Genomic DNA, 60,948 nt, shown 5'->3' with positions numbered 1-60,948 from the left:
CTGGAGGCGAGTGGACAGCAAGTGGTCGTGGGCACGCAGGAGGACCTTAGCACGCTAGGTAAGTGCAGTCTACCACATGGTCAGGAGTCGTTTGGCTTTCTTATCAACATCTAGGGTGGCTATTAATGATCACGGGCAGGAGCCCTGGGTCTCGCGGGAACATGATAAGGCTTTGCATGGTACTGCGGTCGTGCATGGCACTGCACCGTGCATGATGAGCAACATGTTGAGCAAGCTGGAGGTTACAGTGCCCACAAATGCAAACAAGGTGCTGACATGGGGCATTTCTAACCCTAATGCTTCACAGGATACGCAAGTGAGAGCATATTTTAAGGCCCTCTCACCAGCAACTACAAGTCATGCGTAAGCTGAATGGAGCGCACGAGAACATGAAGACCGTGGCAAGGATCGAGACTTTATCTGCAATGTCATCAGTTGACGGCTTGGATGAGATCCTCGATAAGATTGAGGTGCGGGAGGAGGTGACAGAGGTGGAATACGTGGATATCTTTTCGGTCCTGAGGGGCACCATGGTTGTGCAGCGCCCCATCAGCAGCAAACTGATGGCTATGGGACATGGAGATGAAGATTCCATGACTAAGGCAATGTGCCTTGCTGCAAAACACAACCTGGAGGAAGTGGTAACTGAAAAACCTTACTTGAAAAGCGGTGTCGACCGTGCGGTGTGGCCGAAGCATGCGAGCGGCATAGTTTCTTCCTGGTGGTGAACCACGGCGTGGACCCATCGCTGCTCACCGAGGTGTACCATTGCCCCGACATCTTATACACGTGGTATCTCGCGGAGAAGCGGCATGCGTAACGTCACCCCGGGCTGCCTCCGACGACCATTACCACCCCTCGGCAGCGACCTCGGCTCCAACTCCGTCCATCCGTTGACCCCCCTCTCTGGTCACCGTTGCGGGGCTCCAGACGGCCCTACCTCGGTCGAGCATCGCCATGACATTCACCAAGGGGGGGGGGCAATCCGTGAAAGGTACACACCATCGCTGCCCTCTTCTGTAACACCTTGATTTTCATATTTCTCAAATTTCTAAAATTTTCCAAGATTATTGAATAGCTTCACCAGTAGAATAGGTTTAAAACCTATTTTCTTAATCAATCAATCAATATAGGTTATTATTTCTTGTGCATTGCATGCTGAGTTTTGCTAGGAGCCAGGTAAATGCATCAGAGTTCTTTTTCCTTTTCTTTCTCTTTGGTGTTTTGAGTGAAAAAGATTTTGAAAAGGTTTTTACAAAACTCAAGAGTGAATAAGTTAAGGATATTGATGGTTGGAATTCAAAATCTTTGAATTCATCATCTATTCAATCCTTGATCATACCTGATCCTTCTCCATGTCAATTCAAATCTTATCCAAATCCTTGTTTAAAGACAATCTCTCCTCTTTCTCAAATTCTACCCAAATCCAAATTCAAATTTCTTATCTACTCCTATTCTTGTTCAACCTCATTTTTTGTTTCTCTTAAATTCACTCCAAGCTCAATTCAAATTCAAACCGTACTTAAATTTCTCTGCAAAAGTTTCTTTTCTAAACCCTAGATATACCTAAAGTGCCTTTGGGCTCAATCTTGCTCAAGTCCAAACCCTTAGCCAAGTCTTCTAGATGGCCCAACAAAGGATCCACGAAATCTGTAAATTTTCGCGGAGTCCTGGACAGCCTCATCTTTGCATGACGTTTCGGGGTTCAAAATGACATCAAATGCAAATCTTGAAAATATCAAAGTTGTAGGTCTCGTCGAGAGAATCGATTTGAACCTATGGAAGTCCCCTTTTGGATAATGGAGCTAGGAGTTATACCCCCCGAAATCAGTGCTGTGCAGATAAGTTCGAGTTCAAATAGTTTATCTTGTGGTGCATGTTTGGAAATCAAGATGACGTTTTCAGAAGTTTCAATGACTACCAAAGTTGTAGATCTTTTCGAGTACTACAATTTAGAATCAAGAAACATACAATTTGGAGTCCGGACGATAGATATATCATCCTCGGAATACAGAGCTGTGAAAAAGGAAACCGTAACCGACTCGAACTCGAATCCGATTCTGTGTAGCCGATTGCCATTGACGTTCCCGACTGACCAGAGGTTAAATCATCAAGCCCTTTCACCGGTGTATGTCCCATGAAGTTTTCCACACCCTCACCAACCAGGTCGGCTAGTAGAGTAGCCAAACTATCGAAATCAAGGTCGACATACCCGTTGTCCGGTTTCTGAACGCGTTCTGCGTGCGCACCGGATTTGCATTCGCGTTCCCTGTCAATCCGAAAGCCGTATGGATACACAAACTGTGTCACGGCGTGTCCCATCGAGTCTTCTACGTTACCCTAGGAGCCCATCCTCGTTTGTGCAGCGACACGACCAGGACGCAATTGCCAACCACATCATTTCGCAGCCATCACCCGTCTTATCTCCGTTGATCGTTCTTCCTCTCAGTGGATGATCTACCAAAACCCATACCATAGCATTGTGTTCCCGGGTTATATGAACATCTTTGTTCAAACGGTTTCTCAAATTTCATATCCAATCTCTAGGAACACTAGCGTCTTTGTTCCTGAATCTGTTCGCGGTCACCACCAAACCTAGAAGCAGTCATCGCTGTTTTACCGCTACCTCGGATCACCCCTTCCAAAACCAACCATACCGTTGAGTTAGTCTTTCCATGTTCTACGCCATGCTTCCCTCGTTTCACTGAAATACCACTGAAGCCGACATCGATGTTTGCGGCCACGTGCTCAATCGCCATCTCCGACGAAACCCGAACCACCACCACTACATAGAGTCATCAGTAGTATCCTTAACCTAGAAGTGCAACCTTTGGCCTTTTTGATCTATCATAGGTGATCGAGACTAGATCTCCGCGTATCCTTTCTTTAATCCAAGATGATACTTGCATAGCATGCCAAGTCAACGCCATATCATTCTCCTTAACCTAGTCAGCGAAGTCTAGTCAGCCATACACTTCTTGAGTTTTACGCAATAATGTCGTCAAGCCTGACATAGTGATTGTGCAATAAAGCCTTTTCACATAGGAAGATAGTTCCGGAAAATCAGCATTTCCTTTTCAGTCTAATCCATCTCTCGAAAGTTGTTCTCTGTTCATCTTAACTTCGATTTAGGCAATTCTTGCGTCTAAATGTTCCTAAAATCATCCCTATCTAACCATAGTATTTTTAAAGAGTTTTGATGATGTTTGGTATGTTGTTCTTAATGTTTTTCTTTGTGTTGTTTGTCGGTTGTTCTCGCGATTAGTCGATAACGTTTCGGAGCGGTGTGAGGGACTTCAAGACCAAGATTTCGACGACACTGAGCAGCATTGGGAAAAAGGCAAGTGTCCTTGATCATCTTGAACCTATATTTTTAAATGTTTTATTTTACAAAATTACATGTAGTGTCAATAAGATGGGTAGTCAGCTATGTTATGGTTTTCCTAGATTTTTCCCTTAACATCCCTTGGAATCTAGATGGTTTATGGTTATGTGCCTTTCATGGGTAGATTGCTTAGCCATGCTTTTGGGATACTGGGAAGTGTCATAATCTTGACTAATGAACATATGCAACAATGGTGGTTAATGTGTTAATGGTCTAGCAACATGGAACCTTAGGTCTTGAGCAAAGTGATTTTGATGGTTATCATGGTTATGATGTTGGTTTAGTGTTTGCTCAAGTAACTTAAGTAAGGTCCGGTTCGTTGAGCGACAACCTAAGAAGTAACGTACCAACCACGAGACTGATATGGGTAAGACGTGATATACTAATTAGAGTCTATCCAGTGTGTGTTGTATCAGCGCAAAAGGGGACTTCTGGGTAGGAGTTTAGCTTATGTAAAGCCTGGCGGTGAAACATAGTGGGCAGACACATACTGGATTAGTCTCTGGTTAGTGGCAAATATCATTCAGGGATTCTTGGCGGCACACCACTGGTGTGTATTAAGTGTTTCACGAACACGGCAACATGGAATTCATTGACTTGTGGGGAAAGCTGGACAACCTTTGCAAAGTGTAAAACTGTTATAACAGCCGTGCTCACGGTTATGAGAGACTTGGATCCTCACATGATTAGTGGGTTGTGGTTATAGGTTTGGTTATGTTTATGGTTCTGGTACAGGGAGTACTAGATGGTTGTGGTTATGGTTCTGGTACAGGGAGTATTAGATGGTTGTGGTTTAGGTTATAGTACAGGGAGTACTAGATGGTTATGGTATGTAAGGTGGGGAGCCTTGTATGCTGCGTGTTGGACTGTATGGGTTATATTCACTTAATAATTGTTTAATGTTTTTTGAGTCCAAATATGTTTTCAATACTTGCATTTACGCAAATATACCATATGTTAGCCTATTCTTGATATAAGTATGCATATCATTATCTTTCCAACACTTGCTGAGTACTCTATGTGCTCACACTTGCTATTTTCTCTACACCATGTGACATGTGTGCTGCTGCTCAGTGAGTAAAGATGTTGAAGACTATCAAGACGAGGTTGTGACGTTCTAGGCTCGCGTCTACCGGTCGGTTGCCTGCAGTGTTGTTGGGCACCAATGCTTCTGTTCCGCTGCAGATATCTTCATAGAAGACAATATATATCAATTGCTGTAAGAGTTTAACGTTTATTCTATAAAAGTATTACTTTTGTTACTTCACCTGTAACGTCCTTATGTGTGTTGAACATCCTGGGCACACATAAGCCACATCTGGTTTTGGCCGATAAAATCGGGTGTGACATCTTCAAAGTTCATCACCGCTATTTACTTTTGACCTTTACATGTCTTGCTAAAGGCCTTAGGTTGGCGTATGCTGATATTAGCCATCCAAGCTAATGATATTCCCTACTGCAATTAGTTGTTCGCCCATAACAATACATACAAAACTCAAGCTATATCTTTGCTCAAGTAGTGCCACCTAATGAACAACAATCTAGCTCTCCAGTACCTCAAAGGCGTAGACCGAGTACCGTCGAGTCCAAACCCTCCGGTACCTTGAAGGCATAGCCTCGGTAACATTGAGTCCAAACCCTCCGCCATGAGCTTAGAGGTATAAAAACCCTCCACCATGAGCGTCAAGGTCCAAACCCTCCGCCAAGAGTGTCGAGGTCTAAAAACCCTCCGCCATGAGCGTCGAGATCTAAAAACCCTCCACCATGAGCATCGAGGTCCAAACCCTCCGCCATGAGCGTTGAGGTCTAAAAACCCTTTGTTAAGGGCGTTGAGGTCTAAAAATCCTCTGCCATGAGCGCCGAGGTCCAAGCCCTCCGTACCTCGACAGCATAACCTCGGTCACGGCAGGGTCCAAATCAGCTTACTGATTAATCCTAAAATTACATCATATATACATGCATACATATACATATACATACACGTGGCATAACTGCCTCAGAAGCTTACCTACCTCGGCTAAAGCAACGACGATAGCGTTAATAGAACGTGCCCTTTGCTCGCTCGCTATCGAAAGACATGAGGGGGTCGGGGATGATGCTTCGTGCGCCACATAAGGCACATCAGGTGTGGAATGTGCCCTCTGCTCGCTCGCGATCGGAAGACACGAGGGGGTCGGGGATGATGCGTCATGCACCACATAAGGCACATCAGGTGTGGAACGCACCCTCCACTCGCTTGCAACCGAGACGCTCGGGGAACCAGGGGGTCAGGAGGCCCATGATGGTGAGCACCGTGCAACGCTGGATCAGGAATAGTACAAGGATCAAGATCCCCAAAAACTTGAGTGGGACTCGAAATAGGTTGGCTCCGGGGCTTCATCATCATCATGACGACCCCTCGGCCTTGCCTACATTGAGCCTCATTGCATCTACCACTGAGGGGGTCGTGGACTGCCTCCCTCAGCCTCGCCATCAACTTCACCTTTGGCCATCACCGCGGGGCTCCGGATGGCCTTGCCTCCATGGAGCCTCGCCGCGTCTACCGTTAAGGGGGTCACCGACTACCTCCCTCAGCCTTGCCGTCGACTTCACCTCCAGCCCCATCGCCATTGTGAGGCTCCAAACGGCCTTTCCCCATCGAGCCACGTCGTGTCTACCGTTCAGGGGGGTCGCGGACTGCCTCCCTCAGCCTTGTGGTCGGCTTCACCTCCGGCCCCATCGTCACGGGGCTCCGAACGGCCTTGCCTCCATCGAGCCTCACCACGGCCACCTCGCCGTCAACTTCACCTCTGGCCCTATCGCCACTGCAGGACTCCGAATGGCCTTTCCTCCGTCGAGCCTCACCGCGTTTACCACTGAGGGGTTCGCGAACTGCCTCCCTCAGCCTCGCCATTAGTTCACCTCCGGCCCCATCTCTGCGGGGCTCAAAACGGCCTTGCCTCCATTGAGCCTCGTCACGTCTACCGCTAAGGGGGTCACAGACTGCCTCCCTCAGCCTCACTATCGACTTCGCCTTCGGCCATAACTGCAGAGCTCCGGACGACCTTGCCTCCATTGAGCCTCACCGCGTCTACCACTAAGGGGGTCGCGGATTGCATCCCTCAGCCTCACTGTCAACTTCCCCTCTGGCCTCATCACCGCAGGGTTCTGGACGATCGTGCCTCTGTCGAGCCTCACCATGTCTACCGCTGAGGGGTCACAGACTACCTCCCTCAGCCCTGCCATCGACTTCGCCTCCGGCCTCACCGCGACTCTTCGGCCGGCCTCGCCCCCGTCGAGCATTGCTGTGACTACATGCTGAGTGGGTCGCGAACTGCCTCCCTCAGCCTCACCGTCAACTTCCCCTCTAGCCCCATCACCGCAGGGCTCTGGACGGCCTTGCCTCCATTGAGCCTCACCGCGTATACCGCTGAGGGGGTCGCAGACTACCTCCCTCAGCCCTGCCATCGACTTCACCTCCGGCCTCACCGCGACGCTCCAACCGGCCTCGCCCCCGTCGAGCATCGCCGCGACTATATGCTGAGTAGGTCACGGACTGCCTCCCTCGACCTCGTCATCGACTTCGCCTCCAGCCATCACCGCGGGGCTCTGGACGGCCTTGCCTCCATCAATCCTTGCTACGTCTATAGCTGAGGAGGTAGTAGACCGCCTCCCTCAGCCTCGTCGTTGACGTCACCTCTGGCCATCACCGCGGGGCTCCGAACGGCCTTGCCTCCGTCGAGCTTCGCCATGTCTACTGCTTAGGGGGTCGCGGACTGCCTCCCTCAGCCTCGCCGCTGACTTCACTTTCGGTCCCAGCGTCGCTGGGCTCCGGACGGCCTTACCTCCGTCAAGCTTCGCCGCATCTTCCGCTGAGGGGTTCGCAGATTGCCTCCCATAGCCCCGCCGTCGACTTCACCTCCGGCTACACCACGATGCTCTGGGTGGCCTTGCCCCCGTAGAGCATTGCCGCGACTACATGTTGAGTAGGTCACGGACTGCCTCCCTCGGCCTCGTCGTCGACTTCACCTCCAGCCATCACTGCGGGGCTTCGGATGGCCTTGCCTCAGTCAAGCCTCACTGCGTCTACCGTCGAGGGGGTAGCATACTGCCTCCCTTAGCCTCGTTGTTGACGTCACCTCCGGCATCACCGCGGGGCTCTGGACGATCTTGCCTCCGTCGAGCCTTACTGAGGGGGTCGCAGACTACCTCCCTCAGCCTCACCGTCGGCTTCACCTCTGGCCCCATCGCTGTGGGGCTCCAGATGGCCTTGCCTCCATCGAGCCTCGTCGTGTCTATTGCTGAAGGGGTCGCGGACTGCCTCCCTCGGTCTTGCCATCGACTTCACCTTTAGCCCCATCGCCGTTGTGGGGCAAGATAGTATTACCTCCGTTGAGCCTCGCCGTGTCTACCGCTGAGGGGTAGCGAACTGCCTCCCTCAACCCCGTCGTTGACTTCACCTTCGGCCTCGCCGCGAAGCTCCGGATGGCCTCGCCTTCGTCGAGGATCGCCGCAACTACATGCTGAGTAGGTCGCAGACTGCCTTCCTCAGCCTTGCCGTCGACTTCACCTCCGTCCATCACCGCGGGGCTCTGGATGACCTTGCTTCCGTAAAGTCTCATTGCGTCTACCACTGAGGGGGTCGCGGGCTGCCTTCCTCAGCCTCACCGTCGAGTTCACCTTCGGCCATCGCCACGGGGCTCCGAACGACCTTGCCTCCGTCGAGCCTCGTTGTGTCTACGCTGAAGGGGGTAGCAGACTACCTCCCTCAGCCTTGCCATCGACTTCACCTCTAGCCTCGGTGTTGCAAGACTCCAGACGGTCTTGCCTCCGTCAAGCCTCGCCACATCTACGCTGAGGGGGTAGCGGACTGCCTCCCTTAGACTTGCCATCAACGTCTCCTTCGTCCACCTCCGCGAGACTTCGGACCATGTCACCTCCATCGTCATCATCACCACCATCACCAATTCCAAGCTCCGCCACCAGGACCCTAGGCGTGCATCCCCAGTAAGCTTTGTGGTCTTCACTCCTTGCCAAAGACGTCCGCGCTACAACGGCAGAGAGCGATCTAGGATATCCTAACTTCGAGGGGGCTGGAGCTATTTCTCGATGCATCCACTCACCCCTCAAAACTTCGGCACCAACAGAAGAGGGGTGCTGTTAGGAAAACGTCCCAGCCTTGAGATATCTAGATGATGTACTGTAGTATTACTATAGTGATCATAGTACCTCAGTTACCACGTTATAAGTAAATGAGTGAAATACCCTAAATGCCCCTCTATGTACATAATTGTAACATAATATCTCCAGGACGGGGTGATAATATTCCCTGCCCCTTTACTCTATAAATAAGTCCCCAAAGAGCAGGAGAGGGGGACTCTAGATTTTCCCCCGTTACACAAGCTCTGCTTCTCTCTCGCTCTCTCCTTTTGGCCCATTGTTTATCCTTAAGCTTGAGCCTGCATGTCGGAAGAGGCTCTCACCGTATATTGTTCGGGGCACATTTTCGTGGCCCAACACAGGTATATAAAAACGGTTTTGTCCAAAAATGTATGCAAATCAATATGAATTTAAAAAAGTAAGCAAACCAGAGCAATTTGTATGCAACAAAAACCATGCAATCAGAGAGAAAAATGTTGTTGAAAAATTGGGGAGCAATTTGTTACTTATCTGCAAATAAATTCAGTCACCCCTATTCTACTTTGCGGGGAAAACCCGCGCGTACTCACTCTAGGCATGTGCAACATCCCTCTCCTCTACCATTGGGTTCTCATCCTGGTGTAGGTGCTCGAGAATGTAGGAGGACGGGGAACAAAGCGCATCAGGTCAGCACTGTGTTGGCGCAGCGCCGAGCTCCCGGCGACATGACCGTGAAGCAAGACGAAACCGGGGTAGAGGAGACCATGGAGGTGCGGAGATCCGGTTGCCTGGCGGCAGGGGAGGAGGCTCAGGCATTGAAGGCGTGTTTTGTCTTGGAGGGCATTGGAGCAGAGGGGCAGTCAACTGTCGTACGATGCAGGATGAGTGCGGGCGAGAGGAAACATGAAAGCGTAGAGATGATGGATTTCGATTGGGAGAAGATAAGACCAAGGGAGTGTGTTATGTCATTGGAAGCCACATCCCTCCCATGGGACGGTGGACGTGCGTGCCGGAGTGCCAACGCCTGCACACAACCGAAATCTAGTCTTTACCTTTTTCGTATGGGGACTGAAACGTTTGATTGTTTCTCTCGACCTCTTTGAGATATTTGGCCTTTGGTGGTTGATTTCCATGTCAAGGTTGGATTGTACGCGTAGTTCTTCGCTCATCCATTGTTGCTTGTTTTGGCTATGGCGCTTTGCTGTTTCCATTGCTCGTTTCTTCGTCCATGCTTTGTGAATGTTTTAACCTTTTAAATCCATATGAAATTATTTTGTGCTCTATTTTGTTGGGAACTAAAAGCTATATATTTTACTACACTGATCTTGAGCACTCTGTGTTCTTTCATCAGAATATAAACTGCTTGATGATATTTTTTGAGAAGTGAGAAACTAACAGCCGGCAAGTTGGTGCTTCCCTTGTTTTTTTGGGTTTGCTTTGTTGAAGTTGATTTTGAGGCTTACCGTAAACTTATATTAGATAAAGAACCAACATCATTGACGTTAAACTTGCATTAGTGACCCTTTCATTAGTTGCTCTGCGATGGATTTGCAACGCTGCTTTCCTGGTTATGACCCACATTTGACCTTCTTTAATTCTGCTTCAGTGTTGGTAAGATGCTGGCAAGAAAGAGGGGTGCTGATGATCTCACAAGATTCTCAAATGAGAATAAAAGAACTTGCAGTGGTGGGGGAGAGACAACTGAATCATTGATTTCAGGTCTGCTGGTTCTTCCTTCTTCTTCTTTTTTTTTTTTGCATGTTTCTTAGAGCTCTATTTGAGCACTCATAGCTGTCTTGTATCACGTTTCTTTAACTAGGTGACTTATGTTCGTGTGACTGGGACTCTAATCAAGGTGTCAGGAGTGAGCTGAGTGAAGAAGTTGCATCTAATTTGTCCAAATGTGTTGTCTCGCTTTGTCCAATGGTGATTATGTTGTTGTGCCCTTTTTCGTTTTCAAAATATATGTTTCAACATCGTTAGTTATGAATGATTTAAATTATGATGTGTAGGACACACCGTGCTATTTGCATATAGCTATAGAATGCCGGAGGAATGTCACAAAGTTTCTGACTTCAGCAAGTTTGGTTAGAGCTTTAGAAGATGAAACAAAAGGCCATGATAACGTGAAGGTTGGTGCTGATAATCATCGTTTACTATTTTTTCTTGTTTACTTAAGATTATTGTGATCATTCTATACTGTTTCCTTGCTTTATCATTATAGATTGAAGTACGCTATGAAGGAAATGTTGTCATAGGGCTTCTGGAAGAATATGATTTGAATCATGAAATTGCTGTTGTCAAAGTCTGTCATGGTCGGTTAGACTTACAGCCACCGCAGGCAGCAGCAGCCGGCCTAGAGTCCTAGCCGGTTTAGGTTCGTTTAGATGGAAAGATCAGAGTCCTAATCGGTTTGATTTGTTTAAATGGAAGGTTCAGATTTGAGTTACGAAAAATAGATATTGAGGAAAGAGATATTGTATTAGGGAAGGAGACCGATTTAGTTCAGGAAAGAGTCAGATTGGGTTGTCCAATATATATACAGGACATGTGATTGAATAAAGCAAACAGAGAATTATCAATCTATCTATCCTCTCATAGCTCTCTCACGATCCTCTTTCTCTGTTTCTTCTCTCCCTCACATCGTGAGCATCAGGAGGGTGATCGCGGCACCAACTCCTTGCCAGTTCAAGCCTAGGCCCAAGGTTGTGCTATCACAACCTCAGTTGGACCGACCCTATCAAAGTCATGTCCATCCTTGATGTTTATGGTGTACTTAACCATGAAATGGAATTTCTGCCCCGTAGTAAGATAGTAGCTGTAGGGCGTGACGTCTCCGGCAAATTAATTCACAAGTGGGACACATTGGATGTTCACGCGGATACGAACATAGTGAATATCTTATGTTCTCTACTTGTAAATTATATTAGGTACACTTGTATTATTATATGAACTAGTAAGGTGGCTTATGCTAAAAGCAAAGTTGCTCGTTGTGATATTTTATTATAATAATTTTTGATTAAAAATTAATTTATTTAGCTTTTTTTTAATGATGTTTGTATAATTTAATTACAAAGCACATAAAATTAGAAGAAGAGATAAAAAATTATGTTAATAGAAAAAAATATTATTATTTTTTTATACATGTATTGGTTCGGTTCGTATACGTTTTAATCAACTGTCATAATTATGCATTAGGTGTAGACATCCTAACAAAAATCAGAATAGATTTGTCTGGCCTTCATGTTATGTCTTGCCTACTGCATGCCTGATGCAACAACATTGAGCTACACAGTACTTCTTAATCTATTATCTTATTAAATTTTTTATTTTTTCATTATGAATTTTAGCTATTGATTAAAAAAGTATTTTACATGAACTTTTTATTTAGGTATTGATTTTTCTAAGATTATATTTGATATGGATCATTCTTTTTTCTATTCTAACTCTAATTTAAATTATTATTTATTTTATTTTATTTGGACTCTTTTTATTTACCAAACCGTATAAAAATTGAACTACTAATTTTCTATATATTTTAATTCCGAATTTACCTATTTATTAACCGTATTTGATATGGACTTCTTAGTTTAATCTAAATCGTTAGATGTTCGTAATCATGACTTATCTAGATTCTTTTATGTTTTTAGATTAATATAGTAATTTCGTGGGCTTGAGAGTGAATATGTGTCGGAGGGTAAACTCCTCAAGCAGGGATCTGGAGGGACCCCCTTTGAGATTCGGCCGGGGGAATGATTCTGAATCTATTTTGCGGGTGAAATAAATGGGCGTAAATGCGATGCAGGTGGAATGAAAGGATCGGATGCAGCAGTAGTAAATGCACTGGAGGTTTTTAGACAGGTTCGGGCTGCACTAAGCGTAACACCCTACTCCTGTGGGTGTGCTATAAATGCTCTGAGAATGTCTCTCAGAGATGTTGCTAGTTACAAGAATATTTATCTAGCCTAGAGCTTCGGGCTCCTTGTTCTTCGGTGATCTCAGCTTCTGTGCTTGTACTGATACTCTGTCTTCTTCCTCGGCTTCCTGTCCTCGACCTTCTCTTACTTGTATGTCTCTCTCTTTTCCTTCTTCTGTGTCAACTGGCACCTTTCACCGGGGAGCCCGCCCCGCCTTAAATACCCGTCGGGGCGGTAGCGTGCCCTGAAAGGGAGGGCGCGAGTTCCAAGGCGTCATAAATGGAAAGCAACCATCATGGGCTGCTGTGCGAAGTGACGGGGAGGGTTGAAAATGCGCCCCCGTCCGGTCTAGTTCGTCATTATGCCGTTCTGCAACGGGTGCCGCGGAGAGGGCCCACCGGGCAGCCACTGAACAACCCAGCATGCTCGCTCGGTCTTGTACACCTGACACAGCAGGGCGGCAGGTGGGGCACCTTGGGCTTCGCGATGCTATCTCGAGGTGAGCCGGATGTCCCGCGATGGGACCCGTGCATTAAATGTCCTCACGCCTCCCTGCCAGGTCGTGGTAGGGACTGACACCTGAGCGTGGCAGGAGCAGTTGGAAGTGACAGGCCACGCGCCCTCTTAAATGCGGCATCGGGCCTTTCACTGGTTGACACCTCACCGTTGGGTCCCTGTGGGGGCCACCGGCGAAGGACTTCTTAGACCGTCGGGGAACCGAGTGCTCAGGATCACTGTTCACAGCCCCAAGCACTCTCTCCCGGATATGCCCTTTCTTGGTCCTCGGAGAACCGAGTGCTCGGGGGCTACTGTTCACGGCACCAAGCACTCTCTCCCAGAATTGGCTGTTCGGGTCCTTGGGGAACCGAGTGCTCAGGGGCCACTGTTCACGGCCCCGAGCACTCTCTCCCGGAATAATTTCCTTAGGTCCTCGGGGTACTCGGGTGCTCGGGGGGCCACTGTTCGCAGCCTCGAGCACCCCCTTCCCGATACTTGGCTTTTCTGGTTGTCGGGGGACTTGAGTGCTCGGGAGTCACTGTTCACGGCATCGAGCACTCTCTTCCTGACATTTGGTTTTCTCGGGTTATCGGGGAACTCGAGTACTCGGGACCACTGTTCATGGCCCCGAGCACCATCTCCCGGAACTTAATTTTCTCGTACCTCGCGGAGATAATCCCCGCTGGAGGGCGCAACGTGGCAAACTGCTGATCTGGTCTTGAGACTCGGAGACCCCTGGTTCCTGCGATACCGACAATATGATAACTTATTTTCCCCTTAAACATTTAATATGTTTCTATTACTATATAGACTTAATCTCGGATTCAATAGAATAGTGTTTATGTACTCCCTCTGTTTACTTTTATTATCACCGTTGACTGCACTGCAGAAATTTGACCTCTAAACTTTTTAAACTGTACAATCAGGTTGAATGGATTTTGTATTGTTAGATTTGCAATGGAACATACTTTAAAGAAACTATACATTTCTTAGTATTTACAAATTATTGATAAAACGGTAGCAGTTAAAATCTGCACGAGACAGTTAACTGTGACAAGTAAAAGTAAAGGAGGGGTTAACTCTTGTTCCATATCGTTTTTTTTTAACCCTTGTTGCCTTTCATTTTATTTTTGTTCTAGGATTATTGTGTGTGTGTGTGGGGGGGGGGGCACTTTTTGATTTTGATGAGAACTTTGTTGACTAACCTTTTCTCGGATATGGAAAGGTCCATTTTCTCGACAAGGAGTATAATTCTCGAACGGTGGGAGCATTTACGGACACGCTCGCAAAGGAGAGTATTTCTTGAACAGGTGAAGGCTGTCAGGTATGTCAATATATTTCCAATTTGCTTATCTATGTCTGTCCTTTCACTGGTTCACCCACTCTCTCCTATTCTCCTATCCCACTTACCTCATCCCTACATGAGCTTATAAGGTAAGCTGTTTTGTATGCCATACAACATGTGAGGTTTATTAGTTTTGCAATATTCTATGTTGTTAGCTTTTATTCCTTTTGTAGATTTTTTTTTTTGGCATTTGTAGTTGCAGTTTTTAATGTTTAATCTTAATAAAAACTTGATCATTTGGTACCTCTACTTTTCAATAGTATGTCAGACCTTAATTTCTTTTTAAAAATCCACTTGCATCAAACTGGTTTACACCCGTTTGGACAACCAGTGATTTCCCAAATCCCGTTAGATATGATGAAATTCATCTCGCTACGGAGTGGCCTCTTTCCAATACTGTACATGAGAAGATGCATAACCTCTGAAAGAGTTTTTGCACATCATCCTTAAGATATACAATGAAGTATTCACCAAAGGATTTCATAGTCCTTTGTCTTTTACTCCTTTGAGGAGCCTCGTTGACTAAATTTTTATCTTCTTCAGATGTTCCATTGCTTGGTTTAGGTGGTACATAGGTTTCAGAGCATGATCATGAGTTTCATTATTCTCGCCAGCGATAGTGGAGCCGCAAACAATCATTGGTTGGTTTAGGTGGTATATAGGTTTCAAGAGCATGATCATAAGTGTCATTATTCTCGCCAGCAACAGTGGAGGTGCGAACATTGTTCACAACGTAGCGATCATGGCAGGTTCTCGTAATGGTTTACCCTCAGGGGCACTTCTACAGGGGCAGTTGTACAGCATCCTATGTTTGGGGGAAAGGATCCGGTCGACGACGAGGCCAGGGAGACGAGAGAGATCGTGGAGAAGCTCTAGCCGCTAATATGTCCACAAGGCACAGAGGGCCAGAGGGGTTAGACGAACCGAGGTTGAACCTGATGGCTAACGGAGCGCCAAGCTAGCAGAAGCTGGCATGCTGTAAGCTGCTTACTGCTTAGCAGAGAGAGACTACGCGCGGTGTAATGCGGTGAGGGAGAGCGGGTGGTGTGGTTCCTTGAGTTGGATATGTATCGAATAATTATACAAAATTAGTTACGTATATGATTTCGAGTTGTATTAACGGTACATAGTGGAGTTAAAATAAGACTCGTGTAACCTTGTCTCATCATAAATATGAGAGGAGCGTTATTATTGTAACTATAACGACATAGCGACAGTTTTGAAGGGATGACAACGGTTCTGCTAGGATCACAAAGCGGCCAGTGTTGCAACTATGGAGAGGAATGCCCGTAGTCATGATCCGGAGATATAGGCTTCGACTAAACCTCGTTAACAAATATAATATCTTTAGTGTCGTCTGTGATCTCACATGTATCGTCTTGGTAGATCAAACCGTCACTTTTGGCAGGCTAATTTCCTAACACTGTGGAGTGGCTGGAGTCCTAGGGGGAGGAGCATGTGTTCTTCCTCCGCAAGCCGGAGTGCGATGAGTCTTTTTGGCACTGATGGGAGTGGTCCCCTTCCTTGCCAGCGACTGAATCAGAGAGCCGGGTGTGCACTATAATTTGCAAGTGCAGTTTCTTTTCCATTGCAAATGTAATAAAAAGTGCTCCTTGGTATCGCAAATGTGATAAAAACTGTTCCATTGTATTGCAAGTGTAATAAAAACTACTAATCGTATTGCAACAGTAATAAAAAGTATTCCTTCATTTGCAAGTGTAAGCAGAAGTACTAATTTGTGTAGAGCTAGTTTAACCAAAGATGTTTCTGAATAAAGAGTGGAATGAAAGTGTGACAGTGCCATGCTGTTGCTTCGCAGTACCTCAAATGTAGCAGGTAGTCAAGAAAAACAGATCCATTGAAATGGATCGTTTTCTAGTTTGATGAGTTGAGTTGTCGAATTGTAAGATGAAGTTCGTGGGTTGTGAAGCAAAAGGTGCAGTTATTGGCAAAATCTAGTCTGAAAGAAACAGGGTTTATCATTTTCAAGCATACAGTTCAATGTTCAAACACGGCAGGTTGCTCGCCTACTGTAGAAGTTCAAGCACATGACTAGTAGATCGAGTGTGTGCTAAAATTCAGGATCAATCTCGATGCACAACAAAAATTGAGAACCAGAAATACTAGATAAGGCACTTCCATTTTCCTTTGAATCTTGCAATTTCGCCAAGAAAATCAAAATCACAAATTGTGTCTTCTTTGTTGCTGAATCACTCACCATGTGCCGGACGACCAAGCAAATCAGCCTCAACAGCGCCTGACGAAGTCGGCAACGATGGCGAGCTCCTTGACGGCGTTGTCGGAGCCGTGCTTGGGCAAGAAGTAGACATGCCCCTCGCCCTTGGTCTCGTAGAACTCGAGTTCCCCTTCCCACCCGCACTTCTTGATCCCCTCCGCGTAGGCCCGCGCCCTCTCCACGAACCAGCACTGATCCGCCGTTGTCACCAGCACGCGTCGGCACCCGAGCTGCCTCCACTCCTCCGGCGACGCCATCGGGTTGATGTACGGGTGGTCCAGGCCGTACTTTCCGCCGCAGACGAAGCCCCACGTTGGGTCGAAAATGCTGCGGTAGGCGGCGTCGGTGGGCTCCGCGCCCAGCGGCTCTCTACCCCAGAAGTACGGGTGCACGAGCACGACGCTGCTGACGGCGTCGCCGTACCCCTGGATGCCTTCCTTTCGCAGCCGTATCGCCACGTTGTGCGCCATGTTGGCCCCAGCGCTGTCGCCGGCGAGGACGACGCGGGAGACGTCCCCGTGCGCGGCGAGCCAGGGCTCGGCCTCGGCGCCGTCCAACTCCGCGCGGCACGCCGCGACGACCGCCTTCAGGGCGGCGAAGGCGTCGTCGTAGGCGGCGGGGATGCGGTGCTCAGGGGCGAGCCGGTAGTCGACGGAGACGACGACGGCGGGGGTCGCGGCGGCGAGGGAGGCAGCGTACATGTGGTAGAGCGGGGAGGCGGCGGTGTGGACCAAGAACGCGCCGCCGTGGAAGAAGAGAACAACGGGGAGCTTCTTTCCGGGCTCCAATCCTGGGGGAAGGTAGAGTCGTGCGGAGATATTGGCGGCGGGGTCGAGGACGACATCCTTGGACGCGACACCGTTGGCTGGGTCGCCGGCGGGGGAGGGCGGGACGGTCTCGGTGCCGTCGAAGCGCTCGACGCGGCCGCTCTTGTACATACGCAGCACGTGGGGCATCTCGAACTCGAGCTCGGAGTCGGGGTCCATGGCCGTGTGGGGCTTGAGGAGGCTGTGGATCGAGAAGCGGAAGAGCAGAGCGGCGAGCGGGGCGAGGAGAAGAGCCGCGCAGAGCACCCGACGCGACAGCACGGGCATCTTCTGCAGGTTTCTTCCCCGACTGGGAGCGACAAGCCGCCGTTGAGAAAAGGAGATGGGGTCAGAGAGATCTGGCGTGCCCGGCTCCAATGCCCTGGAGCCCGTACCAGCCGTCGGATGAGCCCTTGACATGCCCATAGCCACCCGATGCAGCAAGAGCCGCTTCATCCCAGTACACTGGCCGCTAACCTACCTTACCCGTCGCCCTTCCGTCCAATGTAGGCCACCAAATATGGGATTAAAGACTGACAGAGTGTCAGTTTGGTGAATGAAAGAGAGGCTTATCACAGGAGTTTTTTTTTCTGGAGGTTACTACAGGAGTTTGAAGCTATCAAATACTCTGTTTCTCTTAGATTCATCTCAGATATGATATTTATAGGTGAACATAAAGTGATTTAAGTATATATTTTTAGCTAGAATGTAAATAAGTTGATTTACCTAAATATTTTTAGTGTAATGAATATCTTGCTCTAATAATTTTTAAAGTTAGAGCTCTAATAAATAGATTAAAAATTAGTAGTTGAATAGAAATAGACTATCTCATGGAGCCACAGTTACTTAGGAACCTATATGACAGGTGACTATCCCTGCTCGACCTATATGACTGTATCGCTTAGTTACCTGCCTCCTCTACTTCATTTGCTTTCAACTCCCCCAAATTTTAGCTTGCAAACATAAATCGGAAACTTTCAAATCAAGAAAATATCCAGACTCTCTAGCTCAATCCTCTTGCTTCTTCTTTGCTTGTACGCTCGTTCTTGCAGCAATATCGTACCGGTCGTTAATCAAAGAGGGTGCTCCAATCTACGCGCCTAGCTGCAACTCGAGGTTCTAAGCTTTCAACTCAAAATTAACATAAATTAGAGCTTTCAAAGCCTACTTCTCTTCCTTAAAACAAGCCTACAATTCTAACTTCAAAACCTAGGTTTCAATCTTTGAAACCTAAGAAATTTCAAAACTTTCAACTCGGAAATTGTATGAAGAATTAAAATTGAGTACCAAGTTTTGATTTATTTTTTCTTGAAACAGGAGAGGAGTGCAGACGGGCAAGGAGCCCAGTGGTTAGGCTCCAAGGTGGAAGCTCGACTGGTAGAGGTTCGATTCCGCCGTTCTGCACCAGCCCCTGATCTCTTGAAAAACCGCGTAGATGGCTCGTGCCATTCAAAAAAAAAAGGGAGAGGAGTGACCCCTCCTATCTTCTATATTAAAACTGATAAACATTCTATACAGGCTAACATCATCCCAAAAAAAGAAGAAGAAAAAAGACCACATTATGCTAGCGCTTAACTCCTATGAAACACAACCACATTTTTCTCTAGCTAAAATAATCACCAGCTTCTCTTTTTAGGTGTTGCTTTTTTGCTACCGTCGAGGAGTGGCTTCACTTGTTTATCACTCTAGTCCACCGTCATAGATTCAAATAATTTCATATTTTATTGATACAGTAGCATCATAATCAAATAACCAATCTTTTTAGTAAAAAGTCATTAATTTATTCCTTATGTCACCTAAGATACACAAGATAACCTAAGACAAAACTCAAAGCATTATATCGTCAAGTTCCAAAAATATCCTTCAATTCTGCACCACAGAGGGGCCCACAGATGTGTCCTTCCCACCCCCAATCAGCTTCCGGGATGTGGCGCTCCACCACCGCCAGGACCACCATCACCACCGAACAAAGGTCTCATCACATTCCTGCTCCCGTCACCACCCGAATCTACAGACTCACGAGCTCCCGCAAGCATCGTCCCCAGACGCAACCTCGCAATTTTGATTCTATCCGTAGCAGCAGGGAGCCAGAGACGAGTATTTGTTTAGGTGTTCGTTCGTCTACCGAACTCCAGTCCAAATCTCAATTGTTTTCTCCTACCCAGCAGCTCAGCTTACTCTTCCGATCCCTGTCAGGTTAGTTAGTCGCAGGTAGGATCATGGCTGTCAAGACCAAGCGACAGCTCGCCAAGCTCGCGTCGTTCCTACTCGTCCTGCTCCTCATCCTCGCTGCCATCTTGCTGTGCATCTTCTTGCTCCGGCGCCACCACAGGAAGCCGCTACCACCGGCCTCGCCGCCGGGGAACGGCTCGAACCCTGACGACAGCATCGTGGCCTTCGACTTCTCGCCGTACCTCATCATGTACAAGAGCGGCCGCGTCCACCGGCTGGACGGCACCGCCCGGGTCCCGCCCGGCGTCGACGAGGCCACCGGGGTGACGTCCAAGGACGTCGTGATTGACAACGGAACTGGTCTGGCCGCCCGGATCTACCTGCCCCCGTCGGCCAGCGGGAAAAGGAAGGATCTTGGCAGGATCCCAGTCCTCGTGTTCTTCCACGGCGGCGCGTTCGTGATCGAGTCGGCGTTCACGCCGCTGTACCACGCGTACCTGAACTCGGTGACGGCAAAGGCGCGCGTCGTGGCGGTGTCCGTGGATTACCGCCTCGCGCCGGAGCACCGGCTGCCGACGGCGTACGAGGACTCGTGGCAGGCGCTCAACTGGGTGGCCAAGAACGCCGAGTCCGGGCCGGAGCCGTGGCTGCGGGACCGGGGCAACCTCTCCCGCCTGTTCCTCGCCGGCGACAGCGCGGGCGCCAACATCGTGCACAACATGGCGGTACGCGTCGGGGCGGAGGGCGGGACCCTGGACAGCGGCGCGGCCATCACGGGCGTCTTGCTCCTGGACCCCTACTTCTGGGGGAAGCGGCCGGTGGCCGGGGAGACGACGGACCCGGCGAAGCGGCGCCAGTACGAGGCGACCTGGTCGTTCATCTGCGGCGGGCGGTACGGCATCGACGACCCGCTGGTGGACCCGCTGTCGATGCCGGCGGCAGAGTGGCGGAGGCTGGCGTGCTCGCGCGTGGCCGTGACGGTGTCGGGCCTGGACGACTTCCGGCCGCGCGATATGGCCTACGCGGCGGCGCTCCGCGACAGCGGGTGGGACGGGGAGATCGAGCAGTACGAGACGGCCGGTGAGGGACACGTCTACTTCCTGGACAGGCCGAAGGACCCCAAGTCCGTCAAGGAGCTGGCGTTCGTCACCAGCTTCTTGAGCCGGGAGTAGCCAGTGGTGGCGTAGCAACTAGCAACTAGCAACTAGGCGTCACGACATGTCGACATTGGCGAATGTGAGGGTTGCTGATTCCAGCACATGATTAGCAGATTATTGATAGCATTTTCCTTTTGTTTTTCGTGTTTGGATCTTGATGGGGTTCCCGAGAGGTGATCATTTGGTTGATGATGAGCACTGTGAATTTCGGGTATCTGGGAGCTCCTCTGTCACCTAGAAGAAAGGTGCCTGCAGCGCGATGCTTTCCGTGCCTGCAGAGCGCAGGAGATTCTTCAGAGTGAAAGCCGTTTTTTTGCTTGTCTGCTTGAGCAGGAAATGCTCCTCCAAAGCAGCTTTTAGTCCAGCCAATTTCATGTGTCCGGAATCCTGAATTCCTGATTGGCCAGTTTGCTTATTTGGGACGAGGAAAACCTCGTACTGGGTCTGGGAGCAGCACTTGGGTAGTGCCAATGTTTGCGGCAGAAGGTAATGCCTTCCCTTCACGAAAAGGAAAATCGATCAGGTAATCTATCCGATTGGCCGAAAGAACCAGACGATAGCCAACGCAAAATGGACAATGATCCATCAGTCTACACAGATCTCCTCTTGGTGATATGGTGTGACGCCTGTTTTTCCGCCCTTTCTCTCTGCCGCGTGGAGCCAGCTCGACATCCCTAACTCCCGCTCCTGCTCTGCCCACTTTGCCAAAACTGACGCTCCCCCCCCCCCACGTCTTGGCAACCATCACCCGCGTCTATATAATCCAAATCAAACCTTCGGTCGGGCCTCCTCTCACCACACCGCGCTGAAAGCCCCAAATCTCATCGAGTTTCCTCCCCCAGAGCGCCTTCACACCACCGCCGAACCTCCACCGAGCGTCCTCACCGTTGTCGTGCCGCTCTACCGCTTCCCGACGCCGTCCGAGCTCAGGGCATTGTCCGTCGTCCACATCTCGACGTCCCCGACCGATCCCGTCGAGTTTTGGCTGCCGCACGAAGCTCTAGCCGCCGCAGAACCATCCCCGATGGTTGCCGCCATCGCCGAACAGTTGGAGACCGCCCCGACGCGAACTTGCCCCTCAAATAGGTACCATCGTCTCCTCTCCGCGTTTCGCCGCTCGCCATCGAAGATCGACCACCGGAGCTCAGCTCCGGCTGAGCGCCGCTGCACCGAGCCCCACGCCGCCGATCGCATCGCCTAGAGGAAGAAGACTCAGGGTGAGCCGTCCAATCTTGCAGCAACGGCCAAGATTAAAAGGTATGATACCCCTTCGCTAGCCAATCATATTCACGTGTCCTCTTTATCCCAGTCAGCACTCATAGTCCACATCAGTGCCACGTGCCTTCCACGTGTCGGCCCACGTCAGCCGAGCCGAGCCAGTCAGCAGCCTCGTCAGCATGTCGACGCATTAAATAGGATTTTCAGTACAACAATAAATCCATTTATTCTATGAAATTAGGTAATTTTACATTTAGACCCTTAGATTTTACTGCTTTCACAAAAATGGCCTTGTCAACCCCTGTTATTTTACTTTTAGCTAATTGCAAATAGGTCCCTGGACTTTTATAAATCAGCCCCTAGAACTTTCTATTTTACAAATTAGCCCTTGTTCTTTTTCAGATAGACCCCTGTAGCTTAAAACCTTTGTAACTTTTCTGTTACAGCTCAGATTTAGACGATTTTTGCGCTCCCACGATCGTAGCAGCGAGTACTACCCGTTAGTAGGCTTTTCTTAGTGTCTTTCCTCTGTTTGGTGTATTTTTCTTAGATATTTGTACTTGTTTGTTTCCGGTGTGCATAATTGCAATATGAGACGAGCAATTCATGAACCTACAGGACTAGACCTTTGAAGAGATTGAGCAACCAGCTGTTGAAGGCAAGTGTACTTGATCACATTGAGCCTACTATAGAATAGTGTGTCTTTTACTTTCTAGTTGCATGCTTTGTCAATATAAATCTCATGTTTAGGGTTTATTACTACTTTCCATGATTATCCTTGTCGCCAGTATGGTAGATTGGATATCAAGAATAGAAAGCTTAGTTGTGTTATCAAGTCAGGTGGGATAAATGTTAATTTGATTAATGATATATACAAAATAAACTGGTTTGGGTAAACTTTTGTAGCAACCTGGATCATAGGGATCTAGGCAGGATGATTTGGTTGGTATGACTGATGTGTGCGCATTGGGTGATGTGCAAGTACCTGCTTTAGATCCTAAGGACCGGTTTATGGAGCATGTAACTCGGCTAAACAGCGTAATCACGAGGCTTATATGGGTACGGTCTACAGAGTGTAAAACTGATATATCAGTCATGCTCACGGTCAAGAGCGGCTTGGACTTCTTCATGATTACTAGGGACCTTGGATGGTTGGATTTGGTAGTCAGGTGGTGACAACCTGATGAGTTGGTAGTCGGATATGAAATATATGGTGAGTTTGGTAGTCAGATGGAATCCAGTGAGTTGTTCTTGTAAAGTATTGTCATTACACATAATAAATAGGCTGCTAGGTTCTTGAGTCCTAGGTTATGATGGCATATATACAGTAAACCTGAGTCAAGCTTTTCTTGTCATAAGCCCTCATGTCATATCTTTTCCACACTTGCGGAGTACGATATGTATTCACACTTACTGTTTTCAATAATAAATGCTGCTCAGTTGGAGAAGGCTATGCGAAGATCAAGGAAGCTGAAGACTATAATGAAGTCGAAGCGTCCTAGGTCGTGTTGCCCCTAGTCGATTGCCTATGGTGTGCCCTGAAGCTTTCGTTGGAGTTTCCTCTTGTTTTTCTGTTGTGGTCTAAAAACTCTGGTATTTATTTCAATAAAATTATTTTTGTTCGATATAGAACTGTATATCACTGATATGCCACCGCATATATGATGAAACTGATCCTGGCATATATGTGAAATACACCTGATTATTCTTTTGAAAAAACCAAGCATGACATATGGGCATACCTATATCTTTTACGGGCATATATGTATGCACTCATACAACGAGAGTTATCTCTAAATAACATCTATAATATTCTATCTCTAAAATTCTATTACAGCCTAGCTCACCTCTGGATGAGCCTGCATACATATCTCGCATCTCTTATATTTTTATTTTCGTTTCATGTAAAATAGTTAATTCAAAAACTTATAAACTGATTATAACACATCTAAACGATCAAGATAGTAATAAATCCATCCTATCAATATACTTAGATCGCGCGGATCGAAATCAGAAAACTCAGACGGGTATAACAGCGAAGATACCAGACAGACGATTAAGACATTTCACCCACCCTGAAGACTGGAATGCAGTGCATGCAGTCCTACCAAACCTTTTCTTTTTTCTGAGTGGCCGTGCCCAGCTGAAGCAGGAAAGAGGATTGATTCCGACGCCATGAACTCAGCAATACCGCAATGACGAGTACAGTTTCTTATCCGTATACTAGTATCCGTCAAAGATAAGATGCTACGCACGGCTCTGTTTTGAGTTTTTTTCTTAACAAGTTGTGACGAGGCAATGATTGGTGACCGGCGAGAGCGGGGCCAGGCCTGAACCATATGTATTCACTCGTGGAAGAAAATTCTCCTCCGAACTTTCACAAAGCACAAACACACGAATTCGATCCAAAGTCTTAACGAATGTTCACAACACCATGGTAATCCAAAATTCTCATCCGAATGAATCAGCAATAACAACACGAATTTGTTCCTTCAAAGACAAACACGATTTCAGCCTCAGCGCAAGATTTCTTCAGCCGCAGGTTTTCAGGCGGTGGCAAGAATTCGTGCTCAATGGCACATTGCAAAGCCACCCACGAGGACACGGGTTCTATAGGTTGACAAACCTGGCAATGGCGTCGTCCTGCGTGACGGCGTCGGCGCACACGAAGTCGACGAGGTGGAAGCAGTGTCCCTGCCCGCGCACCTCGAGGACCTCCACCTCCCCGGCCCACCCGCTCGACCTGAGGCCCTCGCCGTACGCGCGGCCGCGGTCGCGGACCACGTCCTTCTCCGCGAGGCACACGAGCACGCGCCCGCACGCCAGCACGTCCATCGCCGGGGCGCCCGCCGCGAGCGGGTGGATCCAGGGGTCGTCGACGCCCGTGGTCGAGGGGCAGACTACGCGCCACATGGTCACCACGTTCTCGGCCATCGCGGGGTCGTTCTCCTCCGAGGGCACCCTGCCCTCGCCCAGGAAGTATGGGTGGACCAGGGCGACGCCGCTGATCGTGGCGCCGTGGGGGAGAGGCTCAGCGCCGGCGCGCATCGCCATGTGGTGCGCGATGTTGGCGCCGGCGCTCTCGCCGGCGAGGCAGAGGCGGGAGAAGTCGGCGTGGTCGGCGAGCCAGGGCTCCTCGCCGGGTCCAGTTGCGTGGGAGGCGACCCAGCAGAGCGCCAGCCAGGAGTCCTCGTATGCGGCGGGGAGAGGGTGCTCGGGCGCGAGGCGGTACTCGACGGAGACAACGACGGCGCGGGTGCGCACGGCGAGGGAGTTGAGGTACGCGTGGAAGATGGCGTTGAACGCGGTGTGGAGACAGAAGCCGCCGCCGTGGTAGTAAACGAGGACTGGAAACTTCTTCCTTCTGCCGTGCTCGTCTCCGGTCTCTTTGGATCCCGGAGGGAGGTAGAGGCGGACGGCAACGTCGGCGGAGATGCTGCGGTCTTTCGACGCGACGCCCGTGGCGGCGTCGGTGGACGCCGGGACGGGGTCAGAGCCGAAGTAGCGCTCGACGCGGCCGCTCTTGAAGACACGGATGCAGTGCTCAACCTCGAAGACGACCTCGTCGTCGCTGGCGCCGGAGCCGGCCATAGGCGTGTCAGGGCGTGGGTCGGGAAGGCGAAGCCCTGGAAGTGAGGTCTCCGCAGGTTCCACGTCCTGCGTCTATATGGCCGGTTGGGTTGGTTGGTGAGAGCGTTGACAGATGAGCAGCTTTGGTTTGTTTGGCTCAAGTCAAGTACACATGGCCCATGTGGACTTGAGAACGGTCAGCTACCCCACGGGTTCACGGCGGCGGCGGCCAGCTCCACGCCGCGGGGTCGCCGCCGCACGGTTTGCTTAGTCAGGTACCTCCTTTCAGATCCAAGTTGTGATTTTTTTTTTCTGAAGTAGGTAGATACAACGACTCCTCTAGTTCGCTGATCTCTTCTGCGGCACAGCTCTCCAATCTCCCCCATGCCATGTCCGACGCCGACGCCGGCAGCGGCTACGAGGTCATCCACCGATCCACGACGCCCCCGGCTTCATCCGCGTGTACAAGAGCGGCCGCGTCGACCGCTTCCTGCCGGTCGAATTCGCCCAACCCTCAACTGACCCCGCCACCGGCGTCGCCTCGAAGGACGTCGCGATCCTCCCGGAAGCTGGCGTGTCCGCGGCTCGGCGCGCATTTACCTTCCGGCGCGCCCCTCCGACGGCGGCCACTGAGGCAAGCTCCCCGTCCTGGTGTTCTTCCACGGCGGCGGGTTCTGCCTCGGCTCGGCGTTCGACGCCGTGGTGCACGGCCACGCCAACCGGCTCGCCGTGGCGGCCGGCGCAATCGTCGTCTCGGTGGAGTACCGCCTCGCGCCGGACGGAGGTGGGTGCCGCGGCGAGGTGGAGACCTGGGAGGCGGACGGGCAGGGGCACGGTTTCCATCTCTTGTGGCTGACAAGCGCAGAGGCGGAGGCGCGAGTCAGGACCATTGCCGAGTTTCTGAACCTTAGATGAGATCTCCGGTGCTGCACCCTTCACATGACCTTGGTGCATTGTCCTCGAATTTGTTATCTGAGTACATTAGCTGTTCCGAGTTTTGATTAAGAACATGCTTGCTTTGATTGCTTCTCAGTAGACATGTTCAGTCTATACAAACTACATTCATTACTATCCTATGGAATTCACATTCAGTTACTCAATTATCCTTGCCCATTAGAAATTTATTGTTTACGAAAGCTATGGTATGGGTATCAAATTCTCAAATTTGAGCAAAAGGGGGAGTGTTACTGAATCGAGCCTAAATTAACTGACCTGTATTAGATTTACCTTCTGGCAGATATCTACTGGTGCAACTCTTTAATTGGGTATACATATGTTATCTGTATTTCACATGCCTGACTTAATTTCACAACAAATTGTTAGCATTCTTAACATTCTCTTCAGGACATTCCATGTGATCTTGTTGCATGACATGACAGCAATAATAGCATAAGTGAGGCTTCTCATAGAAGTGCAATCCTCGTGCGCAAATGTGAAATGCCTACCGGCAAACCTCACCTGCAAACGAGTCCAGAGCACCTAAGCAACAAGAAACCAGGCTATGGTTACTATGATAGCTCACGACCCAGCAATTATAAAACAAATAGGCATGTGAATCATTTCCTATGCAGCCACCTATTGGATGGTATGCCTTAGCCCTTAGGGAGATCCCCAACGTGAGGTATCCCAGGTGTGCAGTTTTGTTTGGCGTGCAAGGCATGCATGATGCCTTAGGATAATCTCTAACTTTTCATTTGCCACGTCAACGGGGCTTTCCACAGTGCTTCCTTGACTTGTCTTGCTGCTTTCATTGACCAAATGCAGTTCCCCTTCTCATCTTTCTAAGAACATGTGGTTGAGTAGTCTACATGCTATATGTGCATACCGTGATGTTGCATGAACCAAAGGATGTTGGTTGCATTTACGGTCAAATGTTGCAGCAACTAGTCTGTTGTTGCAGTGTCAGAACGAATGAGGTAGAGTTGATGCATGGTGTATATGTTGGTTATCATGATGTGCATGTTGATTCATGAGGAAAGCCATGTTACTGTAAAAAGAAATGCATGAGAAGATGTTTTCACTGGTGCCAGTAGCCAAACTAGACAGCGTACTGAAGTGAAGTAGAATCAGCATCAGCATAGATCTAGTAATACCACATTGTATTTCTTGCATCTGGGGCATGTTTGCAAATCCTATATCTTAGAATTATTAGAAAATTAGCTTGGTACCATCACAAATTGGAAAATACCATCTTATGGACGAATGATGTTCTTGAAACAGATATGATTGGACTTCCTTGGAAGCAATTACTTCGCTCACTATAATTCCAACCCCTAACTGCTGACATGATAATTTCTCGTGATACACAGCATTGATGTCATGTACCTCAACCTTTTTCTCAAGTTATGTAGCAAGTTCCATTGTTCCATCTGAATATTATTTCATTTAGTTTCGAGTTATTAGTTATACTAAATTTAACTCCGCCTATGTTGTACCAACATAGCCGGTCCTAAGCTTGGGTTAAGGAGGAGGGTTGTGATCGGTTTGGCGAGCCAATGTAAAAAACCCAGCCACTCTTATGGAGATGAAACCTAAAAAAGTTATACTAAATTTAACCCTTCATCTTTTTGTAGAAAACAAAAGGAGAGTAGGCCTAGAAAATATGTTGTTCGATGAGGAAATGGAGTAGGTTAGATCTATTTGAATTTTTGTAGCACTCAATTTTTTTAGCAGACAAAGAATATTAGGTAGCTTTTGGTGGCAAAAAGGTGTTCTTATGTTAAGTACTGGATCTGCTATAATTATTTTGCACAGTTATCAACTTATCATTCCCTCTTTCGGTTTTTTGCTTCGTTTGAGAAATCAAATAGCTATTCTTTAGATCTTTCTTTGTTCAAAGAGTCCTGAATCCTTAATTATTTTCATGAGATGATATTTGGTCTTAGCATGTGACCTTCCCTGATAGAATACATTACATTTTGTTACACTTTTAGCCTAGGGAAAGCTGGAAGTCTACGGTTTTGTCTCATTTACCTGGCAAAAAAATCGCCGACTGTTGAGTCAGTTCATGAATTCTAAATATTCATTTGCGTACAAAAGGAATGAACATACCTCACCAATGATGCAGCAGCTATCCAGTTAATAACAAAGCACAAATTAAATGATGTCTGGTTGCTGGTTGTTTTCCTATAGCTGCACGATGTCCATAGTCAATTTCTGCAGCAGCTCAGCTTCTTCCTAAGATCTTGGTATCTTAGTCAAAGATGAAATAGCACACAAAATTGGTCACCCTATTCATTAGGTTGCATGCACTGCCGCAAGCAAGGTCAGGTTGAAATACAGCACAAAGGTACGCTTTCCTTTTGTCTACAAATAATCGAGGGCCAGTTTTCCATTATGACTACACATTGAATTGCGATAGTTTCCTTTTTCTAGCAGTGCCTTCAGGGCACAAGTACATCCCTTAGCTCAAGGGCAACTGAGAAACAGATGTTTATCCCCTAAAAAGGTAATATTCAGTTATTCACATGTCATCTCAGTCATCAGCATAAAGAGAACCACACATTCCATTTTGAGAAATCCATGTTGTGTGTATTCTGAGAAGAAAAGGATATTTCGATATATTAATAGGTTCATTTAGATCGCAAAACATGTGAAAGCGTGTGGAAGTTAGTAATCCATGTGTCAGAATCATAACTTATTATTACTTTATTTTTTACTATTACTAATACTTTTATTATCATTATTATTTTTTCATCTTTTTAGTTGGATCTTATGGGTTTTTAGCCTACCCCAATGTGCTTGGGACAAAGGCTTTGTTGTTGTTGTTGTATTTACATCGCAAAGCACAGCTTGGCTAAGTTTCAGCAACTTAACTTTCAGTATAAGAAAGGTCTCAACTCCCTTATTATTTTGGTCGCTTGGGAGATTTGCAAGCACCTTAATGATTGTGTGTTTAACGGGGATGTGCCGGCTATTGACAAGGTGCTGAGATCAGTTTCTGAAGAATGCGTATTTTGGTGTGCTGCTGGTGCCAAGGACCTTGAGATCCTGCTGGCTGTGTAGGGAGAGATCCTCTTGTTCCTAAGGAGTCCGGGTCGTTTCACTGTGGCGTTCATGTCCTAGAACTGTCTTGGGTGAGTGAATGTGAGTTTGGGTGTGTGCGTTGTAAATGGGTTATTTTTTCTTTTCCTCTTTTTAATAAAATGACACGCAACTCTCTTGCGTGTTCGAGAAAAAAAAATATGAAAAGTTACTTAGGATAGTTCTTAACTGACTACTTATGCTCGTTTAAAACACCTGACATTAACTTGTACGTTTGCACCTTTGGTGTAGTCACCTTCTCATGAACAAAGTATTTGACATGTGGCCATCTTGTATAAGATATGATTGTCCCCACGTTTAAGTTATTCATAATGACTAACTCCTGAATGTATAGACCTTATCTGCCTTTCAATATCTTGAAATTTCTCATCGGGGAGTCTATTTATACTTGTTCCCTACATAAACTGTGCCAGCCAAATCTTCCTCGGTGGAATTCACTTGTGTGTAGCCTACCCTTGACGAGAGTAGCAATATGGAGATAGCAAAACACATCCAGCCACCAACTTATGGAAACCTTGTTACAATTCTTTCTATCGACGGTGGAGGGATCCGAGGAATCATTCCGTCTGTTGTTCTCACCTTTCTCGAATCAGAGTTGCAGGTAAAACTGTAGTTATGAAGTGCGATGGAGCTTCTTATGTTGTAAGATTTCCAAGGCAACCCAAACTTGGTGAGAGATATGATAGTTTAAAACTTTCTATTCCATATGTTGCACGAGGGAATAAGTGCATTGTAGAGTCAAAAAATATATTGTTTGATGCGCTAGTTTAAAGTTCAAACCGTTTAGAGTTCAATTTAAGTCACAAACTATATCCCCTCGTGGGCTAGAAAACTTAGGAGATGTATTTTTGACTTAACCAGAAATAGATTATGATTTTCATAACCCAAGTAAAGCTTAAAAGCCTATTGTAATTCACATTAGAGTAAGAATGAAGACTACCTTTCATTTCCAGTTTGGTTTCGACCATGTCGTTTATGCATATATAGATACTTACAAGTTGCACGAGTTGTGTAATTTTCTGCTAATTGAGAATATCTGATTCAGTGTCTCTTCTGGATTGGGTGATTTGAATATTTTAGTACCATGAAATCTTCATTGCTTCTCATCAAAACTGATCCGTTTAATTTCTAAAGAAACTTGACGGAGAGGAAGCCCGGTTAGCAGACTACTTTGATGTCATTGCTGGGACCAGCACAGGGGGGCTTGTGACTTCAATGCTGGCTGCACCAAACAAAAAGAACAGACCGCTTTTTGCAGCCAAAGATATTCAAGCATTTTATGTGAACCATGCTCCTAAGATTTTCCCACAGGAGAGGTGAATACACATATTATGGTTTCCATTGATTGGATTGCAAACCTTTTTGCTCAACTTTTTTTGTTTTTCTTTAGGGGTGCATTTGGTAGGATGATGAGGTTTTTTCGATCGCTGTTAGGACCTTCTTATGATGGTAAGTACCTTCATGAAGTTGTGAGAAAGAACTTAGGAATCACCAGGCTACATCAGACTTTAACAAATGTGGTAATACCAACTTTCGATATCAAGCGGCTACAACCAATCATTTTTTCGTCCTATGAGGTCTGGCTCTCTCCCTCCTCCTTTCCTTCCCTTTTCCCTCCCTCTCAAGTCTCTGAAGAGTCACGTTCCATAACTTATAAAATATGGTACATGTTTTGTTGTGGATACACTATAGGTTTCTGCATGTTAATGGCAACCAGTCAGAAGTCAGAACCAACTAATTTTAGAGGATTAGGAAATATATGCTACTCAAATCAAATTACCTTAACTTGCTGTAAAAAGTCAAAGGCAATGATTTACCAATAACAAGGACTTCCATCGATCCACCATGATTGAAATTTGCATAACAATGAACATTCTTTTCCCATATCATAGGTTAAGAACAACAAGTACAACACAATGGATGCTCTGCTATCAGATATTTGCATCAGCACATCCGCTGCTCCAACTTATCTACCTGCATACTACTTCAAGACAGAGGACTGCCGTGGGAACATCAAGGAGTTCCATCTTATTGATGGAGGAGTAGCTGCCAATAATCCGGTACGATAATGATCAGTAATTGTGCATAAGTGAATGCCAGAAAATTGCACTTCAATGTTGGTGTAAGGTTTATAAACTATTTGCAGTTCTGCTATGTGTGAACGATCTTGCAAAATATCGACGAATTTACCTGACTCAGAAATTAAAGAGAGGTTTTAATTTTTTGAAGGAGACCTAATGTATCTCTCTATTGTTTAGGCTTTAGTTGCCATTGGAGAAGTAACCAACCAGATATTCAAGGAAAATCCAGATTTTTTCCCAATAAAACCTATGGATTATGGCCGGTTTTTGGTCATTTCACTTGGCACAGGCTCATCAAGGTTTGAAGTGAACTACAATGCACAAATGGCTAAATCATGGGGAGTGTTGGGTTGGTTGCTTGGCAGTGGATCCACTCCCTTGGTAGATATTTTCACGCAAGCAAGTGCAGATATGGTGGATATCCATATCTCTACTGTTTTCAAAGCTTTACATTCCGAGCAGAACTATCTGAGGATTCAGGTGAGTAAAATGTAGACACTTTATGTTGCAGTAGCTAATAATTCAGCTTCCTTATCTCATAGAGTGCCATTTCGAAATAACAGGATGATACTCTACAAAGGACGCTATCCTCAGTTGATGTGGCAACCAAAGAAAACATGGAGAAACTTGCTAGTATTGGAGATATGCTGCTAGAGAAACCTGTTTCACGGGCAAACTTGGAGACTGGCCATATGATGCCTGCTTGTAACAGCACAGAGATGACCAACAAAGAAGCTCTCAAGAGGTGAGTTCTACGCCACCTATCAGTATGATGATTGCATTAGACACCCAATCAGGGTTTACTAAGCAGTTCTAGAATTTGCAGATTTGCGAAGCTGCTGTCTGATGAAAGGCGAATTCGTAAGGCAAGATCGCCGAAATGAAGAAATCCCTAACCCATTTGTGTGAATGCCCTGCCAAAGAGAACTTCTCTGCTTGACTTCCATGACTTAGAAATTAGTTGATATTGTTTGTTGATACGGAGTTCCGTTGTAACACAATAAAATAGTGTGTAGGTGATCATACTGGCACTTCACACTGTCAATGTTAGGTTCTGCTGGCTTTCTTGGCATGTAAACATTTTTAAATACACTAATATTCATTTTGAATAAATAAGCATTGAATTGCTGCTATCATTATTTTGTTAGCATTGGCGGTTTTTATTTTAGTGGATGAGCAAAGAAAATATTCCAGGTCGGCCATGCAATAAACATTAGAAAGAGAGAGATACCCAGCACTGCTGCATGGAACAAGTACCTGGTACGATTTTGCTTAGCTTTCTTCATTTAAATAGATTAACCTTCTTTGATTTGAATAAAAGCAATATGAGCTTCTTTTTCAGAAAGATTACTCTGCCCTTTGGTATTTGCGTAGGCTTCTGCCGTTGGCCGTGGGCGGAAAGACATCAATTCCATTGGATTTGGAGCGTGGACAGTCTAGACAAATGTATGCAAGGGGTTCACTGGATCAAAGCTGTTCATATTCAATGACGTCCTTTCTGTATGGTGTGCAAGATGCTCATCTGTGAGTACCTTTTAGCTTGTGACGAAAGTACGTTGCTGCTAATATAATTTTTTGTGACACTTACGTGGCTGTGATCATGGTAGTAATCAGTGGCGGTCCTAGAGATTTAGGAGAGCCTGGGCGGGCCGTGCAAGAGATAGACGCAGGCCGTGCGCTCGCTCGTTGGGGAGATACTCGTGCAGTCGTGTGAGCTGAGTTTTGCTCAAAATTTGACCAATTCATGTAGTAAATTTCCTTATTACCTACGTACATATACTGGGGCGGGCTGGGGTAGAGCCCGAGCAGCTGCCCAGGCTCGCCGGACCTTGGGTTCGCCACTGCTAGTAATTCTGTGCCAAGTTGGACTTCTTTACCATTGCAGCAACCAAGGAGCACAAACTAGGTGCAGGGGTTCTGGAAGTGGAAGCCATCATTTTGATATGGATACAAACCGTTCATAGTCTTCTAAAACGAGGCTAACCATTTGGTGCTCTCCAAGACACTCATTAGCCCCTACAGCTGCAAGAAAAGGACATCTTGTATCCATCACCAATCGATTTCGGAGCACCGAAAGATCTCATCAATCTCATGAAGCAGGTCTATCTAGCAACTTTAGAGATGCAAATTGGCCATAAACACATCTCTAATCCTTTGTTAATATAACTTCTCAGATGGGTGGGCAGAGACAGTTGGCATTTGGAATCAGAGTGCTAGCTCCTTTGGCTGGATGGTAGCAAAATATGCTGCAATTAAGTACAAGTTCAGAGCTTCACCCAGCCAGCCATGGCTGCGTTTGGTCGCCCTCAGTGCCCCAAGGCTGCATCTGATCGACCATCGTTTTGGAAAAGCGCATTTGACAAGTACTGGCAATATTGTATGGTCGCCCGACAGGACAGGCCTGGACATTTTTTAAGCATGTTAGTGGCCTGCACCGGTTGGGTGTCCTAAACCGTTGGTTCGATCCTGGGCAGCTAACTTTACAGTGCCGTCGTCGCCAACATGTTGTGATGTTTATTTCTCCTGGAGGTTCAGGCTATAGGCTGGAAGAAGGTGAATGATGAAAAGGTGAGCTCCTAGGTCCAGGGAGCCGGCTATCGTGCGTGGCCGGTCAAAAGATGGCTGGTTTTTGGACGGAGTAGAATGCAAGTGAGATACGGATGCAATGGCACTACCACCAAAATAATGAAAAAATAGTGTCACGGACGGTTTATTAAGACAAATAGAGCTGTGGGAAGATTCCGGGATTGTGCCATGCAGATGCAACTGGTGCTGCCCTTTTCCTGAAATCCTTTGATCGCGGCATGTTACAGATTCCCTAGTGGCACGACAACTCAGTTACGTGCGTGTGGTAGTATCTGCCAAATCAGTACATTTCAGAAGTTTTTTTTTTTTTTTTTTTTTTTTTTTTTTTTTGCTTTTGGGAATAACAGCGCGTGCAAATGCACATGAACAGAGTTTTTGACTGTGGGACTAGCTAGCATGTGAAAATAACGTCGGAATTCAGTGAAAATGACATGCATGGTGGACTTGATGGGATTCCTTGGGGACATTTTTTTGTGTGTATTTACTTAATTTATTGTATTGATGGGGGCTTCACGTTCTGTCCCTCGTACGGCCATTCCTATTGGTGCCACCGTGGTGCCAACTAGGGCACTTTATCTCCCTATAAATTGTCGCGGAGATCGCCGCTCGAATCAAACTCAAACACAAGCGAAGAAGCTCAAGAAGAGTAGCAGTGCTAGTGCCAGAGCACAGCTAGGTACTGCGACTGCCACAAGACTCGCCTCTTGGCATCCTTCCTCACACAAACACACACTCCACACGCACTCGCGTGCTAAGATGGCCGGTCTCAAGGTGCCGTGCTCGTGCATTCTGATCATCTTGATCCTGTCGAGCGGCGCGGCGTCCGGCGAGGCGAGGAGGCTAATGGCGGAACCGAGCCCGGACGGGGAAGCATGCGCTGGAGGCTGCCGTCCCGCGGTGCGAGGCGGCCGCGCGACGCTCACGGCGACTACGAAGATGGCGACCACCGACGGCCGTCCCACGGCGCCCGGGCACAGCCCTGGGATCGGCAACAGGATTGCAGGGAACACACGTTGAAGCGATGATCGATCGTCAACAGTTTCCGGCGTTTCTTCGTTACTTCGATCTCTTGGTATCACTAAACAATTAAAGGCTTGTCGTGGATGTACATGCATGTTTCTTTGTTTTTTCTTGTGATTGTACATGAGATAGTGGAGTAGTGGACGTGTGATGCATGTTTCCTGTTCCTTTCGAATAAAGCTGCTCAGATTTCGTACGGCCCCTGTGCATTGTGTATAGACTTGCTGCTGCTTTCGAATAAAGGCCAACGATGGCATGCAGTGGCCAGAGATGAAGTACTGCCCGGTCATACATAGCAAACAACGACATGCACCGATGGACGCAAGTGTACAAACATATTAGTTGTTCCTCTCCAGTGCTTTCGAGAGGAAAAAAGAAATAAAGAATCCAGCAAGTAGCAACGGCCATTAACAAATTAGTCTAACACTTATGCATGGTTACATAATACTCAGATTGTAATCTATGTGCATGCATGCATTGCTGTCTCTGTCGACCAAAGAGACCATGCATGCATGATTCTCTCACCGTACATGCAACAACGATTACAAAAACGGCCCTCAACTAGTTTAATTTCTTACACAAGTTTAGGCTCCGTACAATGAGGAATCTCAAGATAATATCTATAAACTGATCGATGACGAGGTACAGTCAGTTTGGTATATATGTATATCGGTTATAGTCAGACAGAAAAAGTAGCGTATCTACACGAGAGATCCTCGAGCTAATAGACACTTGTTTTCTGTCAAGAATATTCATAAAGTCGATAGAGGACTGCTGGCAGGTAGTTTCTCCTGGCCGTCCTTTTTATTTGTTGTTTGAAAGGAGAACTAACAGTTCATAACTACGAGACCATCAGAATAAAACCAAAACAAAAGTAGAAGAAAAAAAGGACCAGGCTAGTGACGCTAGTGTCAATATTAAGCACTAATGCATCAATCCGTGCGATTGCACATGCTAAAAATTTAGCTTACAACTGAACTGTAGATATATGTATTAATAATGGTTGTATGTTAAGATACATCAGCTATTTATATTTAAATATTAGAATGTAAAATATAAATGTAATTTTTGTTTATAATATTGGAATCATGTTTATTATTTGTGAATATATCTAATTTATAATTTTTATTTTATGTCTTATGCAAATTGATTTTTATTTGTTTCTTGATTTTTTGAAATTATTATTATTTTAATGTTGTCACCGTATCTCATATTATTTTTTTGAAATACATTATAAATTCTTTGATATTATTTTTATGTGATAATCCGTAATATGTTTGTGTTTTGTTGTTTTAATTTTGTAATGTTTGATTACACGCATATTTAATTGGTATATTTTAATTGATTTGAAAAAGTATGTTGATTGCTAACGTAACTAAAGTTAGAGTTTGCTAACGTAACTTTGTTGGATAAAGAGTATCTATAAAAAAAAGAAGGAAATGCAAGACAAGAAGTAGTCTTAAGGCTGGACTCTATGATTTGTTTTTAATCTTCTATATTATTTCATCTGGTTGTTGATCCATGGTTACAGTTAGTCAATTCGACGGTTGGATGTTTTGCTTTTTTATGAGAATTTTTAGAATTTTTCTATGATTAACGTGGAGGCAAAAAAAAACCTCTAATTAGTAAATATAAGATACAAACACAGCACTAAGTTTACAACTCTATGACATCATATTAGACATTAGAATTATGCTAGAAGTTGTTGCGCCACTCCAAGAGATGCTCTAGAGCTATATCCATCTTTTCCTTACCACCCCTCTTGAGCAAGATTTTTCAATTCTATAAGTATAAAAGGCCATTGAATAGATTATAAATTGACTTATTGGGAAAGATCTTTTCAATTCTGTAAGTACGAGCACGCCAAATCGGCCAGTTAAATCCTGCAAAATAAGAAGAGACCAATTTTCCTAGTAGATTTAGTAACTGAGTCAACAATAAGCAATGTCCGTCTTTGACCCTCTTGCATGCCGACGCAACCTTCACCGGCGAGGATCGAAATATGGCCAAACCGTACGAAAAGGAGGATCTCCAATTCTCCACTGGCTGTGGTTGCGTGCAGCTCTTCTCTGACCGCTGATCACATGCGTCCGTGGCGCAACTAGGCGTATAAAAAAATGGAGGAATGCAGAGGCAGCCATCGCGTAGTACAGCCTAACATGCAGCGTCCAACTGGAGATCAGGCGTTGGAAAAAAAGCGGCGGTTCAGAGTGATGTCCATGTGTTTGATCCTGAAGTAGTAGCAATGTTCGACACTTCAACGCCAAAAATTTTGCTCGACATGATAGCTTTTTTCAGCTTTCGGTTTCGAATGTACTTTTGGTATGGCTTGTATATATACCAGCCAAAAACTTCTGCATGCCAAGAATAAATTCGAGTTTTCTAGCAGTTTAGAAAAGGAAAGGCAGCTGGCCGCCAAAGCGAGAAAGTCCCACTTCCACCACCTCAGGAGCCAACCAACCAAGCAGAGGAACGTAATCTTTAATTCCACTAGTATCCACTAGTATAATGCCTGTGCTAACCCTACGACGATATTTGATAATGCAAATAAAACAACCAAGTACTTAAATAAATGAGAGTACTCATAACGCAAATCGATGGTAATTTTGTTCCTAAAATTTCATCCTGACATTTGGAGTGGTGAGTTTATGTAATTAGTTTGGAAGATACATGTACGCGCACGTTCTTCTTATAGCCAGAATAACATTTTATTGCTAAAATCCAACAAATTTCATCGTTGCATATGCATTAAGCAGGTACATTTACACTTATATGGTTACTAACAATTTATGTTTGCTACTGATAAGAAGATAGTACAGGCACTTTAATCAAGCAATTGAATTTCAAAGCCCCCTCCACCTCCACTCTTCTTCTGAAGCCATGTGACAAACAACTTTCTCTAATCCTACTTTATCTTGGCAATCTGAGTATGTGCCTGCTACTTGAAATTGTGAAAATACCAATAGAACGGCGGGCTTATTAGACATATAACTGATTGTACCATGACAAATAAATATGAAGCACTTATTAAGATACTGCCATTTTTAGATTATTATTTACCATTTTTCACTAGTACAAGACATCTTTATACACAATATTCCTGGTATTCTTCCTTGTGGAATCTAATTCTTTTTTTGGTTTGGCCAAAATTCTTGTTGTTTGCCTTGACACACCCCTTGACAATGCAATATAAAGATGTCCATGTGAGAACATATGCTCTGAAAGGTAGATCCCAAAATTTAGGATGGTTTGTTTCTGCGATTTATTTATAGTCATTGGAAAACTTAGATGTATTGGGAATTATTTCCTCTTGAACTTGAAAGGAAGTGAAATATTGTCCCAGGGATACAAAGGGATCCTTGATATGAACACCCTTTTGCCTGCATGCTGTCCACCAACAATTTCGACATCAATTGCATTGTCTTGGAATGCTCTAACCATTAGTCTTTTTCCATTGCACAAGCCATTGTTAGGATCAGATTGTGGAGAAGAATCACAAGATAGTTGATTTTTTACTTTGAGCACATGTGGGGGGAGGCCATTTGGGGTGGCGATGCCCGTGCATTGCAACGGGTCCTAAATCTAGCACCACTACACTACATTGCAATGGTGCTAAAATGACAAAGCGAACCAGCAGGACATCGAACCATCCGAATTGGTGGAAAAGGCCACAACTTTGGGGATGAATCGAGCTTCGGAGTGGATGAACTGCGCAAAATCGCAGGAGATTTGAGATAGTGAAGTTAAGATGAATCTCTTAATAGAAACATGTTACAGTATGAGATTAGCATAAAGGAGATCTAAATATCAATCTAACTAATAAAGCGGCAGTTATATATCCTAACAGAGAAATCTAGGAATGCACAAGTAGTCCAAGCGTGACTTTCTTCTTCAAGGACTTGAGATATTTTATTTTACCAGCTTGGCATTCTGGTTCGAAGCTCAAACCCGTTGACTTTGAACACAAACACCAAGTTGACTGAACAAAATACATGGGAGCAAGGTGAACATAGGAGCAACTTACGCCTTTCAACAGAGAGTCAACTTCGCTGGACAAATATGTGGGCAGCTTTATCTTCTCCTTCACTATCTTCTGCTAAATTTTGTCTCTGTTTCCACCAACAAACGGGGGCTGCCATATATATTGCAAAAGAATAAGCACACAAATAAAAGGAGATATCAAACAGATAAATCGTCTACGAAGCAAGCACTTTAAGTCAGAAGCTTCTTTCTCAAATAACTCACCTTGCCGGTAAGCATTTCAAAAAGTAAGATTCCCACACTCCACAAGTCTACAACCTTATCATGACCTCTACCCTGAACAATTTCTGGGGCCATATACTCAACAATACCACACATTGAGTTTGATCTAGTGTTTTCATCAAATTCTTTTGCCACGCCAAAGTCAGTTAGCGTGGCCTAGAAATGTAGAAATGTCTAGAAAAAAATCAAAATTCTAATCAGTACATGAAGGGGGCTACAATAGATACAATTTCAGTAGCATAGATGCTTGCAAGCTCCTCCCTACCAGATAAAAAGGTAGCTTAATTAAAGTTATCGATTGAAATCTAACATTCACATTCTTGAGAAAGTCTATTATGCAGGACCTTGTAAATGCAACTAAATTCAGTAATAACAAAGAAAACACATCAAGGGAAGAAACATGTCTCATAAAAATAATCATGAAAAAAGGATAGGTATTGCTTAATAAATGAAGTGTGCATCTAAATTTACCTATGTCCTTGCATTGCACATGCCATATGAACATGAAATATAATAAAACCAGAAAAACATTTAGTAAGTACAGGTTAAAGTATATACAAAAACTATTTTAATAATAACCAAAATGTCATGTGCAGAAAGCATGGTGCCATATGTCAAATGTCATAGAAAAGTTTGCTAGAATATAAATTGACTGTACAACACAAACTAAATTTTGGATTACAGATGAAACAATCTACAAAAGAAAGAACAAATTGACACACTCGAAAGTAGGCTATTAAAAGTTTTTCATGCCTTAAAATTCACAAAGAATGTCTACAACATGTATTCACTGAAAGCAGGTATGAGCTAAAATAGTCATGAGATGAACTTCATCATGATTTGTCCAATCATTACTTGACCCTTAATCTACTGAAAGGATACAAGAATACCTCTTCTGGGTCAAGTAGCGATGTTTCCCGAAGCATTCCAGTCATCCCTCTCATTCCACCAAGGACCAGGAGGGACATTAATCAGGAATTTGGCCGTATGAGTTAAAATGTGCCCTAGAAAAGCAACATGGCTATATATTGATAATGATAAAGGCATACCATATCGACAGTTATGTTTCCAAGCTGGACCTTTCCATGCTCTAACATAAGCTTCTTTAAGCGATCCTGTAAAAAAAATGGAAGAGTAAGTTGGGCTTTGTTGTCATGTCCTGACATATGAGAGCAGAAAAAGCATGACAACTCAAATATGTAGTTTATATAAAGTTATCATAAATTAAATACGAGCAAGTTTCATAAAAACAAGTGGTTTTACAAGTAAAACACCTACCAGGTAGGTTCTCTACTTCCGCAATACCTATCCTGAACTTTCTAATTATAGCTAGGCGCAAAACAAAAAATTGTGTACAAAGTAATTGTCTATGCCATGAGTGTGTGTGTGTGTGTGGATGATCCACCACACTTTTAGGGAGCAAAAGGTATTCATTGTTATCTTGAAGCAGAAATTAAGCAAGTCATCACACTGTATTACATGTACAGCCTAAGAGAAATAAACTAAGAAATCAGATACCACATATACTTTTTGACTTTGTAAGATTTTTATCAAATGGGCTAGGAAGTAACAAACCTATTGTTCAGGAATCAGTTCTTGCAACTGGGACTTAAGGTCCTGCATTTTCAGAAACACAATCAGCGTAACATCCAGGGGCACATAAAAACTCCTCATAAGAGGAAACCTATCTGCAAAAAACATCTTACCGACTAACACCTTCCAGTTTTAGACATTTCTGGCAAATTTCATCACAAGATAGATACAAGAAGATGATAGTTGTCTTACAAGATTGGAAGCGCTCTGCATCTGCAGTCATCTCACACCACCTAGCGTGGTGGCCTCTTACGTCTGGTAGCAGCAACAACACAGACAAACAAAAATCTTAGGACCCACAAATGTTGAACTAGCGCACACACAAATGCGCCAAGTCACCGCTAAACGGATGACTCACCACACTGGATCACGTGACTACCGAAAGAATGTCATGGTCGGAGCACGTGACTACCGCAACTGAATTGAACAATGAACAGGTGTTAGGGAAGAAACCCAATAATCACTTCTCCACCACACGGAAACAAAACAAAAATCCTGCAGTGAAACAACCGGATTGGGAAGGAATAAGGCAAGGTTTGGATTTGACGACTCACACCTGACTATGGAAGAAATAGGATGGGAAAACATGAGCTTTGACGGCTGGGGCGGATGTGCACCATGATGCCAGTGTCATCCTAAGCGACCGCGTGCAGACTCTCAGCGGCGACGAGTAACACGTAGAGGCACAATTACAATGGGGGAAGATGGAGCTGCCAAAGCTGCCCAAGGTCGAGGAAGATGGACCCATCAGGAGCTCGACCATGGCAATGACAAGCTCGACGTCCACCACGAACTCGAGGATTGGCGCAACAAGGTCGACCGTGGATGGGTCCAACCGTGCGCCACTTGCTCCCGTCGTGAGCATGAGGAGATGGGAGGCGTGACCTCAATATGGGTTGTCGCTGTTATTGGGAGCCACGGCAGGGTGGCTGCCACGGGATGCCGCGCGAGGTGGGATATACGGATCCAAATGCAAGACGAATGCGGCCCACCATGTGGAGGCCATGCAGGTGCGAGAGCGGGGAGGAGGCAGTGGTAGAGGGTGAGGGGCCTGGGGCGGAGGGAGAGGAGGAAGCGGAGGCGGCAACAACGGCAGGGATGTGGGGAGGCAGAGGTGGCGGCTAGGTGGCGAAGGAGGTGGGGAGGAGTGAGGGGAAGGGAGCATGCTTGGGATGCTTGGAGAGAAGGGGACGGGAGGGCGAGAGAAAGAGGGGAGCGGGACGCGGTGGTCGACGGAGAGGCACTTCCGACGGTCGGTGAGAACACTCATCGCCGGTGGCGACAGAAACCCTAGCTAGGCTATTCGCCTTAGATCGATGGATCGAGAGCCCGAAAACCAGGCAGTTTCAAGGAAATGATGCAGTGCAAAGGCGAAACGATGATGGGCCCATGAGTGTTGGATGAACCAGATGTTTTGGGCTATTGAATTTGATGAAGTCATGCGAGAACATATCTGAGCGCTTCATTTTGAGGAAGCAGGATTTCTGCATGCACAAATTGGAGTGGATGGAGGAAATGTCATCTATATGAGAGCAGAAGGTTGTGCAGACATAGGAAAAAGTTGAATTGGTGCATTATATAGGGGTAGGGTATAGATGAGAGAACGAAGGACATGAAAATCAAATAAGGGCATGTTTGGATCCTCCTCCGATGCTTGCCTTGCCTTGCCTTGCTAGCTCTCCTCGCCAGGCAAGAAAAGGCAAAACAAGAAAAAGCTTGCTGTTTGGTTCCTAGCCTTGCCGTCTCCTTTCTTCACCTCTTCTTAGACCAAGCACAACACTCGTGTAGCCAAATTCGTGATGAGGAATCTAATTTAGGCGGGGAGGAGCTCAAATCCATGGATCAAGAAATCGATTTGGTGGGGGGTGAGCTTAATCTGAGCACCAAGAACTCGATTTGGGCGGACATGAACTCAATCTGGTGACCATGAACTCGATTTGTGCGGGGATGAGCTCAATCCGGCGTTGAGGAACTCAATTTGGGCAGGTGCGAGCCCAATCCGAGTAAGAGGAACTTGATTTGTGCGAGGAAGAGCTTAATCCGATGATGTAGAACTCAATTTGGTCGAGAGCCAACATAATTAGGCGATGAGGAACTCGATTTGAGCACCCACCGGTGAGAGGTCGCTGGTCTTGGAGCTTAGGAGCGACAACGAGCGCAAGAGAACCTTGCCAATGCAAGAGCGCCAATTCGCCTCTCCTGTATGGGCAAGGAAATCCTCGCTCCGGCGGACGAGTTTGCCGAGCGAAGCAAGTTTTTTCACTACTACCAAACACCTAGCCTTACCAGGCAAGGTGAGGCGAGCCGCGACAAGAGATCCAAACAAACCCTAAAGCACGCATGCATTTTTGTCCTTGTTTCTTCTTTTCGTATCATATAAACTATTGTCAACGGACACTTCAAAGCATGTCATGGTAGAGCGTTGCGGAAAGGCAATTCCATGTGAAGTGTGGATACACGGGCTATCTTGACCGTCCATTACTTCCATCTGATATTCATCCATTCATTGATTCTCTAACCTACCTTATAATTTTTTTATCTACCCCTCTAACACAAATCTCTATACAAATAAACAGTCTTGATAGGCCATATATATACATGCCCTAGAGGAATTTTTTCTTTCTAGAGCGTTGTATCGCGTTCCCTAGTTGGAGTGAGTACATTGTTGGAACATGAAAATTACACTAGGGCATGCAAGTGTATGATTTATTAGAATCGTTCGTTGCATTAAAATTTATACTAGAGAGGTAGATAAAAAATCATGATTATGCAAGAGAATCTCTGGATGAATTAGTATAAGTAGGAGAGATGGACAGTCAGACCGTGCGTTTGTTGGCCGGGCAATATCCTGTTCTGTAGCAGTGCACCGCTAGGAGCTACGACTTCCCTGAACGTAACCTGTCCAACTATGTGCTAGTAGTAGTATAATACGTACTTCAAAGTAACTCTTGATGCAATATATTATACAGCATACCCTACTGTTTATATAGTGGTACAGTATGAGAGAGAGGGGGAGAGGGAGAGAGATGGTATGTAGTGTTGACTATGTGACGTGGACTCTTAGATAGCAGGCAAGCTCCATTGTTGAAGATGCGCGAAGGCTCTGACGATGGTTGCCTGCCGCCCTGGTGGCTCGTAGAGCACATGGGAATTATTTGGTGCTGGACTGCCGGTAGTGTGGACTATGGATGAGTGGTTGTGTTCTGTTAGCTTGGTTTGGGCTTCAGTTTTGACCCACCGAAGTATCAGGCCCACACCAAATTGTCTCTTCCTTCTCTGGTTGATGGAAACATCAGACAGGCAGGCAGCATCATTGCAACCTGACCAACCACTGAAGCACAGGCAGTATAAAAATATGGACTCCCATTTTTATCTGCATTGCCATTTACCCTGAGCGTGTTCCTCTACGGCTCTACCCTTGACACCGTCAATGCTCATTCCCACTAGCCTAAATCATTTGGAGCTGGAACTGAAGCTGAAGCGACAGACCAGACCACCACTTGCAGGCAACGCCGCTGCTCGCAACCACATGGCATCATGTATCCGTGTTTGTTTGTTTGCTGGGCACCAGCTGATCGAGCACCCACACACTCAGCAAGGCCACAGGCAGACAGGCAGGCGACCTGATGCCAGCTCGAGCGCCGCAGGTGCACCCAGCTGAGGCTTTGGCCGCTTACTCGCAGCACCCATGCAGGCGCCGTGGAACGTCCTGACATGTGGTTTTATCCTCGACCTCCTCCCATGCTCATGTATAGCCTGCGTGTGATGCGATGCGATGCCGTTCGTTCTTCTTTGTGTGATGACAGGGCTTTGTCTGCGAGTCCGGGCGGGCAGGGTATGGACAAGTGCTAGAGGCTGAATCTGTGGGTGCAACTTGCAGTCAGCCGCTTGTTTGCTCCGGTCCTGCGTGTGGCTGCAATGCATATCTATCCAGCAATGGGCGTTCACCATGGATCCGGGCCTCTTCACCTTGCTAAGTCATAAGTGGATAGTAATCCGTGAGACAAGCTATAATAATTTGCAGTCAGATGCTATCATAAAAATTTGTAGTGATTTCACTGTTTATAGAAGTACTGAGTATTAAATATTATCTATCTATTTAAAGATCGAACAACTTACTATGTTTTGAAGTTACTGTGACTTTAATTCCTCTAAAGTCAGACGATCCTGATTAGTTCAGAACCTGGGATAAAGTTAATCCATGGTCTCTACAACTTGATTATTATATTCAAATGAACATTAGAACTACACCCAATGGATGCAGATTCAGTAAAAGCTTGAAAACTTAGGTGTGGACCAAATGTAAATGGAAATACCATTGCAATATAAACAAACTTATTTTTTAAATCTAGAATAAGCAGGAAAACTGTGTATATTTGTATTAAGGAGAACCACATATCTTTATATTAAGTAGAATGTTAACAAACTTAAGTTCGGTCCAACTTGTTTGTCCAGTGTTTTTAGTGAAAAAAGTATAGATCAAGCTCCTAGACAAAAGTGTAAACCTGATGCTTTGAATTGTGATTTTAACTAGCCTAAAATCACATCTTTGCTTGTCGAGCTTCCATATAACTATCTTGGTTACAACATACCTATTACAGCGTCGAGAACAAGATATAAAATAGAATGAAAACTAGTTCGGAATCCTCCTGGGCTTGAAACTACAATAGGTACTTTTCTTCTTCTTCTTAATGATAATAACGATATTTCTATAAGAAAATGATAATAATGATATCACACTACCCCAAAATTCTCTTGTTTTCGTAGATATATATATTTCCATTATTTCATTTCTCCAAACTCAGAGATATCATAGTAAAATAATCAAATGTGAATGGTGCCCATTACTGCTACAACATTGACGAACCTGATTATAGTTTGGTTTAATTGGTTTTTATGGTTTCTTATTTGATGTGGTATAGATCAATCTCGCTAGTGGTACTGTAGAACAATTTTATTGTAAAGAATTTATTTGATATATATATATATATATATATACACACACACACACGATGAGTCTATTCTATGACTAGGTATACTGTAGTTTACTGTTACGTCACCCTCTAATTACAACTCAAACACCTTTCAGTTACAATCCACTAGGTAGACCAGTTACAATAGCGCGTTCAGAAGCATATAATTGCAACACGAGAAAGTAACAAGTTATATTTTATATTGTATTGCGATTGCAATGTATTTCTTAGGTTATACATCATTAGACAATGAATTTGTTAGAAATTACGTTTATCCATAACGCAATTGCAACTCAATTTTTTTTTATTTACGTCTTGTTGTAACTTCTTATCTTGAGGATTATAATTTTACTATTTTTTAATTGTAACTAGGACGATGCAATAGTAGCTAGAATTGAGCCTAGACACATTATATATATATACACATACTATCGTACACCCGGGTGTCAGCCCTGCCTACCCTAGACACTAGCCCACCTGCACCAGCCATCCACACTATGTTGTTGCCTAGCTTGCACTTGTGCTAGCCGAGTGCTGTTGCGCTTGCCACCAGACCATGCGCGCCACATGGCTGAGTAGCCCGTGCCCGCCAGCTGCATACTGCCACGCCAGCGCGCCTATCGCCCAGCCACACACGCCACGTGGCCACCAGTTCTCTCGCCCGCTTGCATGCTCACCACGTTTCCCCTCGTGTGCTTGTCCTGCGATGTTCGCTCAGTAGTTGTCATTCAGTAATTCGTCATTAAATTCTCTATGATTCAAATATTTTAGTAGTTGTTAGTAGTTATGTTAGTAGTTGTTTAGTTGTTTTAAATCATAAAAAAAATTGGTCAGTAATTTAATATTCGGTAGTTCCATGTTATAGTAAATTGTTCAGTAGTTCTCATTTATAATAAAATTGTTTAGTAATTTGTGTCAATAGTTGCGAGTAGTATCAGTAGTGTTAGTAGTTTGTTCAGTAATATTAGTAGTTGTTCAATAGTTCTAAGTCAGAGTAAAATTATTTATTATGTGTGTCAGTAGTTATCAGTAATATTAGTGGTTGTTTACTAGTGTTAATAGTTTTTGTTTCGTAGTTTATTTAAGTAATTGTCAGCAGCTAGTTCATGCCCCTAGTGGTCAGCAGTTGTTAGGAGTATCAATAGTTATTCTACAGTATCAGTAATTTTTGTTTAACAGTTAGTGATCAGTAGGTTGTTAAATAGTATCATGGTAATGTTAGTATGTTAGTATTCACTAGTTTTTGTCTATGCTGCACGACCTGCTAGTCAGCTCAGAGGCAGAAACATCCCATATGGGCTAGTGCTACGTGGCCGCCTATGCCTGCCACCAGCCCATGGGCCATGTGGCCGAGCAGCCTACGCCTGTCACCCATCGCACGACCCAGGTTGACGCAGCCTAGGCGATGCATTCTCAGCCAACGCGTGAAGCAAGTTGGGCTAGTGGGGGAAGGGTTGGACTAGGCAAGCGACCAGTCACATGAGGGCGAGTATGTATATTCTGCAAGTATGTTTACTGTAGTTTATGTCTGCGTACATCTCACAAGTTGTAACTCACAGTGTTTCGGGTTGTAACTGGAGGATGTGCGCAGTTGTGAATAACAAGTTGTAACTCACAGTGTTAGCTTCCTATGTTGCAATTATGCATTTATGAACGTGAAGTTGTAACTAGTCTACCTAACAAGTTGTAACTCACAGTGTTTTGAGTTGTAACTGGGGGATGTACGCAGTGCAAATAACAAGTTGTAACTCACGGTGTCAGCTTCTTGTGTTGCAATTATGTATTTCTGGACGTGAAGTTGTAACTGGTCTACCTAACAAGTTGTAACTCATAGTGTTTCGGGTTGTAACTGGGAGATATGCGCAGTGCGAATTACAAGTTATAACTCACAGTGTTAGCTTCTCGTGTTACAATTATGCATTTCTGGACGTGAAGTTGTAATTTCTGGACACGAAGTTGTAACTGATCTACCTAATAAGTTGTAACTGATCTACCTAACAAGTTGTAACTCACAGTGTTTCGGGTTGTAACTGAGAATGTACGCAGTGCGAATAGCAACTACGCATAGGCGCAGAATAGCCTCACCGTGTATATATATATATATATATATATATATATATATATATATATAGGACACCTATTCTATACTCCTAGGAGTATGTACTCCCACATGCAATATACCACCTAAACAAACACTTTATACTCTTTTATCATTTTTAGTATACTCTAATACTAATTCTAAGATACTCCAATATGAGTTGTATGAAAAAAAAATTCAATGTTAGCCTTTCATTTTTGCTATATACTCTTTTTTATACATAAAAGAAGTATATACGCAAATTATGATAAAAATCATGGAATTTCATAAAAATTTTCGTGGGATTTGTATTGTAGTATCTTATAATTACTAATGAAGTATATTTAAAGTGATAAAGAAGTATAACACACGTGTAAAAGTGGTATATGAGAGGTGGGAGTACATACACCCAGGAGTACATACTAGTTTTCCTATATATATATATATATAGGAAAACTAGTATGTACTCCTGGGTGTATGTACTCCCACCTCTCATATACCACTTTTACACGTGTGTTATACTTCTTTATCACTTTAAATATACTTCATTAGTAATTATAAGATACTACAATACAAATCCCACGAAAATTTTTATGAAATTCCATGATTTTTATCATAATTTGCGTATATACTTCTTTTATGTATAAAAAAGAGTATATAGCAAAAATGAAAGGCTAACATTGAATTTTTTTTTCATACAACTCATATTGGAGTATCTTAGAATTAGTATTAGAGTATACTAAAAATGATAAAAGAGTATAAAGTGTTTGTTTAGGTGGTATATTGCATGTGGGAGTACATACTCCTAGGAGTATAGAATAGGTGTCATATATATTATATATATATATATATAATATATATATATATATATATATATATATATATATATATATATATATATATATATATATATATATATATATATATATATATATATATATATATATATATATACACACACACACACACTCGTTGCAATGAAGCGCCTAGAAAGTTATACCCTTGATATATTGTATATTGTGTAGAACTAAACCGGAGATGGATTGAAAAACCCTCAACCTTGATGCAGTTTGTCCAGCAGGGCTCAAAATAGATCATCTCTCCTGCTCGTAGGAGAAAGAACGTTTTTTAGAAAAAAAAAATCAAATTTATCCATTAGTTCATGGTAACTGTAATAAATATTATAGCAATCGATTTTTATAATTAATTGGAGTAGTTGCTCATTTTTCTTCTTCTTTCTCGTATACAGTCTTCTTCGTGATCTCGGTTTGAACCCCGACTAGAAAAACGAGTAAGTACAAGCCAACTCTAAAAACAGTTTATGTAGTAATGACTTTTCTTCACGATTTTCTCACTTGAGTTTATTTATTTCCCCATTAAATATATGTTTGCTTTGATCGTTATCATCTCGACCGCTCCTTCGCTCCATCCCCATCCGCACCCTAGTCGAAATTTAGAAACGACTCTACGTGTAGCCCGCAGGGGCCGGTTCAGGCCGACATCGACGTGGATCCGGTCAAAATCCCTAACCGACGGCCTCCAAGCCCTCCACGGGCTCCATCGGACGGCTCCCGCTCCCCCATATCCTCCGCCGCCGCCTGCTTTATTTAGCCTTCTCCCCCTCACCTACCGGGAGCTGCTCCTGCTCCCTCCCTCCTCTCGCCTCCAAAAATTTGTCTCGTCTCATCACAAGCAACTCTCTCTCTCTCTCTCTCTCTCTCTCTCTCTCTCTCTCTCTCTCCGGAGCTCAGGTGAAGTAAGGGACCATGCAGGCGGTGGCGGTGAATGGCGGGGGCGACGTGCAGAAGCAGCAGCAGCAGCCGGTGGTGGGTGCGCCGCCTCCGCCGCCGGCAGCGGTGGTGCCGCCTCATTGGGTGGCCATGCCGTTCGCGCCGCCTCCCGGGGCCGCGGCCATGGTGATGCCGCACCAGATGTCGCCGGCGCAGCCCCAGTTCGCGGCGGCGCACTTTGTGCCGTTCCACGCTGTCGCGCCGCCGCCGTCGCGGGCGGCGCCCGTGGCCGCCGTCGCGGTGGGCTCCCCCGCCGCGCAGGCCGGGCAGGAGGAGAACAAGACCATCTGGGTTGGCGACCTCCATTACTGGATGGACGAGAACTACCTCCACAGCTGCTTCGGCTACACCGGCGAGGTGAGCACGGGCGCGCGCGCCCCCCTCCCAAGTCCAGATCTTGGCCACGGCCACGGCCACGGCCACGCTGTCCCCGAGCCAACGCCGCAAAAAAAAAAAAAAAACCGTTTCTTTTCCACTGGCCTGTGACTCTTTCTTTTCTTGATGTGACAAGCCTGTGACAGGCACGAAGGTGTGTTCGTTTGCTTCTCAGCTAACTAAAAATGGCATTTTGATGTGCGGATTCGTTTCCAAAATGCGGTTCGTTTCTTGCGCTGCGCGAGGTAGGAGAGAGAGAGAGAGGGATCTTAAGACAAACAAGTATAGGTAGTTGCAGTTGCAGTTGCAGTTGCAGATATGGGTACATATGATTGGGTCAGTCACTGTGCTGGAAAAGGAAATGGCTGAGCAACCGCTGGGCAAACGGCAGGCATGGATCTGCGAGCTGAAACTGGGAACTTGGCAGTGCCCCGTGCGCTCAGTTCGTCAGATTGGCTGCGGCGATGCCTTCCTGTACTGGCCTGCGGAAATGTGCGCCTTGATGGCTGCATCCGTGATGTTTTATCTTTATCTGTTGCAGTTTTGATTGGTAGATTTCCTTTTAGGTTTTTGGGTTTTTAATATCATGGGTGTTTTTCCGTTTGTACAAAAGTGATTCTAACGTGTTGTTTGCATGATAAAACATATTTAAAGATATGCTTTATTTATTTGGGTACTGAACAATAACAGCCACATAGCTAATGCTACGGCTTTGATCGACTCGTGCACATAGCAGACTGAATAAAAAAGAAAAATAATAAAGGTACTTTTCTTTTATCATTGTATTCAATGAAAATATGGAGAAACATTGGAACCCTGGAGAAAGATTTGGTGAAACACGGTAACTTTTGGTGTAACGAGGAAAAAAAAACATGTTCCTTTTTTAAACTTGTTTGTTGCAGCTGCTGAGTAAGTCTTAACTCTTGGGTTGCTTTGTCAGTTCGATGGATATTTGGTGTATTGACTGAAGTGTATCTTCTGATGCATTTTTTCATTTTTTTTCTCTTTATCTGGATACCCAAAGTCCAAACGTGCACTAATATCTTTTAATACGTTGTAGGTTGTGGCGATCAAAGTTATTCGTAATAAGCAGACTGGACAGTCGGAAGGATATGGATTTGTAGAGTTCTACAGTCATGCTGTAGCTGAGAAAGTACTTGAAGGTTTCGCTGGTCATATAATGCCAAATACCGACCAACCTTTTAGGTTAAATTGGGCATCGTTTAGCATGGGGGATAGGCGTTCGGATGTTGCTTCAGATCATTCCATATTTGTAGGCGATCTTGCTTCTGATGTCAATGATGCCACATTACTGGAGACTTTCTCCAGCAGGTATTCCTCTGTCAAAGGTGCCAAAGTTGTTATTGATGCTAACACCGGTAGATCGAAGGGCTATGGTTTTGTGAGATTTGGAGATGACAAGGAGAAGACACATGCCATGACTGAGATGAACGGTGTGTATTGCTCTACTAGGCCCATGAGAATTGGCCCTGCAACTCCCAGAAAATCTTCAGGTTCAGTGAAAAGTTTCAGTTATTATATTTCTTCGCATTTATGTTCTTTCACAATCCTTCACATTTATGTTTCTTGTCACTTCTCATATGATTTAAGTTGGAGTTCAGTGTTGTTAAGTCATTACTCGATTTGGTCACTTTGTTCTGGATGTTGGGGTTTTATTGGGAGAGTGGGGATCATATCTACTGGAGTTCACCTTAATATTATGCTATATCTAAATTTGGCTGTTGCATTAATTTATGGTGCTAGATTCTGATGACTAAGCACTTGAGAATAGTTAAAGGTGGAACTACCATTTGATACTCTGCCGTTTAGCATCGCTTTTGCCTTTTATTATAAAATTTTCGCTTCTACCTTTTTAGTTGCATGCATAAACTTGTTTTCATGTTATTCGATCATTGACTAGCCTTTCAAGTTTCAACTGCTTACAACCTACATCTTTGTTTATTTATTTATTTATTAGGTATATAGTGTCCCGCCCCATGCATTGAATACATCATTTGATTAGCAACTTCACAAACCTTGGCACTTATTGTCCTTGTGTATATCTGCTTTACTCTTCCTACTTCATCCATAGTGCTCTACCATGTCCATCCTGCTAAAGACACTTTCTTTGCTCTTCTAGCGAGAAGCACAATTAGGAACAATGCTAACAGCTGTTGTTCCTCTTTTTTTTGTTAGACCTTTTATTCGGGTCACCTTGTGAACTCATACCAGTCTCTGGATCAGTAGCTAGTACGGACATATTTCCAACAGACGTAGACATCATAGGCATACATTGATTAAAGTACGATACTAGGGTATAATACAGAATTCATTACAATAAAAGACTGTAGGCATAATTAAACAAAGTCTCACAACACTATGGATGCCATGGAAATGGGTCCCACCGTTCAATGAAGGCTGTGGAAATGTGTCCCACCGTTCAAAAAAAAAAAAGAAAACAAAGCCTCATAGCACAACAGAAATAACGCAAAAGCGACACAAGCCTACAAGCAGCTTGAGTGCGGACGAAACCCATCATTTCTATTCTTCATCTTTACCTTTGACGAAGTCAGTCTTTGGATCATCTGAAGCCACATATAGTAAGAGTGAGTACATAAGGTACTAAGCAAGCCCTACCTCAAAGGGAGACTGTAACACCCCGGGGACCAAAACAAGCCCGGAAGGTCACTTAGACCAACCTACAAATCTGCCGAAAGCTAAGGGAAAATTTCGGCAGTACCTCCCCTGAAAGTGGAGGTATAACAGGCAACAACAAACCAGACAGAACAGATATAGAATATCACACTAGCAAAAAAAATAAGATCCTAGCAAACGAGGTACAAGCCTCGATCAAACTACTGAACCACCATCAAACTCACTACATATACATTACAGGGTAAAAGATAATATCTGACAGGGCATCAATTTTAGCCCAAAAAAAGGGGAACGCGCAGGCGACGTGTAGCTACCCATCCCGCAAGCGTTTGACACCTCAAAAGGACCCTGGAAAGAAAGCACGGGTGAGATTCGAAAATCTCAGCAAGTGAAAGGTACTTTAACAAAAAGCTATTTAGCCACAGTTGAATGTGCTAACAATTCTAAATAGAAACTAGTAACGAAACAGACCGCCAACACTAGGAGAAACAATTATGACTAAGCAAGTCCAACGATAACATTAAACATTTTAACATTCGGTTGGTATAAGCCTTCAGAGCCGCATATATATCTATATACAAGCTAACTAAAGGAAATAAGATTTGATGCGAATGATCCATTGAATTTCATAAGAAGACATAACCATGCACATGACATGCTCTCCTCACCCTTACCCCTCCTCGGGTAATGTAAGGGTGTGCACCGTACTCCTCATCGGGTGACATACGATACTGTACTGGTACGGTCGCGGCCAGAAGACGACGACAAACTTTCAATGCATGAGATGTATATGTATGACGTGCTTCAAGCATAACCAACATAACTCTCGGAAAATGCTTGAGACTTAAAAAAACATTGTATAAAACAATAATGAACAACTGCAGAATGGCATATCGTACTTATTGCACTTCATAAATCAATCATCGAGTAAACTTCTGGAAAAGTAAACAACATAGTAACCAGCTCATAATCAGTTATTCAGATCAAATGGATGCATTGTAATTAAAGAATGTAGGCAACCCAATAATAGATTAAAGCGTAGTCATACAATACATTCACTTGCCTTTACCGACGATGAAGTCGGGCGCTAGTCGTGACGTGAGGTCACACCACCTGAACAAGCACACCATTAGCACAACGACGCCGCAAGGACGAAATAAAAGAGGATGCACGCTAATACGCCAAAACCCAGCGTTCGACAACCGAAGGCTTCAAAGACATTTACCAACTAGCTTGCTAGACGCCGAGTAAGAACCCCCCTCTAGCTTAGACAAAGAGCGAAGAATAAGCCACAACGTACGGCTAAACCTCGACGGACACCGACTCCAAATAGCCAAAAGCACCTAAACCAATTACCGAAAAAGAATAACGTCCACGCCATCGGTACACCTATATTTCGGAAAACTAAACAGAAAACTGTATCACATGAAATGATACACTATTTCCAACTCAGAGTCGAACCAAAAATTCCCACTAATTAGACTTCACTCCGATGAACGAAAAGAATATTTCGACTCGGATGTCGTATCTTTGAATCAATAACAATTATCGAAACGAATCAGACTATTGATCACATGAAATGATACGACAGGAATTGATTGATTTGATTTAATTCAATCACAAACATCCAGAAATTACCGAGAAATCGCCTTCAAAAGATTGACAACGAATCCGACGAAATTCCGAAATTTCCATTTTTTCCTCCTTTTCTTTTTCTTCTCTTTTTTCCCCCTCTTTTCTTTTTCTTTTTTTTTTCTTTCCTTCTCTTCCTTCCTGGCTTCTTCTTCCTGCTTCTCTTCGGCCGGCTGCTTTGCTTGGCTTCTTCTCTGGCCGGCTTGGCTTGCTCTCTTACGGCAGCTGCGGCGGCGCAAGCACGCGGCGCTCGGCGAGGCGCGGCCGGTCAGGTGGAGGCGACGGCGGCCGGCGGTGCAGCACAGTGCAGCGGCGGCAGGAGCAGGCAGTGGCGCCGACGGCTGACGGGCATCGAGAGGTGCGGCGACGCAGAGGCGGCGGGACGGTGCAGCACGCTGGAGAGAGAAAAAAACACGGCGCGTGAAGAGTCTGGATGGATCGGGTTGAGGACCGATCCATCCAGTACTTATCCCTTCTTTTTTTTTAATTTAAAATAACGAACGGTCTAAATTTATTGGACTTGCTACGGGTCACAAAGTGCCCGGAACGGACATATGAATAGCAAAATGGGTTCGTCTCGACGAGATGAACGCAACCACGGTCTCCGATCGTCCATACGAGCCACGGATCAAAAGGTCAAAAATTCGGTCAAATCTCTTTTTATTTTTTCTCCAAAAATTCGGTATTACATAGACATTAGATGCATAAAGGTAGATCAAAGATAAGGTTGTAGAGTCTTTAGATTTTGCAGAAAACTAGTTTCAGAGACTATCTTAAAACATTGTTGATGGAACACATAAGTTGAGTTTATGGGGTTGTTGGCCCTAGGGGAGATACTTCCATCCCTCCAGTTTCCACACTTCTTTTGCCGGTGGACACACAATTCGGGATACTCCAGGCACATAGCCAACACTTTTTGAAAGCACGGGCACATTGACCACTCACACGCCAAGGAGATACTCACGCCGGAAGCTAATCATTGTGATCGAACCATAGCATGTTCTTGACCGAGGACACGGCTATTCAGATAGATTTAACATTTTGCAGAGGTGTACACTTTACCCACAAGATATGTACAGACTCAAACCTTAGCAACTGGTGAAACTATTATAACGAGATGCAACGTCCTCACAACGTAGCCACAATATCCACTCTTGGGGCACTGAGATACCAGGGGCCTTAGAATATTCACAGGAAGGACCACTTAGCAATCCCGAGGCTCTGACATAGCCTTAACAACATCACCAGCCGGACCTTGGGTTACGCACTGCCCAAGTGTTTTCCTGGTCCCCGTTGCCACTACCGGCCTCCGAGTGGGTACCGAACTAAGTTGAAGGGATTGGGTCAAGTCCTGCCCATTCAGGTCATGTGATTGTACGATTGAATACTAGGTAGAATGTCACAGCGAACCGGTCCTTATATGACCGATGCAAGTGTTTCCCAGCAAGAACACCACAAAGGTAAATCTTGCTCTAAGGTAATTCTCACCTTTGTGGGGTACCTTATTCACCCTCGTCAAAAACACACTAGAGTTTTCATGAACACATCTTACACACACAACAAGTACACAAACTTCACACTTTTTGAAAAGAAATGATTAACATATGTAACTATCCTGGTTCTTTCATTTGAGCAAAGCAATCATAAGCATGCTTAGTAAACATTCATCCAAACAAGCATTATAGTTGATGTTGGAGAACTTCTAGAGTTTCAACGGAATAAATGTGACAATATCAAGACATGACATAAACAAGCTAGGTCATAACTATATTAGTATATATTTTTTAAATCACAGTTATTAACTTAAGCATGCAAATCCCTATAATTTGAAACAATGGCTCTATGGGTTGTCTTTGAAAACATATGATCAACATGATCAACGGTGTAGGACTTGCCTTCGTTGAAGTCCTCATTCGCTCCTTTGTCAAACTACGGATCCTCTGGGTCTTCTTTGAACGTGCCTTTCTCTAACAAACGCAACAAACGACAAAAATGCACACACAAGCAATCAATCAAATGATTATATTAAAAACTAATTAAATTGCAAAAATTATGAAATTTACATGATTGGGTAGATCTCGAATTTAGATGAATATCGGTGGAAAAATTGTCAAAAATGGAGTTATGACGGAGAAGAAACGGGCTTTAGAAGTTTTATCGGGAGAAAAAAATCAGAAAAAGGAAAGGGGCTTAGGGCGGCTCAGCTCGGGGCTAGGCTCGGCTCAGGGCTGAAGGGGCGGGCCCATCTGTCAACGAGGGGGAGAGAAGATAAGGGAGAGGGAGAGGCGGTCGGCTCGGGCGGATCGAGCAGAGAGAGCGAGAGGGAGAGGCGATGGGGGCAGTGGACGGCGCCGTGCTGGTGACAGCGATGGCCGGCTCCGACGAGCGACAGGGTAGGGCGGCGGCGGCTGGATCTGGCCCGGGCGGGGGTGGATCTGGCCAGCGAGGGTGAGGGCGAGGGCCGGCGACGAATCTGGGCGGGAGAAGCTCTGGTGACCAGCAAAACGGGGCGAGGATGGCCGGATCTACACCATGATGGAGGCAGTTCGCGGCGAGGCTAAGGTATAGGATCGGATTTGCGGATTTTGGGGCTTCTCGTTTGGGGAAGAGAGGAAAAGAAGGGTGGTGAAGCGCACCGGTGGTGGGCTTCGGTGTGGTGGTGGCGGCGGTGCTCGGAGAAGGAGTGAGGGAGATGGTGCGGTGCAAAGGGAGGAGGAAGAGGGCACTGTTCATCTTTATAGGAGCCGACGGCATGGGCACAGCGGCGGTGTGGGGCACGAGACAAGGTGCGGGGCTCGAGGGAGCAGCGCTAGGTGCGAGGATGGCTGCGACGCGTGGTGACGGGATGGGCGGCACAGTGCGGCGCAGAGCAGAGAGCGGCGTTGGGTAATGGGGATGGGAGCGAGATGAGTTCTCAAGATTTTTTTTTTTCTTTGGAGGAACACGGGTGTGACATTTTCTGTCTTGGAAGTGAACATATTTGACTATTTCTTTTTTTCTGTCTTAATGAACATCTTCTTCTGGTAGCTTAGTTTTTTAACTTAAAATAACAGACACGGTTGATATTTGTTGATAAATTCAACAGATACTTGCAAGATTTTAACCTTATGTTGGATAAATTTAGTGCTTTTTAGAAGATAGGGATTGCTTTGAGAAATACTTGAGATGAGCTGATATAGTACAGGCGATCAGTGATCGGTTTAAACATGTAAATGATGGTGGACTGTTGCCTTGTGAATTGCTATTAACATTGCACTGGATAAAGTTTGCTTTGAGAAATAAGAATCACACACATTCTTTTGGATAACGGTGATCATTTATTTCTATTTTTTAAAATCATGTTGGTTTAGGTACTTCTGGATCAGCTGGTTCATCTGCTCGATCAGATGGAGGAGATTTGACCAACACAACTGTGAGAACAAATGCATTCCCTGCAATTCATGTAGTCCTTCAAATTTTCTCTTTTCATCATAAATATTTGAATATACATAGGTATTTGTCGGTGGGCTCGATCCAAATGTTAATGAAGAGGTCCTTAGGCAAACCTTCTCCCAGTATGGAGAAATTTCTTCCGTAAAGATTCCAGTTGGGAAACAATGTGGCTTCGTGCAGTTTGCTCAGAGGTGAGAGCCCAAACATTTCACATTTTCAGTTCTCCAGATACACCCTGTTATGCATAATTGCCTCTGTTACCGTTATGGCATCCACTAAATTGTTTTTCGTATTCCTTTGCCAGAAAGAATGCAGAAGATGCATTGCAAGGACTAAATGGAAGTATCATCGGAAAACAAACGGTGCGCCTTTCATGGGGTCGCAATCCAGCAAACAAGCAGGTATTAATTTGCTCTGAGTGGCAGCTCCAGCCTCCAGCTAACAGACTGTAAAGCTCAGCAGCAAAACGAAGCTAAGAACTCTGACATGTTTGCCGTTTACAGTTTAGGGGCGACAACGGCAACCAGCGGAACAACGGGATGTACTACGCGGCTTCCCCGTTCTACACGGGCTACGGCTACCCTGCGGCGCCGTTCCCTGATCCAGGCATGTACGCTGCCGCCACCGCCTACGGCGCCTACCCGTTCTACGGGAATCGGCAGCAAGTGAGCTGAACTGAACTGCTGCCACGCCTCACTTGAAACTGGAGGTATTAGGTGTAGCTCTTGGTAGAAGAAGGCAGTAGACAACGGTCTCATAGGTGAGCTAGATGCAGTTACCGGTTATGTAAAGCACATTATCACACGACCTAGCACGCCGAGACACCTATTGACTGGCACTGGCCACGGCCTGTCGGATTCCCCAACAAAATGAGTTTTTGACCTGGAGCTGCGACCTTGAAGCAGAACAATAAGCTAATGGAATCCGTGTGTCTGCTTCCTACACTTGATTTGCCTGAGTTTTGCACTGATGATGAATTATTAGCCCGCAGTTTGCGTTGGTTGCCGGAAACGGCAGCACGCAGCCACCTAACGCTTGCACGCGCACCGCGCGGCATGACGACGACTTCGACGTGGGCGACCGGCTTCGCCACGGCCGAGACGAGGCAGGTCGCGGCGCGGCTCCCGCTCGGCGGCGGCTCCAAACCTGCCCACCACAATGCACCACGCGGCCGGATTCACGGTTCGTTGTCCACGCCCACACGGGCCACGACACGGCCGCGGAGCGATGCAGCACGGCGGGGGCACGTTGGGATCGGCTGATCGAGGCATCACTCACGACGGCGGTTCCTGCTCCTCTCACTTCATTCTCTGTCTGTAACGGACATACTGACACAGGCGTCTCTCTGTAGGATCTGGTATTAGTTTCTTCAGAAATCACCTTGCTCTGAAACTATTTCCACTGCAACTGATATATATATCTCTTCACTCGCGATTTCAGCGAGATAAAATGTCTTTTAAGCTGATGGGCGGTAGCCCGCAACGGTAATGCATCAACATCTGACCAGGCTTGGCTTGGTACACCAGCTTAACATCCCAAGCAACATCTTTTACTGGAACAATCCACATCTTCAACGGAACAGGTGCATGAGCTTGATCCCAAGTGTTCGAACTGCCGGCCCACCGGCGTGGATGACATTACAAAAGTCTCTGAAATGTTTGTTTTAGCACACACTTTTCAAATGTAACTTACCATATATGGTAAATATTATTTTAATAAGGATTACAAGTAAACATAACAATTTCAAAGCAACATAAGCATACCTAGCAGAACTGACAGATACTGATAGCGGTGCCATCACGCATTTATCCAGCATTTAGTCGAGTTATGAGCAAAGTAGCAAACCTACGCGTATGAAGTTACATCCAGATTGTAGATCGCTATTCTTGTATATAAGGAGGGAGCACCCCTTGGAGGAAAGAGTTTAGCAGTATGAGAGCGCTCTCGGGTTGGAAGGAGGGAACCAAATGTCCAGCTGCCCTCACAGAAATAAATGTGAAGTCTCCTGTGTATTGTTGAACATAGCCTTCCACCTGTAACCATTGGTGATGTTAATTGTTAAACAAAGCACGTACAATCCTTATCGACAAAAATTGTTTTACTTGAGTACATTACCTCCTTGTTTGCTGTCCAGGGGCGCCAAGGTTTCATGACAGAGAGGTTCAGCTCTTGGATTGAGTACCTTGTGGCTGTGAGGGGGCATACAGCGTCAAAATCCCCTCTGAAAATTACCGTATATTAATTGGCAACATAATCACTGTCGTTTTTAATATGAGAAGAATCAGGTCATTAGACTTGTTGGAACCGGTGAGATCACTCCGCGCTCACTCGGATTGCTCAGACTCTTGCCTGAAGAAATTCAGTTTGGTTTCGGATGAGCTACAGTAGTCTGAAGAACTGACGGAAATATTCAGAGTTCAGAGTCTGTTTTGCGCTGCAATCTCGCCGCAGCCTTTTTTTCAGGTTTCTTGCTCTATTTATTCGCAAAATGGAGAGAATGTGCAGAGCTATAATTGGCATGATGTCCCATGCCATCCCACGAACGCCGATCGATTCGCTCGCACAAACATATGCGCACGACTGGTTCTAATCCGGTGAATGCTCCACTTCCTATTTGACCGAACTGAACAGCCTGAAAAAAATGCTGACATAAAACAAGATTCGATCTAAGTAGCTAGATTACACAACATTACTCCCCCCTTAATCTTGTTACTGGTATCGACGATTCCAACTTTCTCCCGTAGCTCCTGGAACTTCAGACGCCGAGCGGCTTCGTTAGTAGGTCTACAAGTTGACTGTTGGTGTCGATTTCTTCCATGATGATCTTGCCTTTCTCCACGCATTCATGAATGTAGTGATAGCGTGTTTCAATGTGTTTACTCTGATCATGGAAAACGGAATTCTTGCAAAGACGGGGCATTTCTTTCCAGTTGGTTCATGTTTTAAGAAAAAGATATGCTCATAGGCAGTGGCTTGGTTAAGGGAATTGTTGGGGATGATCTCCC

The 60,948-nt window shown here is 45.3% G+C and overlaps 6 protein-coding genes across 10 annotated transcripts; 4 read left to right on the top strand and 2 right to left on the bottom strand.

The window, feature by feature from the left end:
* Positions 1 to 9,483: 9,483 nt before the first annotated feature.
* On the top strand, positions 9,484 to 15,367 carry LOC133902148 (uncharacterized). Of its 4 annotated transcripts, XM_062343749.1 has the most exons (6): positions 9,484 to 9,642; positions 10,110 to 10,222; positions 10,323 to 10,429; positions 10,516 to 10,635; positions 14,144 to 14,242; positions 14,807 to 15,367. In XM_062343749.1, exons 1-5 carry the CDS (start codon positions 9,635 to 9,637, stop codon positions 14,222 to 14,224), a joined length of 429 nt encoding a protein of 142 aa, XP_062199733.1. In that variant the 5' UTR covers positions 9,484 to 9,634; the 3' UTR covers positions 14,225 to 14,242; positions 14,807 to 15,367. The 4 variants fall into 4 exon arrangements, with proteins under 4 accessions (XP_062199733.1, XP_062199732.1, XP_062199730.1 ...); XM_062343748.1 differs by having other exon boundaries at positions 14,144 to 15,367; XM_062343746.1 differs by lacking the exons at positions 14,144 to 14,242; positions 14,807 to 15,367 and adding an exon at positions 10,728 to 11,493.
* An 857-nt stretch (positions 15,368 to 16,224) lies between these two features.
* Positions 16,225 to 17,828, bottom strand: LOC133902147 (probable carboxylesterase 7). Its single transcript, XM_062343745.1, has one exon. It carries the CDS (start codon positions 17,759 to 17,761, stop codon positions 16,511 to 16,513), a length of 1,251 nt encoding a protein of 416 aa, XP_062199729.1. The 5' UTR covers positions 17,762 to 17,828; the 3' UTR covers positions 16,225 to 16,510.
* A 1,167-nt stretch (positions 17,829 to 18,995) lies between these two features.
* On the top strand, positions 18,996 to 20,804 carry LOC133901723 (probable carboxylesterase 2). The gene has a single exon (XM_062343180.1). It carries the CDS (start codon positions 19,525 to 19,527, stop codon positions 20,647 to 20,649), a length of 1,125 nt encoding a protein of 374 aa, XP_062199164.1. The 5' UTR covers positions 18,996 to 19,524; the 3' UTR covers positions 20,650 to 20,804.
* A 3,488-nt stretch (positions 20,805 to 24,292) lies between these two features.
* On the bottom strand, positions 24,293 to 25,596 carry LOC133901724 (tuliposide A-converting enzyme 1, chloroplastic-like). The gene has a single exon (XM_062343182.1). It carries the CDS (start codon positions 25,441 to 25,443, stop codon positions 24,463 to 24,465), a length of 981 nt encoding a protein of 326 aa, XP_062199166.1. The 5' UTR covers positions 25,444 to 25,596; the 3' UTR covers positions 24,293 to 24,462.
* A 4,006-nt stretch (positions 25,597 to 29,602) lies between these two features.
* LOC133901290 (patatin-like protein 2) lies at positions 29,603 to 32,658 on the top strand. 2 transcript variants are annotated; one of them, XM_062342596.1, is made up of 7 exons: positions 29,608 to 30,067; positions 30,601 to 30,782; positions 30,857 to 31,043; positions 31,359 to 31,526; positions 31,725 to 32,027; positions 32,111 to 32,292; positions 32,374 to 32,658. In XM_062342596.1, exons 1-7 carry the CDS (start codon positions 29,939 to 29,941, stop codon positions 32,429 to 32,431), a joined length of 1,209 nt encoding a protein of 402 aa, XP_062198580.1. In that variant the 5' UTR covers positions 29,608 to 29,938; the 3' UTR covers positions 32,432 to 32,658. The 2 variants fall into 2 exon arrangements, with proteins under 2 accessions (XP_062198582.1, XP_062198580.1); XM_062342598.1 differs by lacking the exon at positions 32,374 to 32,658 and having other exon boundaries at positions 29,603 to 30,067; positions 30,857 to 31,091; positions 32,111 to 32,296.
* Positions 32,659 to 49,661: 17,003 nt separating this feature from the next.
* Positions 49,662 to 58,887, top strand: LOC133902070 (polyadenylate-binding protein RBP47-like). Its single transcript, XM_062343647.1, has 6 exons — positions 49,662 to 50,206; positions 51,285 to 51,738; positions 57,862 to 57,923; positions 58,004 to 58,134; positions 58,248 to 58,344; positions 58,447 to 58,887. The coding sequence occupies exons 1-6, from the start codon at positions 49,826 to 49,828 to the stop codon at positions 58,615 to 58,617; spliced, it is 1,296 nt and encodes a 431-aa protein (XP_062199631.1). The 5' UTR covers positions 49,662 to 49,825; the 3' UTR covers positions 58,618 to 58,887.
* The last annotated feature ends 2,061 nt before the right edge of the window (positions 58,888 to 60,948 follow it).

This window comes from Phragmites australis, chromosome 20, assembly GCF_958298935.1.
Source record: "Phragmites australis chromosome 20, lpPhrAust1.1, whole genome shotgun sequence".
NCBI lineage: Eukaryota > Viridiplantae > Streptophyta > Magnoliopsida > Poales > Poaceae > Phragmites > Phragmites australis.
The sequence above is the reverse complement of the archived record's forward strand: the minus strand, read 5'-3'. Positions and strand labels throughout refer to the sequence as shown.

Coding starts and splice junctions, on each gene's coding strand:
- LOC133902148 (XM_062343746.1), top strand. Junction 10,223..10,322: donor AACTGAATCATTGATTTCAG/GTCTGCTGGTTC, acceptor TTCTTTAACTAG/GTGACTTATGTTCGTGTGAC. Junction 10,430..10,515: donor TTGTCTCGCTTTGTCCAATG/GTGATTATGTTG, acceptor TATGATGTGTAG/GACACACCGTGCTATTTGCA.
- LOC133902147 (XM_062343745.1), bottom strand. CDS start 17,761: ATGAAGCGGCTCTTGCTGCATCGGGTGGCTATGGGCATGTCAAGGGCT.
- LOC133901723 (XM_062343180.1), top strand. CDS start 19,525: ATGGCTGTCAAGACCAAGCGACAGCTCGCCAAGCTCGCGTCGTTCCTA.
- LOC133901724 (XM_062343182.1), bottom strand. CDS start 25,443: ATGGCCGGCTCCGGCGCCAGCGACGACGAGGTCGTCTTCGAGGTTGAG.
- LOC133901290 (XM_062342596.1), top strand. CDS start 29,939: ATGGAGATAGCAAAACACATCCAGCCACCAACTTATGGAAACCTTGTT. Junction 30,783..30,856: donor AAGATTTTCCCACAGGAGAG/GTGAATACACAT, acceptor GTTTTTCTTTAG/GGGTGCATTTGGTAGGATGA. Junction 32,293..32,373: donor AACAAAGAAGCTCTCAAGAG/GTGAGTTCTACG, acceptor TAGAATTTGCAG/ATTTGCGAAGCTGCTGTCTG.
- LOC133902070 (XM_062343647.1), top strand. CDS start 49,826: ATGCAGGCGGTGGCGGTGAATGGCGGGGGCGACGTGCAGAAGCAGCAG. Junction 50,207..51,284: donor GCTTCGGCTACACCGGCGAG/GTGAGCACGGGC, acceptor AATACGTTGTAG/GTTGTGGCGATCAAAGTTAT. Junction 58,345..58,446: donor GCAATCCAGCAAACAAGCAG/GTATTAATTTGC, acceptor TGCCGTTTACAG/TTTAGGGGCGACAACGGCAA.